The sequence below is a fragment of the Hesperophylax consimilis genome, chromosome 16 (genome assembly GCF_061612785.1).
Source record: "Hesperophylax consimilis isolate HC1 chromosome 16, BYU_Hcon_1.0, whole genome shotgun sequence".
NCBI lineage: Eukaryota > Metazoa > Arthropoda > Insecta > Trichoptera > Limnephilidae > Hesperophylax > Hesperophylax consimilis.
Window position 1 is genome coordinate 2,486,293 of NC_142851.1, and position 61,852 is coordinate 2,548,144.

The window sequence follows — 61,852 nt, forward strand, 5'->3', positions numbered from 1 at the left end:
TTTATTTAGTGGAAATTTCAAAGTTTAATTTACCCGCAAAATAGAAGCAATCAAATAAGATTTTTTTCTCTAAGATACAACTTCCCCGAATGGCGACAATATGTTAAACATCAAATCAAGCCCACGAGAAACTAAAATAAAAATTACTTTTGTTAAAGCTAACACGTAGACAACACCATACTTGATAAGGTGACATTTTTGTGTAACTAACCCAGTAGAGGTAATATCCGAAAGGAAAATGAACACACAAGGGCGACGCTAAAATTGTGCTTTGGCATAATTCGTCATTCGGGCCAGGTCCTTGCAGTACTGCAAGGACCTGGGCCCTAGGGGTTAAACCTGATATGTTCTTCAAACATTACACGTCAGGCTATTCGTAAACCTCCTTCATGGTCAGGTTGGGTCCAGCGATTCCAAGAGTGTGGACACTGCAAACCTCAATCACATACTTTAATTTGATGATATAATGTCTGGTGTATTTATTTTTTAATTAGTAGAGAATGTGCGAGATGGCACCCTAAGTGAAATTAGTTTGTTACTTTACAGAAGTTAACTTATTAGTTGACATCGAGCAGTCCTTTTCGGCATACAAGTTAATCCTCGGTTACAACAACCCAAAGTTTTTATTTTATTATTTGACGGCCGGCATAGTCCAGTGGTAACGCATTGGACTGCCATTCCGAAGGTCGCGGGTTCGAACCCGGCGTGCGCAAATAAATTTTATTTGATTAATTTGTGTTATTTCACAATTAATTAATTAAAATAATATATAGTATATTTGCGGCACGTTCCAGAGTGGAAGATACTACCAGTATCGCCCTGGTGTAAGACCACCATTCAGAATTGAAACTTTGCTCCAAATGGCTTTAGCCGTGTTTAGTGACTAGATCTGAATAGCCAGGTACTTCCCCACCTTCCTCTTTCCCTTCCCCACTTACCTTCAGCCTCACAACATCCCCCAATTGGGGATGCCATAGTCTCACTGGCCCCAGACGGGAGCAGTTGGGACTCTTGTGAGGTATTCACTATAAAAAAAAAAAAAAAAAAAAAACTATAGAACATTGAAAAAACAATTGTTGGTTACTGACTGGTGACGTGCACCCGGGAATATTCCCCGACCTGATATAAATTCCCCAACTTCGGGAATTTATTCGAAATGAGATTGTCTCTCGATATCTCAAATGACAAAGTTAGGAGCTAAGTAAACTTGGGTAAAATGTATACATATTATATCATGTGATGTCACACGTGACAATTCAGTAAAATAATTCATAATTCGAATAGCTGTACTGCTACGCCAGTCTTTGTATGTGCTGTGATATCACTAGCTTATCAGCCGGTCGTAAATATGAACACTTTGACGGTTTATATCTTCAGTACTATTCAATATTTTCCAAAAAAGATACTTTTGTAAATAAGATGAAATGTTGTAGGAGACAATTTTAAGGGAATTTCACAATTTAGATGAAAATTCCCGCAATATTAATCGATTCGGGAATATTTCCCAAAAATAAATTTACAGGAATTTACCCGTCAGTATTACTGAATATGTACATTTTCTTTTACCAACTATCCAATTAATGTTGTATTTGAGACTTGGGATAAGACGTTTGATTAAAGATTTTCAAGGAAATCAGAAATAAAGAGAGATCATATTACACTGCTCTAATATAGGTTGGCGGGGAGATGTGTATCTGACTAAAAAGTCATATTGAAAAGCAGTGCCAACTCCATAATACCAGAGCATAATATCGTCATTTGGGGAATACATTTCAGTTAAATCAAAAATAATACATATTCGTGATAGACTAAAATTTATTATGCAACGCTTACATTAATTATTAATCTTTATTTTAAATCATCCATTTATAATTTTCAGTCATTCTTATAAAACATGAAAAAAGCTACAAATTGTTTGTAACGTAAACAAGAGTGGCCTAAATAATTATTGGACAAGTATCGACCATTGAACCAAGAATAGCTAGTAATGGTGCGTGCGGCTCTACCGATTTCTGCCACCTCCGCTGGCCCACACGGTACGGCAGACAGGGTTCACCATAGTTTGCTTGCTTGTTTATCAGCTTTGTTTGGGGTTCTCTTATAAATCATAAGATTTGAAGGAGTAATGGAGAGTTTGTTTGCTTCCCCAGCCTCCACCTGGTCAGCCCACTAATAATTAGTTTCAGTCGCGAGAGACCAACAGCACTGTCTTGTATCCCAGAACAATATTGCTAAAATGATGTCAAAAGAATTCTAAGTTAAATAATGTGTACCATATATATATTATATTTAATACTTCCACACACAAGTATATTTAAAAAAAAACAACATAACAAAAAGCACTTCAAATTTAGTTTTGATCACAAATGACTTTTTAAGAAGGTACAAATATCTAATGTGCCCAAAATGGTATTGAAACAGGATGGCTAACTCGCAACGGCAATACAAACAGTAAAAGCCACTTATAAGGTTCCCACCTAAGCAGTTTTCACTCTTAAGAAGTTAATTAACAAACCCACATAATATGAGGTTGTTGGTTCTCACATAGTTTTGTTCAGTCCCTTGGAAGAACCTTATAAGAAAGTTTCACCAATATACATCACAAATTTAGCACAATCATAAAAGGAAACAAAGTTTAGGGATATATACGTTAACACTATACACAGAGAACAGATATGATTCCATAGTTGGGCGTGTTAACACGTACTGGAGACGATGCTCCTGGAGAGGTTTGTTTCCGCTGACAACACCATGCAGTTACTTTATACATATCCTAAATAAGCCGACATCCCCCGCTGCAGTTCCCCACATAAACATTATACTTCCTGAACGTGCTGATTATAAAGACATTAATTATTTTTGAATAAGACCTAATTATTAGCGTTACAAATATCAACATTATACAAACGAGAAATTTTCGCAGTTCAAATGGCGAAAAACATATACGGAAAACATGCCCTAAACATACAATTTGGATATTTCAAAATTAACTATATAGGCCTATAGATCCTGCAGCGGCGAACGTGCGGCGGTTACGCTACTTATATGTACAGACTCGTGGAATACGTGGAACACAACTAAAGCAGAATCTGTCGTCCCGTTCCACAATTGCGATGAAATAATGTAACAATACCCGATTCACACAAATACAAGCATACCTCGCGCTGGGTTACAACCACCACCACATCCTTCAATTAACTACTCCCTCGGTCAACACAAACCATAAAAATATAATTTCTATTACATATATATAAACAAAAATTGTGTCAATGAAAGTTTCATATAATTAGTTTAATTCCTCCATTCTTTAGTTTGTTCGAAAGGAATACAAGGAATAGTTGTTCCCAGTGGGGGTATACTTGCATCCACTTCTATTCGAGTGCAACATGTCCCGAGGTGTTTTATTGCATTTCAGATCCTATTATATCAAACATAATCAGATGCCTATTCTCTAGAGGCGTCTCTTCCTTACATTCCCAACACACCACCTAAACCCACCCACCCACCAATCACATCACAATCATAATTTAATCAATTTATACTAGATGCAATCAATTTAATATGGTTGGAAAATTTAAAGCTATGTATTTAGTAATCAGACATAAATAATAAGAAGATTCACAGTATAAAGTTAATTAATCACTAAATTAAAAATATTGTTTCTACAATAATTCTATAGACGTCGTGTTCCGAGAATATCTGCTTAATGGAATTTGTTATTAACAACGGGAAAACTAAATGACAAGCTAAGAATCCATTTAAATTACGACATAAAGGTTGACAATATTCATTATGTACAGAGAATACGGAGGCATCGCAACAAATCAATTCAAATACCAAATAGGTTTCAACATAAGCTCCACACATCATCACAACGGCACACATTTGGATTGCATCGATACAATAATAATAATCTCCTTTTATACACACAAGTGTCAATTGATAACCCATCCCATCCAAAGTTACTTTTACTCAAACTGACCGCAGCAACTGAATTTATTTTTGTGCGAACTTGTCCTGAATTTATTGATGGTGGTAAAAATGACATGACTTTTTTATTATAAAACAAATTCAATACCGTAAGATTGCAATGCACGCTACTATTAACATAAATTATGGTAGCTCGGAGGGAAAGCCTTCTAAGATTGGGTTTGTCGAGAATGAGTTAAAGAGATATAGTTAAACAGATTAAGGCAAGTTGACCATCTTAAGAAAAAGCACAAAGGCCTTTTATCTACTTTAAAATATTGAGCAGTATCTTTGCACAGATTCTATTGAATTGCAAATGAGCAGCACATTGTACAAAATACTCGAGGATGATTTACAACACCTTGTGTATCTTTTGTAATCTCAGCAGTGATGGTCAACATAATATTGTGTTGATAGATAGTGTTTAGGCGCAAATCACATCATTCTGATAAAATATAACAGCCATTTTATGCTTATACATTAGAACCCCGTTAATTCGAAATCCACAGACATCAAAAACCAAATTAACAAATTCCCTCATGATTCGAAAGGGAAAGTTTATTTCTTCAATATTTAATGCCAGTTTATCATTTACAAAACAATAATTTCCAGTTTTACAAAACACAACATTTCGAAAATTCAATATTAATCTCAACACAAATGTATCGCAATCTACAAAAAAAGAAACCACTTTACAAACTTTATCTGGATTCAGATTTATGAAAAAATTTCAATATTTTTTTTGGGGCCACTGACAATTTACATTTACATAATAACCTGACATAACATATATTGCATTTAGCCCCGCATGAATCGAATTGTAGACAAATAAACAAAATAATAAATAAAATCGTATTATACACACAACAAGAAGATGTTTTTTGTAGTTTTTCCAATTATCGGGGTTATACAGCTCAAGATTAATTTCAAATAAAAAGAAACATCAAAGGAAGATTAATTTATCTGCAGTGTTAATAACAATGCAAGTCAGATGTATTAGAATTACACATAGACGCAGTGCAGGATGCAGTCTAATCAGACCCGGCGTATTCTCTGCGTGGAAAAGTTTCACAATACATTTTAAAAACCAACTTTATCACAATGGCCAAACACCAATTCTACACACGTTTATAGCCCACTCTTCGTTGGACACAATCGGCCATACAAGAGATGGGGAAATATTTAACTAGCAATCATTCCGTTACAGTTCCGTCTTCCAACCAAGAAAACACAATTGCGCTGCGCTGCGGCCAAAGTAAGGACATTGATCGGCCGGCTAGGAACAGGAACACCTCATTCACTTCAATATGGAGTAAACCAACCCTGACCCCTGACCTCCACCGCTTCTACTAAACTCTAATGCCATAGCTAAGATCTTTTGAAGATCAGAATATCGTTATGTACATAATATAATATGGGATTCAAGTGTTGCACAAGCTTTCATATCAAAAATCATATCGGCTCGTGATTGTCACACACACACACACACACGGAGGTTTGTCTCGTATATCCGAGTCACTCAATGTTAAAATGTTCCTGAGTGACCGGAGCGCGTACAGTCGGCCTCACGCAACTTGATGTCGTCACGAGCCCGGCCAGTCAACGTGTCACCGCGGACCAAACAGCGCAGCTTTAAATATATTTATATCATACACGGATGATCATCACAATTATAAAAAAACAACACTTCAATCACATTAACGTAAAAACACAATGATGGATTATTTAATATTTATAGACGATTGAAATAACCCCGCAACGGCTCAACAATGGCTCATCCCGCAATTATTAAAGTATACATAAAACGATATCAATATTATGAATATTTTTTTGTTTTGAATTAACCATATTTATATACAATTGAAAATGATTATAGCCACGATAATTTTATATTGTTTAGAGTTAGAGTTGTGCCCGTTTAGGGAGATTCAGTTGACCATGAGAGTGTGTGACTCCATGGGGGCGGCGGAGTCGTACAGCGTGTCGGTGTCCTGCGTTGGCTCACCCTGCAGCTGGCACTGGTTGGACAGCGTTCCCGCGCCACAGTCGCAAAAGAATCTGCACAACAAAAGCAAACAACACTTTACATACATATTCAACATACTCCGTGGTCGAGGAGTAAGGCTCTCGACTAGCAAACTGAAGGCCGAGGAATTCAAATCCTAGCGTGCGGCGTGTGTTATTTCACACAATTATTCATTTAAAATAATATATAGAAGATAGTGAAAGACACTCTCAGTATCGCCCTGGTGTAAGAACACAATTCAGAATTGGAATGTTGCTTGGAATGGCTTGAGCTGTGTTTGGTGACCAGATCTGAATAGCCAAGTACTTCCCCTCCCCACTACCTCAAGCCTCAAAACATACCCCAATTGGGGATGCTATAATCTCACTGCCTACAGACAGTTGGGACTCTTGTGCGGGGACAGATAAAAAAAAAATGGAGTCTACATTTTCTGATAGAAACGATTTAAGAAACTTAGTGTAAGCATGGAACAAACTCACACAACACTTCCTTGCAAATAGAGTAGTAGAAGCAAGGAACAAACTTACACAACACTTCATTGCTAATAGAGTAGTGGAAGCATAAACTTACACAACAATTCCTTGCAAATAGAGTAGTGTAAGCATGGAACAAACTCACACAACACTTCCTTGCAAATAGAGTAGTGTAAGCATGGAACAAACTCACACAACACTTCCTTGCAAATAGAGTAGTAGAAGCATGGAACAAACTTACACAACACTTCATTGCTAATAGAGTAGTGGAAGCATAAACTTACACAACAATTCCTTGCAAATAGAGTAGTGTAAGCATGGAACAAACTCACACAACACTTCCTTGCAAATAGAGTAGTGTAAGCATGGAACAAACTCACACAACACTTCCTTGCAAATAGAGTAGTAGAAGCATGGAACAAACTTACACAACACTTCATTGCTAATAGAGTAGTGGAAGCATAAACTTACACAACAATTCCTTGCAAATAGAGTAGTGTAAGCATGGAACAAACTCACACAACACTTCCTTGCAAATAGAGTAGTGTAAGCATGGAACAAACTCACACAACACTTCCTTGCAAATAGAGTAGTAGAAGCATGGAACAAACTTACACAACACTTCATTGCTAATAGAGTAGTGGAAGCATAAACTTACACAACAATTCCTTGCAAATAGAGTAGTGTAAGCATGGAACAAACTCACACAACACTTCCTTGCAAATAGAGTAGTGTAAGCATGGAACAAACTCACACAACACTTCCTTGCAAATAGAGTAGTAGAAGCATGGAACAAACTTACACAACACTTCATTGCTAATAGAGTAGTGGAAGCATAAACTTACACAACAATTCCTTGCAAATAGAGTAGTGTAAGCATGGAACAAACTCACACAACACTTCCTTGCAAATAGAGTGGTGTAAGCATGGAACAAACTCACACAACACTTCCTTGCAAATAGAGTAGTAGAAGCATGGAACAAACTTACACAACACTTCATTGCTAATAGAGTAGTGGAAGCATAAACTTACACAACAATTCCTTGCAAATAGAGTAGTGTAAGCATGGAACAAACTCACACAACACTTCCTTGCAAATAGAGTAGTAGAAGCATGGAACAAACTTACACAACACTTCCTTGCAAATAGAGTAGTGAAAGCATAAACTTACACAACAATTCCATGCAAATAGAGTAGTGTAAGCATGGAACAAACTCACACAACACTTCCTTGCAAATAGAGTAGTAGAAGCATGGAACAAACTTACACAACACTTCCTTAAGCTAAAAATGAGTTGTATAAATTCACAAGGTGGCAATCAGGTGTTCAGTCATTTTTTCAACTCGGTCAACTCAGAAAACATAGATAAAATTACAAAAATGTATTGCTTTCCGTGTAGAATATTTATTTCTGGCTCATTTGAAGGATTTTTTGCACTCATGTTGTCGAGATATTTCCACATTTCGTAACAAGAATGACAAGATTAAAAAAAATTACAGTTACACCAACTGTTTGGTTGTCAGGGAGGTTTTGAAAGCATTCTAGTTTAGATGTTTCAAGAATTCAACAATGATTGGTGCTGATGCGAGTCCCGCGATTTCAGTAGCAACGTGTACGGACTGTGTGCGGCAAGTTGTTTGCGACGTGAGTATGTGGAAGGGCTAAGACTCCCATTTGGAGCACTAGACCACTGAACCTTCAGATCGTATGTACGAGATAATAACGACAGCCATGATGAATGCATGAATTTGAGATAAAAGAGAAGACCTTAACCTTATCAGACAGTGCTGTGGAAGAAAGTGCCTACACAGGCCACGAAGAAAGGAGTTATTTTTATTTTTTATGTGAAACTGCATAAGAGTCCAAGATCCAGTTAGACTATGGCATCCCCAATTGGCGTATGTTGTGAGGCTGAACGTAGCGGGGAGGGGAAGGAGATGAGGAAGAGGAAGGTGGGGAAGTACCTGGCTATTCAGATCTAGTCACCAAACACGGCCAAAGCCAATACAAGTATGGTGGTCTTACACCGGGGCGATACAGAGAGTATCTTCCACTCTGGAAACTGAGTATCGCCAATTATTAACCTTCTGGACTCCAATATGAAGGAACATCCTCGTTATAAATTAATAAAATGATTGCATGAATAGTACAGTATAGTTACCTGTCATGTCGGATAAATTCTACGTCGTGACCCGCATGGCAAGTTTTAATACAATTCACACAGATGGCGTTCCGGTCCGTTGTGTTACATGTTTGGCATCTGGAACATTACAATATTTCATTAATTTTTACAGAACAATAAATCAACATGACAATAAACATAATTAGTTTAAAAACATACCTTGTTGATTAAGTTAAAAATAGTAAGAATGCATTAAAAGTGGGTAATTTACATTATTTTGCATTATCAGCTTAGGACTAGTGAACTACGTAACCCCCAAAAAATATTTAACTACATTTTGCATTTAAAACGTGGGCACTGCAAGTCTGGACGTTGTCATGTTGATTGTTGAGTTTGACAAACTTTACAAAAATGGCTTTGCAGCTGTAGAAAAGGTAGAGAACCTGGATATTCAAACCTAATCATAGAACTTAAAGTGTAAAAAGCATGACAAGCAATACATAAATTTATTGATTTTACAACAGAAATTAGAGGATTTATTATACAAAATGGTAAAATTAATTTGGTCCCAGTATTGATTTTGAGTAGGTTTACCACTTTTAAAAAAAACAAAGTTCTCGACTTGTAATCAATGTTCCCCCTAAGGTATGCAGCCGCACATTATTTTAAAATTGTCTGCACTCATGTTATCATCTTCCGCACACACTTCAAAGAAAGGAGCGTGTTTAACCAAAATCTCCAAGAACTGAGCGTGAAGAAACAGATGTTTGTTTTGAGCAAGTACCAACACACAAAAATAACTGATATTTTACGATAGGTTCTCAGGGTTCGCACATCATGGAACGTATTTTTAACAAAAGCTATTTTATTTGTGTTTTAATTTTTTTGCTTGAATAGGAGAAGTATAAACAGAGATACGTACTACTTATTTTTACTGTGACTGTTTAATTGTTGTGTTCCTGAGAAATGATGCATATCTTTCAGAGGCGATACATAATTTCAAGAAAAATTCGACAGTCTTTAGTTTGTTAGCCTTACCCCACACCCTCATGGGCCGGTGAGGAATCAACATAAACGGGAATAAATAAATAATGTTATAATACAGTAGCTACATAAATAATCGTTGTTAATTATTACCAAAGTATAACAAATTATTAACCTTCTGGAATCCAATATAAATGGAACATTATCAGGTAAGAAAACAGATTTTTTATAACATACATATTTCAGAAATGTAATTTTCGTGGTAACTGGATTACCTAATTTTTTTTTTGCAAAATAATCTCTTTCTTCTCTTAATAAGTTGGTGGGCCGCATGTACAATGAAAAAATTAGAGGGAACTTCGCTTATAATACATTATAATAACTAACAAAATATCACGCAGTGTTCCCCCCAGGGGTAGGCAGAGAGGATGGACCGCCAAACAACTCGGTCTTGGTACACACTCCTTGCCACATTCATACATACCCTTCTATTATTCTGACTCTTGACATGGCCCGACTCGAGTATCTGATTCACTTGATCGTGCCATGTCTTCCTCGGGCATCCCCGACTTCTGCTACCATTCACATTTGCATCGTATACACTCTTTCTTCGCTCATTCACATCTTCACATTCTTATCTGGGACATACACACTACATTGGATATCAATATATATCACCCTTGATGGGATTGTGCAGATTGGTTTAGTACCTATAGAAGTCGTGCATTGGAAAAGAAGTGTAGGAAGATATCTTGTAGAGGCACTGCCCCCCGCCGACGGCCTTCTCCACGGCGTCCTGGTTGGAGAAGATCTTGTTCCCGCGCACCATGGGAGACACTCCCGATGCCAGGCACAGACCTGAAATCAACAAAAACACACATCTTCAAACAAACAAACTAACTAACAAACCCTCAGAGAGGTTTATTTATTTATTTTTCAGTCTCCAAAACAGTTATACACCGATATATTACAGAGATTACAAATGTATAACACATAAAGGTACAGTAAAAGAGAAATGGTAAAAAATTAAAAATACAAATAAGTATCAGTAATAACAAATAGTAGAAGTAGGTACATAACATGTGTGTATTGATAATTTAAAACAATACCAAAGACAACAATATTAAATAAGCAGGAGGCGTGACATTACTGTGTTATGTTATCAAATGAGTTTTTTTTTAAAATCACTCACTCGCTTGTGTAAATGATTGTTTGTTCAGAATCTTAAATCTCGGAAGGTTCTTCACCGATTGCTTTGAAACATTAACACAACGTTGCATTTGAATATACATGTTTTTATATACCTATAGTAAATAGGTGTCGCCTGTGACAGGTAAAATATATTTTTATTAAACAGCGCCATCTGTTGAACGTAAAAGCAACACGCGTTATAGTTTCTATATATGCAGACAGACTGCGCCACAGCAACGCATGGCGGGGTACAGCTAGTACATTATAAATATTATTTTTTAATGTATTATCTCTAAATAGTATAAAACAAAGTCACTGTCTGCGTCTGTCTGTTTGTGGGCTTAGTTCTTCTAAACTACGCAACAGATTTTGATAAGGTTTTCACTATTTTTTTTATTATATATATATTGCATCTCACTATACATAAATCACGTTTTTTCTCATTAAAATTAACCCCACTAAAACTAAGCCTGTTGGAGGTTAACAATTTACATTTGAGTGAAGCAAACATAGAGTAATCACAAACATAAAGTAATACTACACACAAACACAAAATATTTCAAAAAGAAAAAAAAAAAAAGGTATTTGATTATAGTTACTAGATGAGTAATTTGACAGTATATTGTAACAATATTTGAACCACAACTACCTATTAATCATTATTCCCAAGAAGAAACAAGTAGATATCAACGACATATAGGGTGACATTCAGTTTTTAGCAAATGTGACTTATATAAAATCTTATTATTTAAGAAAGGACAAGGATGAAAAAATATTAAGACAATCGTCTGTCAATACAAAAATCTTAATTAATTATGTTACTTTGTGTGATGTATGGTAATTAGGTAGAGTAGTTAATCGATAGATGGCGGTAGACATAAAGCTTACGCCGGGGCCCAGCCAGATGACGCTAGTATAGATATTATCAGACAGTGTAGTTGACCAGACAGGTTATTGTAACATAAATAAACGCAATTATATTAAGAACCTTTTACTGTTTTAAAGAGTTCCCAACACCCGAAGTCTGTATAAGTAAAGGCAGATATAACAACTTATACAACACTTTGGAACTTAAAAAGGATGATAGGAAATAGAACAAAATAGAAGTATAAAAAGGTAATGGGGGGCAGTTTAACTATTTCATTTATTCATTAACACCTCGTATGCCGGGCCCGCATATGCGCGGCCCATACAAATTTAAAAAAAAAAAAAATTTATATGCGATTTTAACCCTAATGTACAAAGAATTTGTATGGAGAACAAGGTCTTAATCGCTTGAGCTATTCTCGTTCTTTACGCATCATATTTCAGAAACACTTGAAGCTTCTTCCACATCTAATTTTAAATTTTTCTGTGGGATGCCAACTCAACCAAAAATAACGGTCAAAGCAGGTCAAAGTGAAACATCGCGGTTCTATTTTAAAGTGCCAAAACGAAGTAATTTATCAATAAAACGTAAGTAATGTTTTTTTTATACATAGTTTATTGTTCACGGCATGTGTTTCGGTAAATTTAAAATACGAAAACTCAAAATAACCGACAAAATATTACGTCAAAGTATACGCCATGTCTTCGTGATAAAAATGTTCGTTTTATTTCTAGCTATGTTCCATCATATATTGTGTGATTTGCTTTGTTTCGTATCTCATTTTGCAGATAAATCAATTGAGAACATATATCACAGCCTTTGATTTGTCCATATTTAGTTAATATTTTACAAAAAATAATATTCTAATGTCCTCCGCGCTAAAAAAGTGTCCGAGAAATTTTTTGACGTTTCTCCATCAATATTCACGTAAATATTGCCTAATCTTATAAGGATTGTACATTATTATGTAAAGAAAACTACTGAGATTGTGTATAAAAGCCCTAGTTTCGTCAATATTTAGTTAATATTTTTTAATTAAATAAATACGAGACATCGGAAACCTGCACAAATACACGTGAACTGTTTATATGTATGTGTGAGAGGCCATCTTGAAATCATATCCGCGCCTGCGTAAAACGCACTTCGATCTGCGCGCGCAAATATGAACGATTTTTACAAATTCAAATTTTGTATGGGAGCTACAGGGTTCTTACAAAATACATGATTTATTAGAAATATTTATTTCTAATAATATTTATTAGAAATATTATTTTTTATTTATAAAAATGGTAATAAATATCACAAAATTAGATCAGTTATATAGGGTGTGCAAAAAAGTACTAACAAACTTTTTTTTTGTTTAGGTATAAAATATTTATTCGCGTATTGATTTTTTTTCTTTTCTTTCTGTCTATAGGAAACCGACCACGTCGTTGCGGAGTTCTACGGATTCACTGATAGCGAGGATGAATCCCTCGCCGGTGATGTAGAACTTCCGTCAATGGTGGAAATGGATGTTATGGATGGAGGATGAGTTGGAGCCTTTGGAGGAGGGGGAGGAGGAGAATCCAGAGGAGCAGACCTTCACCTGGTCCGAGGATTTCTCCACCTTCACGGGTCAGCGTGAGCATTATGCCGTCCTACAGCCTGGCCCATCACCCGACGTGTTCCCTCCGACAGTCGCTACATCTCCATATGACGTCTTCTTATGTGTTGTTGTTTATGGTTTTGGTTATTTGTTGAATGTGTGTTATCATTTGTTACTTGGATTTTGTTATCTGTGATTGTAATTTGGTACTGGTTGTTGTTATTTATGGTTTTAATTATTTATTGAATGGGTGTATTTGTGCATTATTTGAATAAAAATGTTTACTGAAACAAGTGCATTGTGCATCTTTGCATTGTTTGAATTTTCGTTTCCATTCATTGTATCTTCCACTTTTGAGGAGGACAGAAACAGTGTCTAAAAATTTGAATATTATAATAATAAATTTATGTATGTGAAAAATGATTTTTTTCGCAGTCTCTCGACCAAAGATTAAAAAAACGTGTTTCATGTACCTGTTCTAAAACTGAAATAAATATGATGAAATTTTTTTCTTATTTATTTTTGAACCACACAGTATCTGAATTTAAAAAACGCATTTAAATAAATAAATAAATATTAATAAAAAAAATATTAGAAAATTTTATTTTTATTCCCCGAGTCATAATTTTTTTGTCACCCTGTTCTTTCAAACACATCTGTATACATGGGCTGGCCGCCATTGAATTCAGAGCAATGCAAAAAGATCGCGAATTCTTCTAAGGTAAACTCTTACTTCTTTCATTATTTTTGATATAAATTGATTGTGGACATAATAGATTTGAGGTATCATCAGAAAGATAGTTTTATCTACATTATTTTGATGTAATTTTTATAATATTTCACCCAAGAAAAGTGATGAAAATTTACTTCGTAAGAAATGTCAAAATTTTTACGTCCTAATGAATAGTTTTATTATTAGCATTATTTATTTACAGGTTTCTTGTACAAAATAATATTATTAGTAACAACAGTTGTATAAACTACCGAAATCTGGAAGAATTGTTATCATATGCTTATAAAATCGACACAAAAAAATTTTAAGTGGACACTTGACGTTTGATTTTTTTTTTGAATAAATGAAAATATTTTACATTTTCAAAGAAGTGTCAATGGCATTACTTCTTCGAAAAAACCTTTGGATTATTTTTTTTCACGAGGGGTGTCTATTCAGGTTTGTGTAGAAATAAAAAAATCAGTTAATTTTCTTATGAATATATTTTTTTTACATTTGTTTGCCGAATGGGAAAATTTTTACACATTTTTTTTGTTAAAGTTAGCTATTCTGGGAAAACTTGTAACAATATTATCATGTAATATATATGAATAATAAGATACATTATCTGATAAACAGAAAACAATCGCAAAATAAACAATTTCTTTGTTTTTAAACGGATGTTTGACCAAAAGGCAGGAGAGTAATTTGCGCGCGGTTTTTTTCAAAAAAGCTTGGAATTTCCGAGCATACAACAGGTTAATTAACCTATAAAAGAGTGAGTTTTTGAGAGAAGAAAGTGTTCAAAAGACTGAGATTTTTCTAGGTAGGGTGTGTGGATGTTACAAATGACACCAAAACTAAATTTATTGGTTCCAAAAATTGGGTTAAGAAAACATTAATCGAAAAGAAAATGCATTATTTTGCCCAGTCACGAGAAGCATTGCTTTTTATCTTTTCTTAGTTTGCAAGGATCAAATTTGTCTCCCAATATTTCGAAGTTTTAGAAGAGGGGCGATGGTATCAGGTGGGGAGCTTAGTTCTAAAATTACTCATAGGTGAGCCGAATTATTCAACCGAATTTGTAAGACACGCCATATCTAGAGTTGATATATCGATGCATAGTGTGTATTATAAAAAAATCTAACTTTGATAAAAAATAAAAGGGAGTGAATAAAATAATTATGAAACTTACCGCCAAATCTATTGTTGAAGATCTGATTGTGCTCCAGCGTGGCAGTGGCATTGTTGGTGATCTCCACGCCCGCGGCAAGTCCGTCAAATATCCGGTTGCGCCGCAGGACGGGGTGGCTTTGCGTAGAGATTAGGACTCCGGCTTGCGCATTGCGGAATATGTCATTCTCTTCCAGGACACCCTGTAATGAAACATAAAACATATAAAAAGAGGTTCTACACCGTTCAACGCTACCATCAATCTAAATAATATGTGTAGAGGAACTAGCTTTAATTTTAAATGTATGTATATGGCGAAGAATGATAATTAATTAAATAAAATTACCGACACAAATGTAAATCTCAATGGACACTAAAAAAACACCTTTTGCATTAAATCCTAGAAAACAATAATTGATTACAAATGCATAACAGAATAATGGAACAAACTTCCACCAATAATGCTATGATATAAATCAATTTAAAGCCTGATTGGATTCTCATTTGGAGAGAAGGATTGACTTATTTTGAAATTTAAAGGAGCTCAATAATTACTATTACACTTATTGAGAAATTGCTGCCTGCTCATTAAATAATAATAAGAACAATAAATTTATACAACATAAAGAATAATAATGGGATAATTTATATAATAATATTTGGTTGATTTGTATAGTGCCATTTTTGTGAAAAATCACCTCAAGGGCGTCGAAAAAAACATACAATTTATTTTTTCAATGATTTATCTTATTTTTGGTGAAAAATCACCTCAAAGGCGCTGCCCAATTTATTATGAGATTCAGAAAAACACTGGACATTGATTTTACATTTGCTATTATACCCTATTTTAACTATTGATATTACGTTTATAAGAAGATTAGTGGTAAAAGTAGAATTGATATTTCTTTTAAAAGACTGGAGAATTTAGGACTCTTTAGGACTGGAGAATTTAGGACTCTTTAGGACTGGAGAATTTTTATGACATTGCCTTGAGAAGCTTACAAATTTTCAGTTATTTAGGACTGTGAAAGTAAAAGGTTTCTGACTTTATAGATATAATTGTCTAAAAAGGTGAGTTTTAAGTTTAGCTCTGAATTTGGTTGAGTCTGTGATCATTCTTAAATCATTTGGCTTTTTTTAATTAAAAAATGAACCAGTCTTTAATACAATCAAAAAGTTCGGATAGAACAATGATTACAAAATGTTATAGTAGGAGAGTAGAATGGTGTAGTTGGTTGTTAGTTGGCCTCACCTTTCCTCCGTTGAATATACAGATGCCGCCGTCCCTTCCGTCAAATATCTTGTTCCTCTTCAAGGTGGGATTGGAGTCTGTTTTGATCCAAACTCCCGCCATGGCATTGTCAAATATCTCATTCTGCTCTAGCAGGCCCAGGCCCCCGTTGTATACCAGCACACCCCCGTTCTGGCCGCCCCAGATCTTGTTGCCCCGGATCACCGGGTTGCTCCCGGTCCTGATCTGGACCCCGGAATAAAGGTGATTGAAGATATCATTGTCTTCCAGCTTGCCGTGGCCGTTATCGTAAAAGTAAACGCCCACTTGTTTCCCGGAATGGATGCGGTTTCGTCTGAGCACCGGAGTGGACCCGGTAGTGATCCAAACCCCAGCTAGAGTATTAGAATAAACCTCATTCTCTTCAATAAGTCCTTGTCCCTTTTCGTGAACGTAGATTCCGCCGTGTTGTCCATGGTGGATTTTGTTGTGTCTCACAATGGGGTCACTGTTTGTGCGTATCTGTATGCCGGCGAGGGCGTTCCCGTAGATATTGTTGTGCTCGATGAGGCCGCGGCCCTCTCCGAATATGTAAACCCCACCCTGGTGGCCGTTGTAGATCTCGTTCCTGCGGATGGTGGGGTTACTGCTGGAGGTGATCCAGACGCCCGCAAAGTTGTTGGAGTGGATCTTGTTGTCGATGAACTGGCCAAGGCCCGACTCGTGCACGTAGATGCCGCCCGTCTGGCCGTGGTGGATCTCGCAGTGCACCACTGTGGGGTTGGCGCCGGCCTTCACCTCGAAGCCGGCTATCCGGTTGTTGTGAATGTCATTGGCTTCAAAGTACCCCTGGAATAATAACATTATTTAAAATCATCTCCACAAAAGGATTATTACTGTTGTACATAATTACAGAGGTAGTAAAGTAAAAATATGCAAAAACATTTAAACCGTGAAAATGAGGAATTTCAATGTGGTTGGCCACTCCCTCACAGGTCAGTAAGGAATCAACATAAGCCAGGTGCAGTAAGAATGCACAATAACAAGAGTGATCAATTCCATATATTTCTATTTTTCCCCTACACGGGTCGTGTGGCACCGGAGCAGTATTGCTTTCTCAGTATGACATATTCTTACTGCACCCGGTTTATGATGTAGATTCTTTACTGGCCCGTAAAGGAGTGGCCTTAAACAGGAGTCAGACGGTTCACTTTTCGTTCATTTCTGCCTTTCATTTTGCCTCTTTCACTCAAAGTGAAACGTCTGACCACAAAATTAACGAAAAGTGCTGAATGAATTTATTAGTAAACCGATCCGTCGGTCAATGTTGGATTTCGGCATTCAGCATCTTTCACTCGCACTCAGAAAGAAAGAAAAATGAAACGTCTAAACGCGGAATGGATGCTTGTTCATTTCTCACGGTACAATTTGTAGTTTTATTCGTGCAGGTATACCAAGGCGCACAACTTAGTTCAACGGCATCATAGCGGGAGAGGACGGATGAATATTCATTTCTTTATCATTCTGTACGTGCCGTGTGAACGCAGAATGAAATAAAAACGAACATTCACTCGAGTGAACCGTCTGATACCTGTTTTACTCTTGTCGTATCTCAAGAGATATTAGCGAACATCTTAGTAGACATACACATCTTTAATGCAATCTATTTCATCACGCAGCACATTCAACGCATCCCACAGACATAGGAATAAATAGACGAGAAGATAATGGCGAGGGGTAAAATCAACTGTTGAAGAACGAAGGGGGTAAAGCTGACTGTGATTCGTCAATAAATCAATCTGACAGTAAATAGGCATCTCGCATTATAATATCACCATTTAGTTCTTAAAAGTAAAATCTGCTTTTGAATGAATAGACATTTTTACATGGGAGCGCAAATTACTCGCCACGTTATGAACAAATTTGCGAAGTCCAAATTCGGCAAAAAATTTCTTCTATTTTCAGAGTCGAATATTTCGTTTAAGTATTTAGTTAAGACACTTTTATAAATGTTCATAATTTACTTCCCAGCAAACAACCAGCTTTGTGTTTCGCGTCCAGACGTTTCTCGATGTGATAGTATATGTTTCTACAACTGATCCATATTATACGATGTGAATATGCTTAAAATAAAGTAAAATAATGCTTATATATGGAATGTAATACGACAATTGGGTTTATTCTCTTTTTCACATCTATTTTTACAAGTTTTCATAGCACAAGTCAACATTTTGCCGTGTTATTTCGTAAAATGAACCGATGATGCCTCGACCATAGTTCGCACAAGAATGATGACGTCACGTTTTCAAATTTCACTTGAGGCCATACGCGAGCACAGCCGGCTCCAATGGAACCGGTATGGGGAGTGGGGATAATACGCTTTTAATCACTTAGGGCAGGTCTACTAATATTCATATGTCTATGACGCATCCTTAAAACCTACTGAAAACTTGAGCACACATGTTGAGCACAAAAAATAAATTTTTAGTATGTGCACTAAAATTATATTTTGCAAAAGCTGTAGAAAATTCAGTACATCGCAAACACAATTAAAAAAAAAATACAAAAAATATAGTTGCATAGATAATCTAGAACAAAAAAAAATATTTCACATGAACGGTGTAAAAACCAACATACATAGAAGCCTATGTAGGCGGCCTGGTGTGAAATTATCTGGGACAATCTTATTTCAGCCAGGATTAAGGTATTGGTAATAAACCATTCAGAAAAATATGAGCAGCAGTAAGTAAGGCTGCATATACCCAACATTCCCGAGATAAATGCTGTTGGAAACAGCCCAACTCTCTCATTTCAAACAAGCAATGCCAACATACCAGCCCATTTAAAACAAGCAGAGCCAACATACCAGCCCATTTAAAACAAGCAGAGCCAACATACCAGCCCATTTAAAACAAGCAAAGCCAACATACCAGTCCATTTAAAACAAGCAGAGCCAACATACCAGTCCATTTAAAACAAGCAGAGCCAACATACCAGTCCATTTAAAACAAGCAGAGCCAACACACCAGTCCATTTAAAACAAGCAGAGCCAACATACCAGTCCATTTAAAACAAGCAGAGCCAACATACCAGTCCATTTAAAACAAGCAGAGCCAACACACCAGTCCATTTAAAACAAGCAGAGCCAACATACCAGTCCATTTAAAACAAGCAGAGCCAACATACCAGTCCATTTAAAACAAGCAGAGCCAACACACCAGTCCATTTAAAACAAGCAGAGCCAACATACCAGTCCATTTAAAACAAGCAGAGCCAACATACCAGTCCATTTAAAACAAGCAGAGCCATATACCAGTCCATTTAAAACAAGCAGAGCCAACATCCCAGTCCATTTAAAACAAGCAGAGCCAACATACCAGTCCATTTAAAACAAGCAGAGCCAACATACCAGTCCATTTAAAACAAGCAGAGCCAACATCCCAGTCCATTTAAAACAAGCAGAGCCAACATCCCAGTCCATTTAAAACAAGCAGAGCCAACATACCAGTCCATTTAAAACAAGCAGAGCCAACATACCAGTCCATTTAAAACAAGCGAAGCCAACATACCAGTCCATTTTCGAAGGTGAAAATGCCAACATCCCTCCCGTGGTGGATGTGGTTACGTCGCATGATGGGGTTGGCGAAATTCTTGACCCAGATGCCGGCGAGAGCGTTGCGCGAGATCTCGTTGTCCTGGTACGCGCCCTGCGCATAGTCCGTTACATACAGACCCACATTCTCGCAGTCCGAGATGTCGCAGTGCTTTATCACGGGGTTTGCGCCCGCACCACTCACGCACACCGCTGCACCCACTGGGAATTTAAATAACTCATCATTAGTCATTGGAAATATTAAGTCCTATCATATTAGCAAGTCTGGAAACTGCACAAAGATCTCAAGTAAGAGGACATAATATTGGTAAGAACACATATTATTGTGGAGAGAATGCACATAAATAGAAATGAAGACAGCAGTAATGGTAAAAAAATAAAATCATGAAGTAAAAAGAAAGTACTTATTGCATTCATCAACACTATTTTTCACAGATCAAGTCAAGATGGTAGCTCTGACCCAAAATCTACTCCTCTATTGTCACTCCAAAGCAATAATGACTTAAATTAAAACACAAAATTTCAAGGCACTGGAAAAAAAACTGCCACCATGAGACACATGCAGCTACAATAGAACCTCGTTAATACAAAATCCACGGGACATCAAAATTTAAATTTTGAATTAACAAATTCCCACATAATTCGAAATTTTAAGAAAAAAAGACACCGAAAATCGAGTTCCTCGGCCACCCCTTCAAATTCGGGTAGTAACTTTGGAGTAAATTCGTAAAAATACAACACATTTCAACATAAATAAAAATTTTGCGGCCGGCACTTTTGGATATTCAACGTAAAATCGTAAATTTACAATAAATTCCCGCATAGATCGCGCCAGCTCTTTAACCCCTCCGAAAATCGCCATGTAAGCACTTTAACTGTCTTTAACGAAATGACATTTTACGAAAACTTTTTGTTATTACCGCTTCACAATTAAAGCTCTATAAATGAAACATTTCTGAACGTAGCCGAATAGTAAAAACTGTTTTAGAAAAGTTACAAAATAAGCTTTCAAATTATTATATTACAAATAAATATTAGCATTTTTAAATATTAAAATTTAGAACGCAAACATTAAAAATAGGTTAAAAATGACTCACGTCATGTTTTTAGGTGAAAATGGTACTAAAATCACAGATTATGTAAACAAAAATATTTATTCTATTGTATATATGTGTAATAAACACTTTTATCACCTCATTTTTTTATCATTTCATATAAAAATATTTTATAAAAATTTAATATGTGAAGCGCGCGGCGCTACCGGCAGACATTTTGCGCGGGTAAAAATGTTGTGTCAATTATGCGACTGTCAGCAGATTCCTGTTTTGTATTTCCATAGACAACTTGGTAGTGATGTGTAGCTTGATCTATAATCGACCTTTTAGTTTTTGTTTGAGGGATGTAACTAAAATAATAACGGAGTAAGAACGATTTCTATGGAGAGACACGCGTTGACGTGTAAACACGCTTATTGTACTTGACTGCTATCGTTATTTTATCGTGTATATCTGCTTACGTTGCTGACCGGTTAAACTCGAGATATTCAAAGTAAATTTAGTAAAAATATGATATATTTTCGCGTAAATTAAAATTTCGCAGCCGGCCCTTTAAATTAAGATGTTCAAAATAAATTCGTAAAACTACTATGTATTTATGCGTAAATCGAAATTTGGCAGCCGACCTTATAAATTCAGGTAATTGGTGTAAATTCCTAAAACTATGACATATTTCCGCGTAAAAAGAATTTTCTCGGCCTTTCAAACTCGGATATTTGAAAAAATATGACATTCCAGTGTAAATTGATTCAGATTTACAAAATAATGAGAATATTATATGGAGATATTATACGCGTTTTTTCGAATTATCGGGGTTTTAATTAACGGGGTTCTACTGTATTGGGAGTGGAAAACACCAATAGATGCAAAAAATGTGAAGAGGAAGAAAAACTCCAATTCACCTATGGTGCCAACGATCAGCTCTGAAGGAAACAAGGCACCAGACACATTGTAGAACCAGAAGACATATCAATCAGCCTAATATCCAATGACGACCCTGGTGAACTTTATCAAGTGAACGGGTTACTCTTAAAGGAATAATTGAAATGGGAGATACATAGCACAATGGGCCCATGGCCTGAGTGTTCATGGGAACTATGGTAAACCGTCTCCGCTTTAAATAAAATATGTGGATGTCATCGTCATGCATTAAACTAACGTTCACAGGTTCTTAATAAAGCTGTAACATTCAAAAGTTCAGTCAAAGGACATAATATACCTGGCAAATGTTTTTCGGTTGTTGAGATAGTTGAGTGTTGGGGTACTCACCTACGCTGGCGCTCCGTATGATACAGTGGTCGATGGTGGGTGTGCAGTTGTCGGACACCTCAAGGCAGTAGTGCTTGTGGTGCTGCATGGTGGACGTCACGTCCGGGGAGAACTTAAGCGTCAGGTGGCCGGCATAAGCCCGCTTGGCCCCGTCCGAGAAGGTCAGTGTGCTCTCCGACTCGCGCTCCAGGATCACCGACTCGGCCACGTTGCCCGGGGCGCAGCCTGCACATTGGTATAACAGTTAGTAACATGCTCCTGATACTGAAAGTTCTGTTGAAATCTCTTGGTCAAATTATTTGATTTTTGAAACATATTGCGATCTGAAATTCAGAGTCATCAGTCAAATTCCTAGTTGAACACATTGTCCATTATAGTTTTCGTTTAACCCGCGCACTTTAAAATCGCATTTATAGAGTTTGCATTTATACATTTGCCTGAGGCAATTATGCCATATATTTTTCTAAAATTTGTTTTGTTATTGTTGAATGTCTACATTTTGCACATTTGTTTATGAATAACAAGGGAAACACGAAAGGAACATCTAGAATAGGTAGAAAATCAATTTAAGAATCAGCCAAAACACAAATATTATTTTGTTTACTGGTAAAACTACAATGAATAGAAAAATTAACAGTAACTCAGGTATGACTAACATAAATTAATATAAAATAGGATGGTAGTATCCAATTTTCTGAGTACCTGCACTTGACGGCACGATCCACCTCTCTTTGGGTTTATCAATTTTGGCACTGAACTACACCACCTCGGCATCTTATCGAGTAACTTAAGGATACTGAGCACCCCAGGGCGGGAGTACACGATTTTAAAAGACAATTTTCCGCGCAAGTGCGTGCTCGAGGGTCAATAGAGGGGAACACCACACATCATTGGACAGAGCCAGTGAAAAGATAAAAAAATCAACCCTTTTTGAACAGGTAAATAAATGGGTTTAAGAATTCCAATATACCAATGAGCTGGATATCAGAGTCGATGGCCAGACACTCCTCCTGGTAGAGAGCCTGGTGCAGGAACAGCAGGGCCGGGGGCAGCGGGGGGCTGTCGGGGCCCTCGCTCGTCACACCTGCACCGCGCTCCTCCACAAACTCTAGCGCCGCCTGCACACAAACCAGAAAATTACTAAGTATGTATACAAACTCACCCAGAGAGATGCAAGGTATATTAATAGGACACCGATATCTGATACGATACGGAGCTATTGGCAATAGAAAGCAAACACTTATAGCTGTAGTAAATGTGAGGATGAAACAAATTCACCCATATGTAACATTGTCAGTGTACAATCTTGATGGGAGCGGGAGACAAAACCGAGTGCTAATGATATCTAACCCCAGTTAACTTCATTAGGGAGTGACTTACTGTCAGGGGAATCGGGTAAGCGTGGGAAATGGCACAAATGCATATTATGCTACGCAGACCACTTCACTTCTCTTTATATACAGTTCAATCTCATTTGTTTATTATAGGTACACAAATCTTAACTAAGAAACGGATATTGTACAAATGCACATTTCTGCCAGTTTTCTCATTTATTTACTACAGTAAGCGCATACTTTACGCAAATTCAGTGCAAAATGCCAAACTAGCTGTGGAAACGGTTATTACATGAAACCAAAGTATTAAAATTACCGATATATTCTTAAATTCTTGCTGAAAACAGGCAAAGATTATCGTCATAAGTTTAATACAAAATACACTGGAACCAAAATTATTAGTCTTAACGTAATTTTTCATACATAATTTAAGGTACCTTAATCCATTTCAATCCGTTATAAAACTAGTTATAAAACACAAAATAAATTTTTATCTTTAATGGTTTGTTTGCTATGTTATTGAAAGATTTATTGCATCTAGTAAGTGGGCTAATAGTAAATATGAAATTGTACACCTCAAGGGAGCCTCTTGCATTGGTTACTTCATAGGGTAGCTTCCCGAGGCTATGGGTTGGATTGGGTTGGGTTAGGTTAGGTTAGGTTGGATTACGTACTCTGATGGTGTTGAAGTACTTGATGTGCGAATCGGGTGTAGGGGTGAAGCCGGGCCGCACGTGCACGCCGCGGTACAGCTGTCGAAAGCTGTCCTTCCAGGGGTTCTCTGCCTCGCACTCCTCGGGCGCCAGGAACTCGAACTGACAATCGTCGGGGTGCATCAGCGGCAGGTCATACTCAAACACGCTCTGGTACAGGCTCTTCCTGCAAGACGCACAACTCATTAGTCAGATAATATCAATGATCTGCAAAGAATAGTGGAAAAGGTTTCCACCTAATAAATAATAAATAGGAACTCGTCATATTGGTCACATCGTGAACAATAAGAGTAAACGAAGAGGGCTGGACTTGGAGAAGCAGATTAGTTGGATTCTGCTGTTCTTCGGACTTACCTGCCACCATCAATGCACCGAAATACGGCAGCCACCAATAAATGAACAGCTGCCCAAATAATGGAACGGAGACGCAGGATGATTATTTTAATATTTTTATTGTTAGTTTTGCTATTATTGATAATATTATTAATTTATATTTTGGTTACAATAACTGATATCTCGGGGAAATATTGGTAGAAAACAAACAGGTGGACAAACCTGGACAGATAGTGTAAACTTTAAGTTCTTCCAAAAATTGTGTAATCATACTACATAGTTATAAAAAGAAAACAAACCTAAAATCTTGGTTATTCATGAGGAATGAAAAGTACAAGATAATCAACCCAATAGGTGGAAGACTTTGAAATTTGTGTGACTGGTACGAGTGCAGTTCTGAAGAGATGTTCTACGCACCAGCCTGTAATGAACAGAGCACCTGAAGGTTCTCTTTTTCCCCGTAAGGTGAAGGTAAGAGTGGGATGCTGAGGTTATATTCAGCCAGTCGACAGCATCGGAAGTTACATACTCGGTACGGTAGGATGGTATGGAGGTGTGGTATGGTACTCACCACAGCTCCGTATCATTGGCGATGGTGTTGAAGCGCTTGCAGACCTGCGCAACGCGGCACAGGTCCTGCTCGGCGAGGTAGGACAAGATGCACAGCAGCACCTCGTCAGGCAGCTCGTACTGCAGGTACTGCGACACGTTGCACGCGTCCACGCCTTGGGACAGTGACCTGCAACACCACATCACAACACCCTCAGAATGTGGTACAAGGTAATAAAGGCCATATTGTGACAACAGCTTTAGCATGACTTGTTCAATACATTTACATTTAACTTTTGTATGGGCATAGATTGAATTCGATTCCCAATTAAAGTCTGCATAAGTGCATGATTCAAATTCAAATTGTATGAGTGCTGGGATTTCACTATTTTATGAAATTGGGGAATACAATGTTTCTAGTTCTAAAGCAAGATATATTGTTTATAATTGCCTATTAATGAACAATTGTTTTCACGGTCAATAATCTTGCAGGGCAAGGTGTTGGCTGTTAATATTGTCCGTCCTATCAAGATTACCGTCACAACACAAAAAAATGATTTCCCACAATAATTCCACCAAACTTGTTATTTATGAAGTAAATTAAATGTTTGAAATTATGACACTTTTAGTAGCGGCTAGGTGACGAACAGAGACGCACACATATTTATGTAATAGAGGGAGAAGGAAATAGATTTGGTTCGGCAATATTGTTGTAATATCGGTAGCAGGAGAAAACTCACCGTCAAGACAATAAAAGGCAACATACAACAATCTTGCACAATCTTGACCAACAATACTGAAATCTTTACAGTAATATCTTGCCAGCAAGAAATTGTAGTAAAAAGTTTTTTTGTTTACCAGAGCCTTTAAGTTCAGAAATGTGATCAGTGAAATGGAGCAACCTCGTTGGCTAATGTAATGAAATTCATACTACGCCGATAGCAGATAGGATTATCCCATGAGAGCATTCAGGATTCCAATTTATAGATGGATAATCATATTGGTGGAGTCTTTTTACAGGAGTTTTAATGGCACAGAGATCATCTTGTTGGCTGTTGATACTTCATAGTAACCACACCCCTTAGAGAAAACCAAGACTGATTGAAACCCACACAGGGGGGATTTGAGTGTAGTACATATTTGGCAAGACAGGTTATAGTTATATAATAACAATACTCACGTGCGAGGGCGCTTCCTGGCCGGCAGCATGCAGGAGGAGGTGCCGGGCTCGGCGTGGTGGCTCGGGGGGGACTTGCGGCGCAGGTCGTAGGGCGAGCAGTGCGCAGCAGGCGGGGATGGGGCGGGGGGCCCGGGGGCGCCTGCTCCCGCCCCAGCCGCGCCCCCCCCCAGCGGCGGCAGCCCGTCGTGCAGGGGGCCCGCCTCACATGGCGCCTCTACTGTAATACACAAAAAATACAATAATATCAGTGAAAGTATTCATTGTCACTATATTAGAGTGTAGTAGATGCCTGTCAATCGAGGGTGAGACAATGTTTCGATAAATAGAGTAAACAGACTTTATCTTCCACCGCAGTTCTCAGAAAAGATCTCAAATTATGTCCGCTGTGCTACGGTCCGGTAAGGAATCATCATAACCTTTTAAAACGTGTCTACACTATGAAGGATCTTGTTACTGTGTTTGATAGTATGCTTACATTTCATGGTCATATTGAAATGATGTGTAGTACAGTATTGAGAATTCTGGGTTAAATCAAATACCCTATAATAATAATATATCCAACTCCAGTGAAATAGTACCAATGCCAACAACTCTAGCCGCTAGAGGGAGCTAGTGTAGCACGTTGACTTTGACATTCCTTTCAATGGCGGCAAATTGAATTTATTAAGCACTTGGTGGCGGTGTTTAGCGCTTTCTAATTTGTATTTTGACCAATACTGATTAAAAAAATTTATAAAAATGTTGTAAAAAGTAATTTCCGTGGTTCAGTTTACGAACAAACAACAACAACACTTCCAAGTTGTTTTTCAAGATGCCAAAAAAGGTTGACAGGTTTATAGTTGGTGAAATGATTTCGTTAAATCCTTGCAAACGAGGATTATTCAAATAAAATTTTGAAGGTTAATTCAGCAAAGCTGTGTTAGTTCTATGTAGCATTTCGTGTTCAAATTGAAGTTATAAATCATTGTCAATGTTGATCACATTTTTGTATTTTTATTTTTTATGTGACACCTCACAAGAGCACCCCTCCCTGTATGTAATGTTTAATAGTTTTATTTTAATGATTTTAGGCTTCCTATGACAAATTTATCGCAACACAAAACAATATTTATTATAAAGGTTTTAAAATGTTCAATGAACTCCCCGTAAATGTTAAGGAAGCTAAAATTCTTGCAGTTTTTCCTGGGTTATGTCTCAATGTTGTGAAGTCCAAATATTAGTACGTGGGTAATAGAATATTATTATAGTAGTTTTAGAATAGGTTAATACAAAAAATATACCAAAACAAAAAAAAGTGTAGGGGGGGGGGTATGTGGCCACTCAGTCGGGCAGCTTTGTAAGGCGGGTTAAAGTAAGTAAAGGGCTGTAGGAAAGGATTTATTAATGTGGGTCTTGAAGAGGCCTGAATTGTATAAGGAAATAAAACAGAATTTTGTATGTGTTTTGAATTATCAATTATATTAAGTAGTTACATTTTTTTAATGCATTAATATTATTAAACTAGTGGACACCGCAATGCTTCGCTAACGTCTTTCTAGGGCGTCTCCGACTTCTTCCACCATCTACTACTATGTGCCACAATGTTACTGTTAAAAATCTACATTACGTCGACTTTAATTATGTTTATGAGAGAAAACCAAGGCGCACAAGTCATGCCGCTGGGAGACTTTAGTGTAGCATGTTGCCACCAGAGTGTATGGGAAACGTCAGAAGCCGGAGGTATTATTAATATTATAGAGTATTTAGTTTCGTCCTATGCACTGCGAGGAATTTTAGAGACATCTGGGTTCTCATAGTACTGTACAATGCATTGATTAGGAGTAAGCTTGAGAGTGGTTCGGTGATTTGGAGCCACACTAGGTAAATTATTCGCTCTTGCTGGAAAAGTTTCAGACAAAATTTCTGGGATTTCTCTACCTGAGGGAGTATGGCTACCACCCGAGACTCTATCCTACTGACTTTCTCGCGGGTAGGAAGGGATGTGCACATTGCTTCACATTTCTTCAGACTGATTTGTGGAAAGTTAGAAAATTCAACTATCATGGAGAATATTCATTTTTACGTTTCTGACCCTCTCTTCCCTTGTGGGGCCTTCGGGGAACCAAGGGGGAACACACATTGTGGAACCAGAAGACATAGCCACATATCCAATGACAACTCTGGTGAACTTTATAATAGGGAGGTGATTGTTAAAGGAATCAGGTAAAATGAAAGATAGCACAATGGGCCTATGGCCTAAGTGCTCACGGGAACTATATGTAAACCGTCTCCGCTTTATAAATAAACAGATTAATATGTTTCTGATGTTTGTCTGTCACCAACAGCGTAGACTGTTTTATCTCCCGGCCTGCATCTTGTTGTTTAACCGGTCAGCAACGTAAGCAGATATACACGATAAAATAACGATAGCAGTCAAGTACAATAAGCGTGTTTACACGTCAACGCGTGTGTTTCCACAAAAATCGTCATAACTCCGTTATTCTTATAGTGACATCCCTAAAACAAAAAGTAAAATATTCGTATTGAATGAAGCTTCACATCTCTATTCAAAGTTATCCATAGAAACCCGTAAAAAGACCTACTCAGTGGAAGCAAATTTTACCCGCCAAATCGTAAAACGACGCCAAGAAAGCCGTTTGACGTGCCGACCCGCCTCGCAAGTTTAATTATTTTTTTAAAAATATATTTTGTATGAAATGGTCAAAAAGTGAAGTGACAGAATTGTTTATTGTACATTTGTACGATGAAATAAGTGTTTTTTTTTTACATTATCCGTGATTTTAGTATCGTTTTTACATAAAACATTACAGGTGAGTCATTTTTACAATTTTTTCATGTTTCCATTCTAAATTTAAATATTTACAAATGTTAATATTTATTTATGATACAACAATTTGAAAGCCTATTTTGTAACCTTTCTAAAACAGTTTTTACTATTCGGCTCCGTTCAGTAATGTTTCATTTATAGAGCTTTGATTGTGAGGCGGTAATAACACAACGTTTTCGTGAAATTGACATTTCGGTAAAGACATCTTAGCTTCAAGTTCGCGAAAAGTCGGAGGGGTTAAATAGAATCACTTCAGATATTGATGTATTTAACATCAACAAAGCAGAATTTAGATGGCAAGCATTGTTGCTTTTATATATTTACCTCCTTGCTGATTGTCTGTTTAGAATTTTGTACGGCTGATAAGCGGCCATTTATGATATATTTATTAATGGTTGTTTGTCACTTTTCTAGGTTTAGGAGCGCGTTTATCAGTAGGCACTAATTGTTTTCCTTATGTATCTAATAAAGTGATTAAATCTTAAACCGGGTGCTGTAAAACCCTGAGCAGAAAAGTTAAGTTTACTAAAGTAAGGTTACAGTTTGCTTCGCAGTCCATTGTGAGACCTTGGGACAGCGGGCTAAATGAAAATATATTGTATCCTCCATAAACCGCGTTACAATAAAATTACAATACCAATAAAGAATACCGTAAATAATACATCTGCAAAGATATTACAGTAATAAATGGGTTTGTTGGAAGAAATTGCCAACTGGCAATAAGCCTTTTATTTATAATGTAATGCAGTGTTATTTATTTATTGGACAATTTGTATAGCGCCGCTTTTGTGAGATATCACCTCAGGGGCGCTTTACAGTTGATGCAGGTATTACAAAAAATGTAAATATTACAACAATAAAGTGAAAATAAGGGAAATAAAATGAAGTACAGGAACAGGTGACACAAGGATAGAAGATGGGAGACTCTGCAGCAAGAATCCTAGATGGTGAGGAAACTGCACCAGCTGCTGCAAGGAAAGAGTGCACCGTGTCCACCAACAGTGCCAGCATGAGGTTCGTCATCCGTCCAGGTATACGTCTGCTGCTAATAGAGCGCTGACAGAATATCCTCTCACAGCTACCAGACCTTGGCAGCACCGCTGTGACATTCGACAAAGATAGAGGATGGAGACTCTGCAGCAAGAATCCTAGGTGGTGAAGAAACTGGACCAGCTGCTGCAGCGAGAGAGTCCACCGCGTCCAACAGTGCCAGCATGTGTCCAGGTATGTATCTGCTGCTAAAAGAGCGCTGACACAATATCCTCTCACAGATACCAGACCTTGGCAGCACCGCTGTGACATTCGACAAAGATAGAGGATGGAGACGACTCTGCAGCAAGAATCCTAGGTGGTGAAGAAACTGGACCAGCTACTGCAGCGAGAGAGTCCACCGCGTCCACCAACAGTGCCAGCATGTGTCCAGGTATGTATCTGCTGCTAATTAAGTGCTGACACAGTATTCTCACATAGATATAGATAACAGACCTTGGCAGCACCGCTGTGAAGTTCGGCAATTCCATCATTCATCTCCATGTAATCTTGTTCCTGGTGATTGTGTTAGTGGTGCATTGTGCCCGCAATAAAGGGCGACGGTCGGGATAATAAATTACCCTGGGCTTAACGAAACACTTGTTAGGGCCTTCAGTTGAAAACATTTGTCGTACCCACAGTTACCGATCTTCGTCGCAAGTTCAACATTAGCGAATTTTCTATTATTCATTTTTAACACACTGCACTCTAATCACATTACTATAAAGTTCTGATTACTAATTGTTAAGTTAATTTAAAATGTTGATTGACTGATTTTAAAAATAATTTCAAAGGGATGTTGCCTCATTTCCCTTGAAAATACTAAAAAAGACACAAAGCAGTTGGAGGACGCGTCAGGCTGTCACGAAGGGCGCATTATTTTCGGAATAACTTAATGAGTAAAACCTCAAATTCAATTTTATCACGGATAAATTAATGTTACATGTGCACTACTCTGAAATATTATGGCACTTGGGAATAACTGCCATTAAAATTCATTGAAATACAAAATTTTACCGAGTCACCATTTTTGCAGTGGAAAATCACTACTTTTCAGTCAATACAAAAAGTTATTTTGATATCACATGGCACTATTTTGGCCTGGAGGTTAAGTAGGCAATAATTAATTCTCATCACTGGTGTGAAGAAAAAACTTGGCAGCTTCAATGGCCAGTTTGGTCATAAAAATAAATATTAAAACAAAGAAAAACACAGCTATGGTACTATACTAAAGGTTACTTTACTTGGGTTTTCATTGTATACACCTATATTGTGGAATTTTTCATTTTCTCCAAAATCTGTAAATAACATTACATCATTTTTAGAGATGTGTTCTTATGGAATAGACGGCCGGCCATACAAAGAAAAGAAAAATTGGTAAAAAAAACAAAGATATATTTTTTTACTTAGTAGTAACAGTATTTAAAACTTTTTCCTTTTTTTGGTTTGACTGATGATTGAACCTTCCTCACCAAGGACTGACTTAAAATGAGTGAACTTAAGCAAAATCTTAATTGGATGATACTGAGATGCATTTTGCATATTAACAGCTGTAAATTTTTATGTCACCCAATTTCAGAGAAATGCGCATGTGTGCGCGTGAGTGCCACCAAAAGTTGATAGAATGCATTGTCATCGACAATGAGTCCACCTGCCGGGTTTCAGCGCGATCGGATTTCGGGAAGTGGGCTAATTTGCACTTCATTCATTAATTTATTTATGTATTCATCCAAGAAAACAAATAATGACAAACTTACAACTCGGAACTAACAACAAAATAAACGAGAATCATACACTTTTATAGCAGTGGTTGTAATTTTAACCGTTCAGGCCTCTGACATATTGACCATTATATTTCTTAAAGAAGCTGTCAGAAAGTCGGAGAATTTGTGTATATTTCGGCTTCTCGATAAAATCCAAATAAATAGGATATTTCTGAACGTATCCAAAAAAGAAAAACTGTTTTTGAAAGGTGATGAAATACACTCACACATTTTATTATTAGAAATAAACATATAACTTTTAAAATATTAAAATTTTGATAGCAAACATAAAGTCTTAAAAATGGCTTTTTCCCATTTTTTCATCGTGCATTCAGTAATTATTCGGCCACACTTATATGATTTTTTTAATAAAACCTTTTGATTCACCTTAATTACTATAAAAGGAAACTATCTGCAACTGGGGAATTTTAAATTTTAATATTCTAATTTTTAATTACGTAAAATTAACATTCGCTTTCATTATATGGGATTTTATGGGATGACAGTCAAAATAATTTCTGTTGATGACATTTTCCTATGTTTGGTATTCCTAATACTAGAAGAGATGTTATTACCATATACTCTATGCAAATTAGGTAGGTACTATTTTGGCGGAACTTGGAAATAAAAAATTATAGCAAGCTCATTTTTTCGTCATTTTAAAATTTTTTTTTTTTTTTTTCTAATTGCGGTCGGAACCATTGGTTGAATAAAGGTACATTTTAATTATTCTGTGGTTAACTTCTCTATTTGAATATAAAGCTTGGTGTTTTCTCTTTTTAACACCCTTCAGTTCATATTTCTAACTATGGTGGTGAGGGGAGACACAACAATTTCTTGAGTTGTTCAAAAAGTGAACAAATTGACTCTACGTACTAGCGGTTTGTTCCCAACACCAAACAAATTGACTCTACGTACTAGCGGTTTGTTCCCAACACCAAACAAATTGACTCTACGTACTAGCGGTTTGTTCCCAACACCAAACAAATTGACTCTACGTACTAGCGGTTTGTTCCCAACACCAAACAAATTGACTCTACGTACTAGCGGTTTGTTCCCAACACCAAACAAATTGACTCTACGTACTAGCGGTTTGTTCCCAACACCAAACAAATTGACTCTACGTACTAGCGGTTTGTTCCCAACACCAAACAAATTGACTCTACGTACTAGCGGTTTGTTCCCAACACCAAACAAATTGACTCTACGTACTAGCGGTTTGTTCCCAACACCAAACAAATTGACTCTACGTACTAGCGGTTTGTTCCCAACACCAAACAAATTGACTCTACGTACTAGCGGTTTGTTCCCAACACCAAACAAATTGACTCTACGTACTAGCGGTTTGTTCCCAACACCAAACAAATTGACTCTACGTACTAGCGGTTTGTTCCCAACACCAAACAAATTGACTCTACGTACTAGCGGTTTGTTCCCAACACCAAACAAATTGACTCTAAGTACTAGCGGTTTGTTCCCAGCACCGAACAAATTAGTCTGAGGAGTTATTAAGTCTAAAATTTAAATTATTGGTGTATGAAGCAGTTCTCTCATAGCACTCTCGAGTGATCTCTGGCATCATGAAATTTGCACATGTTTTTTTGTTTGGTGGTTAACACAACTATATTCAGCTAGCAATGTAATTTGTATCATGAACTACAGGAAGTATCCACTGTTAAAAGCAATACACCATTATTGTTGTTCCATATTTTTCAACTGATCAATAATACCTGTCTGTGCACTGCACAGGCAGGGACACTCTTGTGAGGTGTCACATAAAAAAAAAAATCAAAAAAATATATATATATATTCTAAAGTGAAAAAAAACTACCATATTATTTATTTAAATAAAATAGTTGTAAAAAACTGTACCTATACTTTTCTTTGGTGTATAGATAGATTTTACTAATATTAGATTTTGAAAGAGAAACCATCAAAGATTTCACAGCTATATTGTAGATTAGAAATGCTAATTAGAATCAATTCTTAGCAATAAAACAAATACACCCCAAGGATGATATAATAATTATAAAGACATTGAAAAGGTTTCTTTGTTATGCAATCATTGAAATTTCCTACAAATGAAAATATAATTTTTTTAACCAGTTCTGTTTATTCTATGAACTAGCACAACACACAACAAGCTTTAATAAGTCCTGGCATACTTTTAAATTGCATTTTTTGTAACAGATGTGTTTGAAAATAACCTCAAATGTAAAACAGCTGTTAGATACAACAAAGTCATTTTAACAAAAAAAGGTCACATTAAAAACAGATAATTTAATACATACATACATGCCATATGAGTTCCCGTGAGGGTAGAGGGTAGGCAGAAACGATGGAATGCCATAAACATCAGTCTTGACAAACACGTAGCTTACTGACATTATGTAAAATCAATTTAACAAAATTTAAAACAAGACACCACAGTGTAGAATAATATTTATCATCATTGTGTACTCAACGGATTCCTAGTAAAATGGGAAATAATGATAAGATTAAACTATAAATAAGTAATAATAATAGTAATGAATCAATCAAATCTCGGAAATAAATAATTATTTATTAAATGCATATTTTATTGTGAAGAAATTTTTTTGTTATTTTTGTTGGGTGTTATCTTTTTTTGTACATGTGTAGTGGTTACTGTATTATGGATACTCCGCGAGGATGTGTGGGTGAAGCAGCGGTATTAATGGTTATCAGTTATCATTCATAACAGATAACAGTATTGCAATACGACATTACTACTTGCATGTTTATTTTAAGAATGCCCCACCCATTCATTACAGCTGACTGTCAAAAATCTGTCAAATGTCAATAAGTAAAAAAAAATGGGGTCATTTATTTTTGTATATTTACTTTTATTGTGATATTAAATTGGGTCAATCAATTAATACAGAATTGTGAAATAATAAAAACAGACTTCTTTTATTCAGATGGCCATAATAATATTCATTTTTTTCTGCATCATTATCAGCTGTTTATTTCTTTATTCCAAAGGTTCAATTTATATTATCTTAAGGATAAATCATGTTTTATTTTTATTATTTCCTATTATATATTTTTATTATTTAGATAAAGTTGTCGAATTCCGCCTCACGCTTAAATAACAAAAAATAATAAATAGCACTTGGTAACTATTTTGCAGCGGTAATTGAGACTCTCAAGGAAGACACTGTGTTTTTATTTACCACTGCAGTATTTATGTCAGGGGAGATGGTAAACGATGTAAGTTTAATCTGTTCTGATCTGTTTAAGTTAAGTTTGATGTTTGAAGAAATACGCATAAATTATTAAAATTACCCAAACTAACAACCTAAAAACCTATTTTGTGCATATTTTACATCTCCCCCGACGGTGTTTCTATTGGTAATTAAGTTGAAATCAAATGTTGTTTTTTTAATGAGCCTTTGCGTGGGGCGAAATTCAGCAACTTTACCTATATTTATTTGCTAAACCATATATCTATGTAATCTAAGTTAGCTAGTTGTAGTAATTACCCCCAAGATACAACATAACGCTTAGATGGTTTGGGCATGTAGAGCGAATGAGCGAAGATAGGAGTGTAAGGAGGATATATGATGCAAATGTGAATGGTAGCAGAAGTCGGGGACGCCCGAGGAAGACATGGCACGATCAAGTGAATCAGATACTCGAGTCGGGCCATGTCAAGAGTCAGAATAATAGAAGAGTATGTATGAGACGATGTATGAATGTGAATGAGGCAAGGAGTGTGTGCCAAGACCGAGTTGTTTGGCGGTCCGTCCTCTCTGCCTACCCCTGCGGAGAAACGGCGTGATGGTTAGTTAGTTAGTTAGTTACAACATAACCTAACATATTGTAGGTTGAAAATCGATTAATCCATAACTTAATTAAGTACCTACCTAATTAGTACTCACAAAGATTACAATTATGTTATGAAACTAAGGAATACAACTGAAACATCATAAACATAAAAATTACCTTTTCATTTTTGGAAATTTATTTGACGATCCAAGGTTTTTGTAGATTTGCAAATTAAAAGAGCCCATTTAGAAAATTAAAATAAGTATCGCCTGTCTACCGTACGGGACACGATGAAATATCGGTTTGTATTTTATATACATAAGTAGCAACTTTAAAAAATGTACATAAAAAAGGTGAGATGTAAACAACTCTACTGGCAGTCATTCTCATAATGTCATTTTTCACTATAAACTAAGCATTAATTGATTTATTTATTGCCATAGCTCAATTTCCTGTAGGACGATGAAAATTCACAAAAGAATTAGGATAGACACAAATAGGAAATGCATTGGTTAGACAATACAACAAAGGTCAATAAAGATATACCAGGTTTTCGTGAATGTCGGTAAAGTAAAGTAATGAATAATAATGTGTGGAAACGAATGAAACGGTTATTATAAAATGACTACTCCATTACGGCGTTAATCGATGTACATTATTTATTGAAGTACTGTTTTGCATATAACAAGTGACAGCTGAGCGCGTGAATACCGAATAGTTGATGAATGAGCCGAAACGTAATAAGTGCATGGAGATTTCTGGCTGTTGTCCACACCATATTATGTCTATTGCATCCTCAGCCTAGAAGGCATGATAGCTAGATCACACATCCACTAAACACAAGCTGGAACCGTTGCATGACGCATGGGATCGTGGGAATGTGACCGTATATTCCCAAGTACTTAACGACAACCATAGGAAAATTCTTTAAAAAGAGACACAAAAGCTCTTACGAATTATGTATTCATATGACAAATAATCGATACCTATCCAACGGCATTGTCAGAGAGCAATCAGCGCGTGAATCTCGAATAACACGAACATTTCCGTATGTGAAAAGCAGAAACAATCCGTCAATAAACAGGCTTCACGGGCCAGACACGATAGCGAGTAGAGGCGAGTCCAAGAACCAAACGACTTACCCGATTGTGTCCGGGAAGGAAGCGGCAATCTATTTCCACCTTTTCTCCGCGATCTGCGTACATATGAGCGTGATGAGGAGAACGTGGCACTAGGCATATTTTCCAGGACTTGTTTTCAACACCGATTTCGAGTCCTAAACAAAGGAGGCACCCGCACCAACATTGGCAGCCATTTTCTGTTTGTAGTAGAAGGCGAACGCAGAAGATCGCGCAGTCAATAGGAGAATCGGCGAACACATTGGAAACTCGTCTAATTACACATTACTAGGTAGAAATAACACACTCCTTTTGAATTGCGTCGATATTAAAGGCAAAATATGGTTTCAGTGTGGCAGAAAGCATCCGCAACGACCGACACTGAACTTTACCGACCGCAACTGCTATGATATTAGTCGCATTCGACAGGAATTGCAGTACTAGCAAACTAGTGGCGCATCAGTCGAACCAATTCGAACTCTCTGTTTACATTGTGACCAACTGGAACTGGCAACTTCACTTTTTCTAAAATAAGAAATGTGACACTTGGGAAGCGAAAATACCAAATGTCAAAATGGGTCTTTTAATTTCTTGCTTTTCGTCAATCGGCGCTTGTGTCATTTTATCTATTATTTATGTTGCGAGTCTTTACATCTGGAATGCGCCCTATGGCAGGTATGCACACACTTTGGTCTTACTGCATTTCTTTTTTAAAATTACACTTTGAATCAAGCGAATAATTTATATTGTATGGCTAATTACACACGAAATTTAAATAATTCCCACGCCAATTAATATTAGTGCGGTATTTTCTTTCACTGGCTTTACATTTTTCAATCCAGTACATACAGAATTGGCATACATATTCCTAACGGTTTTTGCATTGACTTGGGAAAAGGCGATGGGGAAAAATGTGACGTACCTTTACCTACCTACCTACCTAGTACAGAGAATCAGCTGTTAATCTTTGTTTGTAAATGTAAAACAACATTTTAAACTTGTTTCTAGTCTAGCATATTTCCTCTTGTACCATAAAACAAAGTAGATAATGTAACATTGTCATTGGAGCAAATAACTAATGTTTACAAATGAGAAAATTGTATTATTCATTCAGAAATGATACAATCTTTGTGTACAACCTAATATTTGTTTCGTCAGTCTAAGGACGAGTTTAATAGAATTTGACTAATTCATCAAATTTCAAAGTTGATTTTCAAGTTCTGTGAAGATTCTATTCAGGTTCTGTCATTATTTCGGATTGCGGAAAGCGGGTTCTTGTAATGAAGAATAAAAAACATGTTGCAAATGTACTGGCGCAAATAAATAATTAATCTTAATGTTTTAAATCATAACATGTTACTACATACATGTTATTATACATACATGATTACTACATTATACTGTTATGAATTAGCTTAATAGGTACCATGAAGGTACCCAATTTGTAGAAACATTAATGTAACAATATTGTTCTCTCAAAATATAATCTTTGTGTTATTTTAATTGTAAAATTATTAACCTCAACACAGGCTTGTCCTAGTGAGGTTAAAAATTCTAATGTAAAAAAAAGATACAATGTAAATAAACGATAAACAATAATCTGCGAAAAGCATAGACATATGAATATTAGTAGACCTGCCCTAAGTGATTAAAAGCGTATTATTCCCCACTCCCCATACCGGTTCCATTGGAGCCGGCTGTGCTCGCATATGGCCTCAAGTGAATTTAGAAAACGTGACGTCATCATTCTTGTGCGAACTATGGTCGAGGCATCATCGGTTCATTTTACGAAATAACACGGCAAAATAGTGGCTTGTGGTATGAAAACTTGTAAAAATAGATCTGAAAAAGAGAATAAACCCAATTGTCGTATTACATTCCATATATAAGCATTATTTTACTTTATTTTAAGCATATTCACATCGTATAATATGGATCAGTTGTAGAAACATATACTATCACATCGAGGAACGTCTGGACGCGAAACACAAAGCTGGTTGGTTGCTGGGAAGTAAATTATGAACATTTATAAAAGTGTCTTAACTAAATACTTAAACGAAATATTCGACTCTGAAAATAGAAGAAATTTATTTTGCCGAATTTGGACTTCGCAAATTTGTTCATAACGTGGCGAGTAATTTGCGCTCCCATGTAAAAATGTCTATTCATTCAAAAGCAGATTTTACTTTTAAGAACTAAATGGTGATATTATAATGCGAGATGCCTATATACTGTCAGATTGATTTATTGACGAATCACAGTCAGCTTTACCCCCTTCGTTCTTCAACAGTTGATTTTACCCCTCATCTTTAATTTCTAGTCTATATATTCATATGTCTGTGGCAAAAAGTGTTTATTCCTAAAATAATTAAATAAGCACCATCTATGAAAGTTGAGATTAAAAATTCTTTTAAGTATACTTTTAAAAAAAAACAGTAGTGCAGTCTACTAAAAAATTCTTTATAAAATATATTATTTTTTAATGTATTTTTCAGAGACCACCCGTCCACCATAAAGAGGAGATTCGTCAGCGTGGTAGCCATGACCATCATCTCCCCGATGTTTCTTTGGCTTTGTTTGACGGAAGAGGACCTGAAAAGGGCTTCGCTGCTGGAACAAATGGGACTGCGCTTCACCGGCCTCATACAAGCCATAGTCCTTCCCTTAGTCCTTACCATGGTCCTCTATTTGGGCCCATTAAGCATACACTTCATATCGGGAATGTGGAAAATCTATGCAGGTACAGTCAAATTATTGAGACAATACAATCAATATTGTTTGTAGCCAGCCGAGCAATAAAGTTTTCAGGGTATTCGGTTTTGGATTCGTCCACGCTCATTTAAAAAATCATGCCTCCAAATAATAAGGAAACGTAAACTGCTTGCTGTTGTTTAAAGCCAATGAATCCAAATATATTTCACTGTCTACTTATTTCTAGGTTTTATAATTTATTAGCTGAAATCGCCGGCGTTGCCCGGGCTTTACGCAGAGATTTTCGATATCAGAGTAGGCAGTAATTTTCCTCTTATTTTGAGCGTCAAGTGTACAAAATTTCATCAAGAAGTATGAAAAATCTAATTAAGGCAGATTGGGTGGTTTGTCAAAATCTCTTGTAGACACTGACCTTCCTCTTGTGAAAAAAAAGTGTCCAAAATTCCATCAATCTCGAAATAAAACTGTAAATTTGAATGCTAAAATTAGAAATTATAGCTTAATTTCGATGTTTGAAGATGCTACGTTGTTTATTATTTGTTTGACAGCCATCAATAGTGAACACTCTCAGTGAATTTTTAAACATGGAGATAATTGGTCATCTTTATGTGATGCAATACTTTCATTTAAAAGGTCTCAGTCCAACCAATAGCAAAGCTGAGCTAAATTCTACTTTAGGGGAGTCTGCTCCTTCGTTTACAACAATAAAATATAGGGTGGCAGAGTTTAATAGAGGAATTAAATAGAGAATTTACGAGCTGCCAAGACGAACATCGCATTGGTCGACCGAATGAGGTGACCAAGTGTGAAGAAAATCCACAAAATGGTATTGGTGACAGAAAGTGCGCTAGCTAGCAGACATGGCAGGCATTTCAAAAAAGTGCTGTAAATCGCATATTGACTGAAAATTTGAACATGAGAAAGCTGTCCGAAAGATGGGTGCCGCTTTGCTCAAAATGCAACACATGAACAGCGTCGTGAGGATGTTTCAATCGGTTGTAAGGCCGCATTTGGCAAAAAAGAATGTGTTGTTTCATCGAGACAATGCACCAGTTTACACCCCCTTTATCGATATGACCAATGTCAATAAGTTAAACTTCGAATTACATCCTCACGCACCCTATTCGCCAGGTTTAGCCCTCTCGGATTATTTTCTCTTTCCAAACTTGAAAAAATGGCTCGGCAGTAAAAGTTTTGCCAGCTATGAAGAGGTTGAGTCTGCGGTTGATGGCTATTTGAAGGTATTGAACATCGCTGGGTGTATTGAGCTAAAAAGAGAAATAAAAAATAATATGTGTTGAGTAATAAAAATAGTTTTTCCCAAATTTTATGTCGAAAATAAAGAAGGTTATTGGTGTAAACAGGAATTTAACTTCACTGTGACTTCTTCGACTTGTTTCTGTGTGAGTCGGTTTGAATATAGAACGAGCTATCTGTAGCTATGATTTTTGCACAGCAAAATGTTTTAAATATGCCTTTTCGATGTTTCAGAGCCCATGTATTGGTGGAATAATGCTGGCGACCTGATATGGGTGCGAAACCATATAGTGGCTCCATTGTCTGAGGAATTCACCTTCCGTGCGTGTATGATGCCCCTGCTACTGCAGTGCCTCCCCCCCGTTACCGCCATTATTGTCTGCCCCTTCATATTTGGAATAGGTAAGAAACTTGAATTATTTATTTATTTTGTTTATAATGTACACAACAGACAGAGAGTTTAATTTAACTTTAAAAAATTACACAAAATAAATACCAATCGTCCAATAACAGTGTACAACAATAAATAAGAATAAAATAATCATTTTGTAAAACAACAACAAAACAAGAAACAGTAAAGTTTGGGTCAAGTGAAGTCAATTTAAAACAAGAGATTTGAGAAATTTTGTAAAGTTCTGGGGGCTATCGCTAAATATGTCCGTAATCTTGCCATTAAGGTGGATGTTATATATAGTAGTCACAGAGAGAGGTCGTAGGTGTCGTCATGGTTCTAGTATCTTCTGTATTTTTTGTCTTAATACAAGACAGAAGGCAGACGACGATCGTTGATGACGTTAATGACAACCTGGGACTACTAGTCTTATCAGAGGTAGTCACAAGGAGGACATGCATAAATGGTTTTATTTTTGGTATACTCCTCATATGTACAAATTGATAAATCTAAGGTCAAAAAACACAGCACAGCAACTTTACTACAGTATTATTTATCGATAATTCCAAAGCGTTTGACACAATTGATTCGCAAACATTATTAATAATTTTACAAGCAACTGGAAACAGAGGAAAAATACTTTGTTTATAAATTATATATTTCATAGACATATATGTGTAAAAATATTAGAAAAATGTGTGCTGGTGTCCTTCAGGGGTCAATTTTGGGACCCACACTTTATATTATATTTATATCATCAATGAAAAAACTTTTTTCACATATTAAACATTTTGTATATATGCTGACGACACAGCTCTTGTCATATCTGATGAACAATTATCCGTTGCTATCAAATGTATGCAATAAAATTTTACGTCCCTAATATAACGGTCACATGACGCAGGCCATAAATACCAAAAAAACCAAATTGATGTACATACAATCTCCAAATGCTATCTTACAACTTTACATGTATTCATCAAAACATTTTGCAGCCCTGCAAATGCAATAAAATTGATATGGTAAATGAATATGTTTATTTGGGAGTGACTGTTGATTGCCATTTTAAATGGAACATTCAAATAAACAATATTTGTAAAAGACTGAGAGCGATTGTGGGTAGATTATATAAGTGTTTCGTTCCTGTGAATATTTTAAAAAGCATTTACCTATCACTCGCAGAATCAACTCTACAATATGGATAATATATAACAACTATATAATATATATAACCACTTGGGGACATTCTTGCAAAACTAATTTAAATTACCTACAATCAGTACAAAATTCTATACTTCAATTACTAGTTTCAAAAAATATTTTTTCACAGAGAAGTAAAATTTCATTGTCGTATCGAATCTTTTCTGTGCAGGCCTTACAATGGGACAAAATATTGATTCAGCATATATCGTGACTCTGAATAAAAAAATAAATTGGAACATGAACACAGGTTCACAAAGAAAGAAGGCAAGCTTGTTCCAAAATATAGCACTATTTCCAGCATTTCGAATAAATAAATGAGTATGTATATACTTTATGTGGGATCACACTAACCTTCACACATTCCGAAATAAATAAATAATAACAATAATTATTATAATGTCAAATAATTTCTGTTTTCAGCACATTTCCATCACATGATAGAGAAATTAAGAAATGGTTGGGATTTGATGAGCACCATTCAAATTTCGTGTAAGTTTAATATCTAATTTTTTTTTTTGTACATTCATAATATTACAGGCCAATATTAAATACCCAATTGGTTTTTAAAGTACCATTGATACATTTAGTATGTAGTGCCAAAAAACTTAAGGGGGGGCTAGGGTTAATTCGTACGAAAAAAGGCATTGTTTTGTGAATTTTTTGTGACAACACAGTTAAAATCTCTTTATTAAATCTAATAGGACAGTAAAGTATGACATTTTAAGAATGTTGTATAAAATTTTCACGGAGAAATATTAAAAAACACGGCAATTGCAGCAATTATTCAGATGTGTCAAAAAAAAGTAGAATGGCGGTGCCCCTCATAACTCGGTGCTGGGTCATCTGAAATCAAAAAATCAAAGTTCATTCGTTAGATAATAGTTTTTCCCAGGTAACGCTGGGAGAGTTTTTCGAAATTTTAATTTTTCACTTTTTTGGAACACTTAGGGAAAAACGCTATTTTTAGTGAAAAAAATCTGATAATTTGTTATTGTAAAATAATAATTATTAACAAATTTGAAAAAACTCTCCAGCGTTACCTCGTAAATTATGTACAGAAATAGTTTTCAAAATTTCAAAAGGATCGGTGCAGTAGTTTTGAAGTTATGACGGGCACCGACTTTGAAAACGTGAGTTGTGGGAAAAACGCTATAAAGTTTTGAACACTAAAAAATCTGGTATGAAACGTTTATAAGCAAATTTTATCGGCTTACCTCACACTGAATCATCAATGCCAGGTCCATAAAGGATGTTGCTATCATCCATGATGTCTAAAGCTCCTTTTTGCTCCTGTCTACGATGAATCCTGCCTTCTTTAGTTTGTCTCTCAGCTTCCTGCTCTGCTCGGCTTATACGTATGGTCAGGTAGGGATTAAAATCCGACAGGTATAAAAATACTCGTAACTTCGTCAATGTTGCTCCAATCAACTTTACATTTGAACACAATATTCTTAACATATTAAGCATTATTTATTTAAAAAAAAAAAAATTAAAAAATGCAAAAAAAATAATTTTTAAACCCTAGCCCCCCTGTGTAATTGATAGTGGTGAAATGTGTGTTTAAGTACGTCATGGATAATTTTTTTTATTCTAGGATTGACAAAAACTTTGGTTTGTCAATCCTAGAATAAAATGAGATGGATGTAAATATGGATACGTTCGATAAGGATAATTTCCTTTAACCCTTCAGACAAATTTGTTCGCTTTTGGGAACAGCTCTTATGGTCTCATACAATAGGCCTCTTGCATCCCATTTTTTTATTTTATTTTCCGGTTTAGGCAAATATTCTAAGACATTCTGTATTTTTTTTTTTTTTTTAATCGTATTTTTGAAACCATGGCGATTTTTTGAAAATTTTAATCCGAAAAATCGGACCATTTTTTCATAAACCGGAAAGACGGAACATAATTTATGGGTGCGAAAACAAAATAATTACATAGCCCAAAAACATTTAAAAAAAAAACGACGCATTTCACACGAATGGCAGAGGAGAATAACGAGGCATACCAAAAATATTACATCTCATAAATATTTTTTTCCTTGAACCTTCTTATTGATCATTAATCCTTATTAATTTATTTAAAGTTTTATTCCAGCAGTACTGGGAGGATATTGCAATCTCAGTCTGCCATATTAAATGAGATGACATATAATATAAATATACTTATACACAATATTATAGGATTGATGAATATATACGATTATAATGTTCAGTCACTTAATCCAAATATTTTACAATAAAACCTAATGTACATAAAATTAAATGAATTAAAGGGGAAGGTTTATCAACAATATGAAATATATAAACAAGTATAAAGAAGGTTCTCATAAAATATATTTAGTTGGTCGAAGTACCTATATATTCTATATGTACCAAGGTTGGTTTTTGTTTTTGCAATGAGACTATTTTTAACAGCTGCACATTCTAGTTATATAACATATAACTTGATATTGTACCTCTTGTTTGATACTATCCAAATGTTGCGATTTAAATTATTCTTGTACTCATAAACTCATAATAATATATTATTAAATTTGATTTTGTTAAAATCAGGACCATCACCATTATACTTCTAAGACAGCCGCCACGGAAGGATAATCTGTACGATTTTCACATCATAACATCTGTCACTTCTGAATAATATCTGTCATGTCAAAACGAAGTACTTCCAATTCTAACGCTGCGTTTTGTTACTGTTTTGTTATTTAATTAAACATGGATTCGTGTAGTAACCGTAGGATCCGAGATCGTAAAAATAATTATAAATATTGTATGGTTCCTTTGTGCCCAAATACTTCGGCGACTACTAAGGAAAAAAGATTTTTCGTTGTACCGCGAATTTCAGCAATTAGAAAACAATGGTGTATTGCAATTCATAGGTCCAGTCAATTGGGTGAACTGTCAAATAAAACCGTACGATATGTCTGTGAAGATCATTTTAATGTAAGTATATTTTTTACAATATTATTGTTTGAACACAATATTTAAAAAATACATATTTTTCTTTGTTGCATGCTTCACGAATAGTTTGCTGTACAGTACAGTAGGTTGAGTAGGTGGGTCTATTACCTAGTGACAACAAGCCTACACACATTACAATATTGTTACACTTTTGCAGGCTATTCTCAAATGAAGATACTTATTATATTTGCATTGTTAAGTTTGTATTGAATAAATACAATGTCTCTTGATAAGTTGTATTTTTATTTTCAGTTAAGCGTGGATGCTCGGAAATGGCCCCAACATCTAAGTAAAAGGGTGCTTTTAAAAAAAGGAACCATTCCTCATAAATTTGAATGTCAAATTGGAGCTGATGGGCGAGATCTACTCAATGTGGTGGATCAGCATCCAAGCTCATCTAAAGGCGGTGAAGTGTTTGTTGCAAGTCTCGAGCCAATGTCTCCTTGCCTGTCTGATGTGGATGAGTCTGTGCCACAACAGATCATCAATCAACCTCAAGACTACGTTGAACTGGAAGTGTCGTTTCCTCTCGAGAAGCCTCAATGCTCTGGACTCCAAATACTTCAACAACATGTGGATGGACCACAAGATACATCAAGCTCCGAAGAAAACTTTCACATGTTGATAGTTGAGAACGCAACTGATTCGAAAGCCATTCAATGCAATTTGAAAAAGAAATTCAAAAGTAAATTGACAAATACAGGAAAAGAACACAGTAGGGGTCCAATCGAGTGTTTAACTACTCGTGACGTAAGTACTTCTCCTGTGAAGCATAATAAAAATACCAAGAATGTACAACTAAAGCATGTCACTCTTCAGCCAGACAGTTCTGCCTCGGAATCGGCATCTGGTTCAGAATACTCCCAACAAGCTACGTCAGATTCGTACGTTGATAGTAGTTCAAATAGTGATTTCAAAAGTCTGTCATTGAAATTAACTCTGCAGCATATTGAAAACAAACCAAAGCTGTATTTAGGAATCCTTAAAGATTTTTATTGGATTGTTAAAACCCTAGCACTCCTTGAAAATATAAACATTTTAAATGTTTTAATCGTTTTAAAAAAAATTAAATTAAACTCTAGTTTCAGCATTTTAGGTGATGAATTTGGCCTTTCTGAGGCTCAAGCTTCAAGAATCTTTAAGCAAAGTTTACCGAAGTTATCTCGTCATCTTGCAGAACTGGTATTTTGGCCTAAGTCAGAAGCAATAGAAGCCTTACTACCAATTCCATTCAGAGCAAGATACAAACATGTCGTATCAATCATAGACTGTTTTGAAATTCAGATAGAGAAGCCATCAAATCCACTGCAGCAGGCACTAACTTGGTCAGAATATAAAAAATGCAATACACTCAAGTACCTAATATCAATCACTCCTGATGGCTTTATTAACTTCATTTCAAAGGGCTTTGGTGGACGTACTACAGATATGATGATTGTGGAAAAGTGCGGCTTCTTGGACAACTTGTCTGAAGGCATGTCGGTAATGGCAGATAGAGGTTTTAAGCAACTAGCTACTATTTTAGAAGGCAAACATTGTCAACTTGTGCGTCCACCAAGTGTTGTTACAGGTGTAAATAGCACTAAAAGAGAGGTGAAGTTATCCAAGCAAATAGCAGCCCTGCGTATACACGTTGAACGTGTAATAAGCCGGCTCAGAGAGTATAATATTCTAAAGCCACATTCTTGTATAGACTTCCATTTGACTCAACAAGTTTACCATATTGTTATGATTGCATGTGGACTCATAAATCTACAAAAACCAATAATTTGATCATATTAGTCTTATTAATATTATTAGTCTTTTAGTGTTTTGTGCTCTACGCTAATGTTTAGTTTAAAATGTTATGTGCGCTTCATTATCATATAAACTTTAACTTGAATATAAATATTCATAATATGTACCAGTGTAATTTTGTTTATCCTTCATGTAATGTATATAGAATAAGTCTAAAGTGTATAATATTATGTAATTATAGCGCCAGTATGTGTTTTTTATAAAAACATATGTTGGAGCTTTTACTTAGAGTTTATAGGCAATGAAGCCACCAAAAGGGATAATATCAAATACTGTAGAATAATTTATGTATAACACCTTCAACTTCTTACATTTACCATACATTCTGATTATGCTATACTAGCGCCTCCTAGCCCCGTGACTTCTGTGGGTTGGTTTTTTTTAATGCATGTTATTTGAAATGTTTTCTTTATTTTACGTTAATAAATTATATAAGTCGAAAATAAAATATTTAGTAACCTACATACGACCTTACTGTTCTTATGCTCACACGTAAAAAGAATATTAAAGCCCGCCATTAGGTTTGTATTGTCCCGAAGAAATGCAACATGCTACACTAGCGCCATCTAGCGGCCAGCGTTACCAGTCAGTGCAAGTACTGACTATAATAATGCTTCCAATATTTTACTGAGAGTGGATTGATTGCTATTCATTCATTACGCCTTACTTTTACATCAAGTTTATATAAATACAGTTGTGTTGTAGCAAAATGATCATGTTCCACTTTTTAATACATTTCTATTTGTGTTAGAATTTCCACTTTGTAATCATTTTCTTACTTCCAATAATAAATACAAAAAAAATCTATGCGATAATACAATAACATGTGTACGTATTATCAAATAAATACTAGGTATAAATGTAAAAATATGTCTTATGTAAACTTTTTGTTTTTGTTTTTCTGTCACTTTATACAAATACATATTATACTATGGTGGATGGGATGAAAATAATATGATGCTATTGTACATAATCAATATAATCATGTATTATTATGAATAAAGAAGCGAGTGTAGTGCAGTAAATACGTGATTTATTTCAAATAATGTATACCTATACATTTTTTTTAAGTACAGGAAATATAGCTCTGGACCAAAACAGCATGGCTTTATTAATAGCTTCGACACAGAATTCTTCATCGTAATCGATGTGGAAAACATTTATTTTGCCAGATGATTCAAAGTTGGGTTCAGCAACACAAAACACTCCCTTGAATTTGTTCAGTACAAACATTTGTATTTGCATTTGTGCATAATACTTTCTGGCAACAACACCCTCAAAAAAGTAATTTTTCATTGTACTATGTTTGACTGGACACTTGACCTCAACAATATAATCATCAGTGACTGCATCCGGGGAGCCACCGATAATTGGTAATTTGCAACTGATTTTGAAACCACATTCTTTATATTTGTGTCCCAGTTGGTTTGCTAGTACCTTTAACACCAAAGGTTCTAAAAGCCGACCTCGTTGCATAGCCTTTGTGTCTGGAATCTTGGCTGCCCCTAAGATGACTTCAGTCAATGTTCCATCCAATGTTTTGCAGTTAGCTGCCTCGTATAGTTTGGATGCAGTAATTCTGCCATATCGCATTTCGTACCATAACGGGCAGTTAGCCTGCTTTCTTGTTAATGAAAAAACTTCCTCGAAGATATTTGGAGGAATATTTAGATCACATGTAATAAAATTGATGAAATCTGTAGCACTTGTATTGTGCAGGTTTCGTGTTTTCTTAAAAGCAGAAATCATCCTGTGCATGGACAAACAGTCAGTGGGCTTCGGATCCATGTAAAGTTGAGTCAGTTGGCATCGAAGCCCCTCCTTAAGACTCCTTTGGAGTACTGCTGCCAGGAAATCTCCATTACCTTTTTCCACGCTTTTTACTGCGTTCTTGCCAACTTGGGATGCCAGAATGAACTTTTGGGAGGTTCCGACACACGATAACTTTGATTTTCTCCAATAACAGTCGACAGATGTCGACGCTGGTTCTTCACTTCTCCTATGGAGCCATGTTAGAAATGCCAGTGCATGTTTACAGCCACCTGAAAGCAAAATGTTCCAAATATAAATTATTTGTCAACAGGTAGCTGGCAGAGACCCTCGCAATGATTCTGTGTTTGTTACATCACACAAGAGTTTGCTCTTCCCCACATCTCCATAGGGTAGAAGAGTGTAGAGGTTAGAGGAGAGAAACATATTTTACAATATAGCGACATACAGTTCAACTAACCTCTAGAAGCTGCACAGTCTTGACATTCTAAGACTTGTATTTCATCTTCCATCTCATCACACAAAAGTACAACAGAGTATGCTTTTTGGCGGACACGGTGCTCGGGGGTTATTTTTGCTTTCACTGTGCAGATAGGACCTTCTCTTTTTACCTGCACATACCCGATAGCATTATCACCATAACTTTCACGTGCAGACCTTTAAAATATATAATAATAACACGTTGAAAACAAAAGACAGTTGCATATAACTGAATGTTAACAATTGTCTTAATAATAATAATTGATGGAAACATAATATATAAGTACATATTAAATGTTGTCAAAATATATAACATAATATTCGTATATTAGAAGATACAGAAAAAATACTAACCTTTTTGTTTTGACATTTCTAATTTCGCTTCCAATGAAATTCATATTATTACTTAGAAAAGTAGCCATCATAAATGAATCTATGTTCGGCAAATTGTCAGACTGACCCTGAACAAAACCTACTTCAATCATTTCCAAATAATATATGCTTAATTTCTCAACAAAGTTAGCGGACTACAATACAAACAGCCAAACCCCAAACAAGTGTCAATATTCAAATTCACAAGTCGCCGGAAATCAAGGTGTTGCCATATAAAAAAAATAATCAGTGTGGAATTTTACAAAAATTAATTCAATAATATTGGAGACGGAACATTTTCAAGTGGTGACGTCACAAGCCAAAAATAACAGATTTATTTATTTTATTTAAAAAAAACTATACATTTCAAAATTTTTTGAGTAACATTTTCGTAATCTTAGTAGAGAAATCTATCCACTCATTTTTTTCCAAGTCATTAGAAAATCCTTGCAAGTGGCCTATTGGTTGTATCTCCCTTACTGTAGTGGTGAGAAATATGATTTAAACGGTGTTAGAAAGAGAAAACACCGCGCTTTAAATTAAAATTTATAATTAAAATTTGTACCTCTATGAAACCAAAGATTCTGACAGCAATTAGTGAAAATTTCATGAAACTATAAATAAGTGAGGTGACAATAATGATTATACATAATACATTTGTATAAAAAAAGTGTTTTTTTTTTCTTCTTATCAGTAATTTTAGTTCAGTGTTTAGAGGGAAAAAAATCTAAACAAAATTTTTAATCTTTTTTTATGTTTGCAATAATTAATAATTAATTTATTTATTTTATTTATTTTTTTTTTTTTTAAAAGAAAAACAAGCATTCCCGGGTTACGAATAACCTGACAATATTTGAAAATCTCCTACTACCACCACAGAAAGCTGAAAATGTTGCTTGTGTTGTGATGGAGGACTTAGCCAGCCGAGGAATTAATTTTAATTATTTATTTTTAGGTTTCCAATTTGCTTACACAACGCTGTTTGGTGCATATTCAGCATTCCTTTTTGCAAGAACAGGTAATTCATGATTATATATGAAGAATGGTATACCCTGTGTAAAAAAAGAAGTTAGTGTATTGTACATAACTTGGCTGGTTTTATTAGTCATGTATGATTGATATTTTATGAATGGTCTCAAATGAAATACCAATGAGTATACCAATCACCATTCAAGCTATAAACGTATTATACAGTGTGACTCAGAGAGATTTTACTCTAAATATAAATGGTAAATATTATTATTTTGTGACTCGTTGATTTTCAACTTGATCTTTTCTTTTCCTGGCTATTCAGATCTGGTTACTAAACATACCCATAACCATTTGGAAGTGCTGGTGAGGAAATTGGAAGAAGGATGAATGCAGAACACTCCTTAATGGAGGACTTAATGCGGTAGTCACTAATAATAAAACAGTAGTCCAGTCCAGTAAACAGTAGAAGCCAGATCCACAATGGAGCCCCGATACCAACCCTGATGTGTGGCAGTGAGGCATGAAACTGGCAAAGGGAAGAAGAATGTAGACTGATAACTGTAGAAATAGTAATAACAACTGTGGTGAAGATCCCTGAGGTGTGTGTGTGGTAAAAACATATTGGACTGTGTTACAAATATGGAAATACAAAAAGAGTGCTAGGATGATGTAAGCGATTATGCTTAAATCGGGGACGCTAAGATGATTTGGGCATGTAGAATGCATAAACGAAGAAAGGAGTGTAATGAGAATATATATGATGCGAATATAAATGGTAGAAAAAGTCAAATTGTTCAGTAAAGAGTCGGAAGAACAGAACATGATGCATGAATGTGAATGAAGCAAGGCGTGTGTGCCGAGAAAGTGTCGGGATACTGTATTAATGATCAGTCAGTTATCCATTTCATGTATCATTTAATAAATCAAATGAATATTTTAGGCCACTTTGCCGCGCCGCTCCTAGCGCACGCGTTCTGCAACCACATGGGCCTGCCCAGCTTCAGCGAGATATTCCGTTACCCGCCGCTGCAGCGCTGCCTCATCTCGGCGCTTTTCGTGCTAGGTCTGGTCTCTTGGTTCCTGCTTCTTGGGCCGCTGACGAACCCCTCCTTCTATACCAACACCATCCACTGGCACCACCAATAACTAACACCACTTCGGTAACCGTTTAAATTAACTGTAATTGAGGCGCTTGGGATTTAAAGAGATTAAAAGTCATTTTAGTGGTTTACCTTGCCAACAGGGGTAAACAAAATCTCTCTCCTTTGTAATTACACTGTCCTCCATGTACTCGTATATGTATATCATATTGTATTTGTACAAAACCTAGAAACATGGTATTATAAAGATAACATGCTTGGGGTATTTCAGTGACCCCTCTCGGTAAGAAAAGTTTTGTTTAGCAATTTGGCATACCAAAGGTTGATTGTGACACATATTGGGATAATTTTTTGATGCCATTTTCAAGAGAGCTATGTAAAATGGCTTCAAAGGTTTTACTAATGCAAATTTTTAAATCTCCAACTTTATTTCTATCATGGGGCTTTGAAATATCGGTCAACTATCAAATGTAATCCTTGACGGCATATTATTGTTTGTTCCATATTGTTTTTTTTTTCATGTAATTTAACAGAAGGGAATTTCTCAAATTTTTTTATTTTTTTTTTATTAATCTTTTAACTTATACACAAGTATTTTTTTTTACAAATGTCAATTTCATAGTTAAATTAATTTTCTTAGAAATTTTTCAACGCCCGCCGTGACTTTTGGGTGCAATATTACAAAAAATGTCATTATTGATGTTGTAGCTGAAAATGTTTTTTTTTTTTCTCTTAAACTCTAGTCCCGAGTGTTTCTACTTTACCATTGACTAATTCATGAATTAATTAAATTATTAGATGCATTTCATAAGTTTAATACCTAGGGTCCGGACCTCTGCAATTGCAGTGTTGACAAATCGTGCCCACGCACGTTGCGAAGCACTTCAATTGCAGTGTTCACCTTGTACATTCGTTAAGCCTTCGGATATTACCTCCACTATGTTAGATAAAGACAAAAATAAAAATTAAACTTTGTCAAGTACAGTATTGTCTACAAGTTGACTTTAACAAAAATATATTTTCATTTATTGAAGTTACGTAACCGTGAAGTTACGTGTTAAAGGTTTCATTGTGAATAATAAACAACTGAAAGGTATGGGTTATAACTTAAGTAATGCTATAAACCTATTTCACATAAACTTTCCACTAATTTTACACCGTAAAGTTTTTAAACCCAATTTCAATCACCTTCGAGTTTCAAATTTATTTTTAACTTGTACCTTTTAAGACTGACTAACTTCATTTCTAGGTTCAAAATGTTTTAAGGGTTAAACTAATGTATTCTTATTACTAAATAATCAAATTCATTAATAATGATTGTAAGATAAAATTACATTTAGATTAATATAAAAATACATAATTTTATACGGAAAAACAAAGTGTTCTATAAATAATATTTAGATTAATTTTATTTTCATGCTTTATTTTCTGTCTCTTGTAACCTTTTTTAAATTTATTTTCTCTTTCTCACGTTTATAAATTGTAAGTTGGGTCAAAGTATCACACAATAACAGGTTATAAATGACAAAGGGGCGTAAAAATTCAAATTTGTCCCCCGCATTTGCTAGTTTTATGTTTTACTGTTTTAATTAGAGACGCTTTTGATAGGTGGAAGATACTCTCAGTATCACCCTGGTGAGATTCACCATAAATCGAATTGAACCATTTCTAGCATTAAAATTACCATTAAAATGCCGACCTTTTCAACGTAAACAACGTATTCTTTGTGGTTCACATTTGCGACACCCGCATATTAGGATAACTTGGAAAGCCACCTAGATAAGGTTAAGCTAAACGAGTATTTCCTAACTTTCCGTTTGCTCATCCCTCGGTTCGCTACAAATCATTTTGTCTGTGTGGCCCTGAGAATCGCCTCGAAACTCTAGAAATAAAAACTATAATTTAAAAACATCACATATATCTCTAGTCTGTTTTTGCCATTTATGTACCATAAAATGTTAAAAATAACTTATTATGCCATGAGTATTATCATTATAACAGTCAATATATCTGGCATATATGTTTCTTTATAATCATTTAAATAGACATAAAACATAAATTACAATAACTTTATAATCATTTAAATAGACATAAAACATAAATTACAATAACTTTATAATCATTTAAATCTCCATTCTATAATAATATTATATTTGATTTATGATTGGAGACTTTGTTCATTGTGAATCTGTCCATCCTGAACCTATTTTATGTAGTTAGTCAAATTATAACTAATTATTTAAGTAACCATTATATAATTATACATTATTAAGTAAACATTATATAATTATACATTATTAAGTAACCATTATATAATTATACATTATTAAGTAAACATTATATAATTATACATTATTAAGTAAACATTATATAATTATACATTATTAAGTAAACATTATATAATTATACATTATTAAGTAAACATTGTATAATTATACATTATTAAGTAATTCTAGGATATAAGATCGGAGTGCTTAGAAGGTAACCTAAAATATGTGATTTAATAATATTATTTTTTTCTAGTATCTACAGACATTGAATTATATGAACTAAAAAACGTCAGAATCTACCCTTCTTAATTTTGTTTTGTGGATAGATTGAGGGAAATAGACAAAACTCTGGATCCAGAGATCACAATTTGACCAAAGGCTAAAACAGGGCGAGAATCGCAGTTTTAACCTTTATTCTCTCAACGGGTTATCCCTGGCAGTCCGAACACCAAATATCTAAAATTGCATTAACTCCTTAAGCACCTAAAGTACCCATCGGATATGACCAAATTGAATCATTAAGGGCTGGCTTGTCCAATTGATAATCTAAAAACAATACTTTCTGTTTGTGGGATTTTCACCTCGGCACGCTACTGATGTATTGGTAGTGGTAGTATTAGGTTGCGGGAGCTCGGCATTCAAAAGGTTAATGGGTAAAAAATACGCAAACATCCAAACGCATGTATTCCAATGTCAGTTATCAATAAAAAATTAGATTGTATTATTTATGTAGAATATAATTACGTATTAAAAGATAAAATAAAACTTACTATGTATGTAATTTCTTTTGTAAATTTCTATTATCTACCTTCTCTTTATAAATCCTTTAAAAAAAATTCAAATCGTTTACATATTAATTATTCAGCATATACATATAATGATGGGTTGTTATTTATGAAAAAACTTTTGATATTGATGGCATTTTTATTTTCTTTTTTATGTTGACGTATATATCTTCTACATGTAACGATTTAAAATGTGCCATTTTGGATATACCGTTAAAACGACATGTTCGTTTTTGTTGGTGTATATGGCATTCTTGACATCACGCCGGCCAACTTCAATGACAGCCGTCTTACCAGCTAGTAGCATTTTCTACGTCATAATGACATATATATTTTTAAGGGTGTCCATAGTTTGTGAGAATACCCCATTCAATTTGATTAATTGTAAATGTTAATAATACATTATAATTACCAATCTGTGCCTAAACTCTCTATTAGAAAAAGAAACAAGTAAAAATTCTTCTTCTTTCTCTTTTTATACATAAATATAGCTAAACCCAAAAAATATTGTGCCAATTTTACTACTTCCTCTTCACTGTACTATAATATATTAACATTGAATTGTATAAGATGTTCATTAAACAGATGTTAGTGACAATAATAACATATTAATTCTGATAAACACACATTATGTATCTGGCTTTATATAACTTCACTTGGTTAAGCGCTTGCAGTTTATTTTATTTTATTATCAATTGAATACTAGATTTTTCAATCAATATTGTTATATTTTTATAAAATATCTTGTACGTAATTGTATGTTATTAATTTACCTTTCTAGTTGGCTTTAACACATTGGCCACAAACTCCTCACCTAAAAGAGGTCCTACTCACTGAACAGATAATATCTAGAAGTGTGATCTACACTGATTTGAAAGAAAAAGGTTGTCGCAAATTTATATGATACCTGTTGACTCCTAGGCCTCAGACAGACCAAGGAAATAATTATATGTTTCATCGATGAAACACTTTGTAAATATATTGACTAAACCCGTCATCTATGCTTATTAGGCGGTATGTGCAAACACGGTCAACATTGATATAAAATATTCCGTCAGGCAGTAGACAAAAGCTGCTTAATTTTAGCGTGGTCTCCAAGGTGTCAGATAAGCTTTGGTTAACTGTCAATATACACACTTTTTGAATAGTGTTGTTTGTTTTATGCATAATTACTGGCTTATTAATTAGTGGAAGATACTGAGTATCGCCCTGGTGTGAGACCACCATTCAGAATTGAACTGTTCCTTGAGATGGCTTTAGCCATGTTTGGTGACCAGATCTTTTTTAATTTTTTTATGTAACACCTCACAAGAGTGCCCCTGTTTGTACAGTGTAAAGGCAGGGGAGCTATGTCACCACCCATTTGGGTGATCTGAATATCCAGGTACTTCCTCACAATCCTCTTCCCCGTCTCCATTCCCTCCCCACTACCTTCAGCCTCACAACATACCCTAATTGGGGATGCCATAGTTCCACTGGCTCCAGATGGTTCGGAGCTGTTGGGACTCTTGTGCGGTATTCACATTTAAAAAAAAATCAATCTGATATTGTTAAGCTATTGATTTGGCCGTGCTAGACCTCCTAAAGTAAGGAAAATTAACTTACCTCGGACACACACACACACACACATCACACATCCACACACACTTATAATTGGTTCATCTCTTTAGTGGTCAAACTATAACTGAATATGGATGTAACATGTTGTGTGCAACACAAACTAATAACTGAATATGGACGTAACATGTTGTGTGCAACACAAACTAATAACTGAATATGGATGTAACATGTTGTGTGCAACACAAACTAATAACTGAATATGGACGTAACATGTTGTGTGTAACACAAACTAATAACTGAATATGGACGTAACATGTTGTGTGCAACACAAACTAATTACTGAATATGGATGTAACATGTGTGCAACACAAACTAATAACTGCATATGGACATAACATGTTGTGTGCAACACAAACTAATAACTGAATATGGACGTAACATGTGTGCAACACAAACTAATAACTGAATATGGACGTAACATGTTGTGTGCAACACAAAAAAATAAACTATAGGAACAAGTTAAGTTAAGTTAGTTAAGTTCCTTCTTTACTTTCATTTTTTATTTTTTGTTATTTTTCATTTCCTTGTTTTATCTTTTAATATTTCTTTAGTTTATTATATCAGCTAAACAATAGTAAAAAAAAAAAAAAAAAAAAAATGTCGTGGTATAACTGAAAGTATACTAGATTATGAATATACATTTGTATTACTTTACCAACAGAATTTCTTCAATTCAGTTTCATTTTCATATTCATTTTCTTGTTTTTATCTATTAATATTTCTTTAGTTTATTATGTCAGCTAAACAATAGTAAAATATGTCGTGATATAACTGAAAGTATTCTAGAATATGAATATACATATGTATTTTTTTTAACAACAGAATAGTCAACACTATAATTTACTATAATTTTACATGTAAAAACATTATCATATTGGAATGTCCTAAAACGGGCAATCGCCTAGTTGGACATTTTAAGTTCATTAATTGTATTATGTAATATTTACAAACAAACAAACAAACAATAAATAAAAAATAAATAAATAAGTAAAAGCGAAGAGAATTTGGGTGATTGTATACATATTAGCACTATATTTGAATAGAAAAAGTATTATTTATTATTAGGTACCTACTTTATGTGTAAATAAACAGGATCTAATAAACAGGACGTTACAATTGTGCACTAAATATTATGATTTTTTTATTTTTATATTTTATAATAATATAGTTTAACTTCTTTATTGTGTACGTGTGTAATATTATTTAGTACCTATTTATTTTAACCTAACAATTGCATAATTTACTTGATTTGAGATTTTTCTGCTTCTTTTTAAACATGCTATTTATTAACGCCAAAGTAATAAAAATAACTTAAATAATTAATCCATTCAAGCATATTTTAACTTTACGATAATGCACTTTTTTTCTTTTTGGGTTAACTTGAAATAGAAAATTAATTTCTGTTATTCCATATGTGTACGTATTGTTATTACTATATTGTATTATGTATAATACAACATAGAATTCATATGTATGAAATATTGATAAGTAGTGTAAATGAAAATTGGTTGTGTATTGATTATTTGTAATTTACGTAAAATGACCTCTAACACGTATGTGAGGGTATTAATAAAATTACGCTTTATAAACCTAAAGTTGTTTTAATTATATTTTTTTGTATTAAAATAAATATAACCTTTTAGGCCTCTGACATGTTGACCGTTATATTTCTTAAAGATTCTGTCACAAAGTCGGAGAATTCGTGAGATTTTTTCAATAGAAATGTATGAACACGTAAAGGAAACAACTTAAAAAAAATACAGTATTATAGCTAAGATTATCTGTGACAGTTTCACTTGATTAACTATTTTGCTTTCTTATAAAATTATTTACAAAATAAATAAAAACCAGTTTTGTGCTTGAAATTGAATGTTTCTAGACTCCGTTTGTCAAGCGATTTTAATGCCTATTACCTACAATATAAGGTATACCATGAATATACACATTTTTGGCTTGTAGCTTCCTCTTAATAAAATTCAAATGAATGGGACATTTCTGAATGTTTCCGAAAACCAAAAACTATTTTTGAAAGATGATGAAATACGTTTTCATTTTTTTTATTAGAAATAAACATATAATTTTTTAAATATTAAAATTTTGAAATCAAAACGTTAAAAAGTTTTTAAATTGGCTCAACTTTTTAATATTTCTATTTTTGAGACCGATAATTCGTGGTGGAATTCCATTATAATATATTATAATAAAACAAATAAAAAACTTTATTCCCTTACATTTTTTCATGTAAACACTGACTAAAATTACAGATAGTGAAAAAACGCATATTTTATAACACAAGTGTATTATAGATATTATAGCCACATCACTTTGTTTTGTCGTTACATATAAAATAATTAATATAAAATTATATTTTTCTGAAATTGCAATCGGAACCTTCGGTTTCATAGAGGTATAATATGTTTGAATGTATAGCTGGGTGTTTTCTCTTTCTAATGGTATTTAGTTCATATTTCTAACTATGAGGGTAAGGGAGATACAACAATTTCTATAAGACCATATGAGATGTTCCGAAAAGTGAACAAATTGACTCTAACAGGTATTAGCAGTTTGTTCCGAAAATGTGAACAAATTGACTCTAACAGGTACTAGCAGTTTGTTCCCAAAAGTGAACAAATTAGCCTGGGGAGTTAAAACCCTAATTAAATGAATGTCTTCACTTTGTACATATGTACTCATTTTAGTGTAAGTGTATTATTTGTTGAGTTTTGTCTATTCTCCATAACTACCTCTTGAACTGGAGCTACCAAGGGATGAGGAATAAATAAACAATACAATATTTAATACAACAATTTTATTCATAATAATTACAACATTTAACATAAGCTATGTGTAAAGATTAAATACAGTAAGAGTTTCATAATGCAGGACATTGCAAGTTGAAATAAACAAATAATAACTGTTAGACCCTTCCTCCGCAGGGATACGCAAGTATCTGATACTCGACGATTCAGGTATCTCGGTGACTACCGCCATACATCTGCGCAAAGGTTCCTACACAGACAAATGCTGCAGGCATTTTGTAAACTCGTCGGAGATGCCAGTCTTCCGCGATCAACCGGGCAAGGAGTCAATGTAGTAGAACAAAATAGTCGACAAAGATTGAACAGGATATACAAATCACAGCTATAGCAACTGTGCGCAAGGCTATAAAAGCATTCTAGTTTTGACGTTTCGAGAATTCAGTGACATGTACGGACTGTGTGCGACAAGTTGTTTGCGATGTGAGTACATAATTGGATACTCGCATATCCCTGTGGAGGAAGGGCCTTACTTTACAATCATTTGAGTTTCAAGATTTCTCAACATTATTTCATATCGATACACATATAAAATTTAAAAAATTCTTATAAACAATGACAATAATTGCCATAAATTCATAGAATAAATTGGTAAAATTTTAAATCTAAGGTCTTTAACCTTTCGATTTCTAAGCATATGCTCTTTCTACTGAGCCTCTCAGGCGCCTTCTTTTGTCCTTGTAAACTTATTCATTCTAAAAATAACCATATTGCACCCGGTTAGTTGGTTGAACGCTCCAATACAATTGGTTCCCACTACTGGCGTCGCGGGTTCAATCTTTTGATATCTATGCCCTCTATCATTGCACAAGCAAATTTTTCTCACCATAATGAAGGAAGTAGAAGATTTTCAAATATTGTTATAATGTTTGCCTTTCTTTAAAAAATAACAAGATCTGTGGTTGCCTTCTTGACTGTCACTGTCATTGTCAAGGCCTTTTTATCCACTCCAACGATTGGTGTCATGTATATGCATTTACCATATTATTTAATAAATAACATTCAAGATGTCAATCATATGAAACTGCTTACTGCGGTTTAAAGCTTTTACTTTTAAACTGCTTACTGCCAAGGAATCCACCTTAATTTCGGCGTTTATCACACTTTTCTATTTAAAATCTTGCACATTATGGTATGCGATCACTCAAAACGTTTATGCGAACTTGGCATAATATGCCCAAAATCGCTCGAGTGGTTAATAAGTATTAATTTAATAGTGGAATAAGTTATTAATTAATAGTGGAATAAGTTATGGATCAAGTGGGGTGATAGGGGAGGTTATTTGCAATCAAAATAACCAAATGCCTGGTGGTTCAATTCTTAACTTTTTCAATGTTATATCATTTAAAAATAATTTACTTAAAAAAAACCAACCTGTAAAAAATGTCTTTTAAAACTAAAATATATATACATATATACATTTTTTTATTTGACTGAGAATTTAATAATAACATAGCATTTATATAGCGCAGTTTAGTGTCATTTCACTTCCAAGTGCGCTTAAACCTTCCTCCCTAGGGACTGGAATCAACCACAATAACAACTGCGTCAAATCTCGATTGCAGGACTGAGATTTATTTTGTATATTAACTGCTGTAATGTAATCCAATTTCAGAGAAATGCGTATATATCTACATGCGTATGCGTGGTTGCTAACAAAAGTTGATAGAATGCATTGTCATCGACAACAAGTCTATCTGTCGAGTTTCAGCTCAATCGGATGTCGGAAAGTGGGTTAATTTCCACTCCTTAAATTTGCATTCATTTATTCACAGAATACAAATAGATGTATTTAAAAAAGTACAGTATGCTGTTAAATCAAAAATCTATCTAATGAAAATATTTTTTGCATATTCCGTATCCATATTACTAAAGAATAAATGTAATTTTTTGTAATATATATATATATTTTTTTTTTAACCCATTGGCCTCCGAATTGTTTTGTACCGAAGTTTTAAATCTGCAGTGGTGTACTAAATCTTACATAACTTTTAAACTAAACATACAAACGAAACAATTTTTTTAAATTTACTCGTTCATTGAATTAAGGTATGCAAAAAATATATGCAGTTTTTTAAAAAATAATAATAATATGATTAAACGAGGATATAAAAATATTTTTTTTCATAAAACCCATTTTTTTTTCTTTTTTTTATAATTGGATTAAGAAAAGTTTTACATTAATCATACTTATGACCATAATATATTTTATTTCAATTTGGGCTGATGTTAGCCGCCCACCACGCATTTTACGAACAAGCTTGTCAATTCCCGAACCACACGCTATTTAAAAAAAAATTCAATGACGCTGAAATATAACAAAATTTCAATCGTAAATATCAGGAAAAAACTGTACCAACGGAGTCCTGCCAATTACTACGAAATGAATGCTTAATTATCTACAGAGCGATTGGCATTTAAAATTTTAAACACAG

At 34.9% G+C, this 61,852-nt stretch overlaps 2 protein-coding genes across 2 annotated transcripts; one reads left to right on the forward strand and one right to left on the reverse strand.

Annotated features, from left to right (window-relative positions):
* Nucleotides 1-1,795: 1,795 nt before the first annotated feature.
* Nucleotides 1,796-37,320, reverse strand: FBXO11 (F-box protein 11). Its single transcript, XM_089640807.1, has 12 exons — nucleotides 36,934-37,320; nucleotides 26,384-26,600; nucleotides 25,226-25,393; nucleotides 24,283-24,487; nucleotides 23,245-23,392; nucleotides 22,275-22,499; nucleotides 19,907-20,151; nucleotides 16,359-17,186; nucleotides 15,129-15,309; nucleotides 10,285-10,432; nucleotides 8,630-8,728; nucleotides 1,796-6,027 (listed from the first exon to the last, which is right to left on the reverse strand). The coding sequence occupies exons 1-12, from the start codon at nucleotides 37,028-37,030 to the stop codon at nucleotides 5,898-5,900; spliced, it is 2,691 nt and encodes an 896-aa protein (XP_089496933.1). The 5' UTR covers nucleotides 37,031-37,320; the 3' UTR covers nucleotides 1,796-5,897.
* Nucleotides 37,321-37,444: 124 nt separating this feature from the next.
* Nucleotides 37,445-54,006, forward strand: Sras (Ras converting CAAX endopeptidase Sras). Its single transcript, XM_089640808.1, has 6 exons — nucleotides 37,445-37,584; nucleotides 39,405-39,649; nucleotides 41,113-41,280; nucleotides 42,893-42,961; nucleotides 50,810-50,872; nucleotides 51,767-54,006. The coding sequence occupies exons 1-6, from the start codon at nucleotides 37,484-37,486 to the stop codon at nucleotides 51,970-51,972; spliced, it is 852 nt and encodes a 283-aa protein (XP_089496934.1). The 5' UTR covers nucleotides 37,445-37,483; the 3' UTR covers nucleotides 51,973-54,006.
* The last annotated feature ends 7,846 nt before the right edge of the window (nucleotides 54,007-61,852 follow it).

What these genes read in the sequence shown, in the direction of transcription:
- FBXO11 (XM_089640807.1), bottom strand. Translation starts at nt 37,030, where the DNA reads ATGCCTAGTGCCACGTTCTCCTCATCACGCTCATATGTACGCAGATCG. An exon ending in GTATATTCAACGGAGGAAAG is followed by an intron (nt 15,310 to 16,358) that starts GTGAGGCCAACT and finishes GTTTCATTACAG; the next exon opens with GGTGTCCTGGAAGAGAATGA. An exon ending in GAATTTATCCGACATGACAG is followed by an intron (nt 6,028 to 8,629) that starts GTAACTATACTG and finishes TTTGTTGTGCAG; the next exon opens with ATTCTTTTGCGACTGTGGCG.
- Sras (XM_089640808.1), top strand. Translation starts at nt 37,484, where the DNA reads ATGGGTCTTTTAATTTCTTGCTTTTCGTCAATCGGCGCTTGTGTCATT. An exon ending in AATGTGGAAAATCTATGCAG is followed by an intron (nt 39,650 to 41,112) that starts GTACAGTCAAAT and finishes TCGATGTTTCAG; the next exon opens with AGCCCATGTATTGGTGGAAT. An exon ending in ATTCCTTTTTGCAAGAACAG is followed by an intron (nt 50,873 to 51,766) that starts GTAATTCATGAT and finishes TGAATATTTTAG; the next exon opens with GCCACTTTGCCGCGCCGCTC.